Source organism: Panicum virgatum, chromosome 5K, assembly GCF_016808335.1.
Source record: "Panicum virgatum strain AP13 chromosome 5K, P.virgatum_v5, whole genome shotgun sequence".
In the NCBI taxonomy this organism is placed as follows: domain Eukaryota; kingdom Viridiplantae; phylum Streptophyta; class Magnoliopsida; order Poales; family Poaceae; genus Panicum; species Panicum virgatum.
This window is the reverse complement of record NC_053140.1, coordinates 37,777,833-37,847,130: the sequence shown is the minus strand read 5'-3', so window position 1 is coordinate 37,847,130 and position 69,298 is coordinate 37,777,833. Positions and strand designations below refer to the sequence as shown.

Here is a 69,298-nt window from a genome sequence, read left to right as displayed (position 1 = left end):
TACCTCTATACTACGCTGTTAGGACCTCCCTATATACAATATTCTATTATTCTTTGTAAATGTATACACTGGGATCTTTTTCTTTTCTTTCTTGTTATTGACCGTCTCCTTACCCTTCTTTTTAGCATTTTTCTTCTCCTTTTTAGCTTCTTCCTCCAGCTCAGTGGCATTAGGTGGAAGTGCTAGAATCTTGATGTTTGTTCTAGCAGTTTCCCTTGACATTGCAACATACAATTGCCCATGCGAGAACACAGGGTCGGGGAGGTAAACACCTATGTTAGGAATAGTCTGACCTTGTGACTTGTTGACCGTCATGGCAAAACTGAACCGGATAGGAAACTGTTTCCTTTTGAATTGAAACGGGAACATCTCGTTGTCAGAGGGACATAAGGGTATCCAAGGGAGGAAAACTCGTTTTCCAGCATGCTAGCCCAACACGATTTCAGCATCGATAGTATTTCTTTGGAAACCACGGACAACCAACCTCGTACCATTACATAATCCATTTGCAGGATCAATGTTCCGAAGCAATATTATTGGACAACCTACCTTTAGCTTTAACACATGTGGAGGCAATCCATTAGGTGTAAGGGTGTTAAGAAACTCTGATGGATAATAGTTGTGTGGATCATCTACAGCAGAATCAAAACTATGATACTCCACCTCCCCACCTTGGAAAGATCCAATCATCTTCATATTAATCCTATCAACCCAATCATTGCGTGTGGACAAAATAGCTCTAGAAGTGATGTAGTCCGTGTCTGCCATGTTCTCATTAAGGTTAGGGAAGATGCATTGGATTAATCTATCAAGATCATTGCCATCTCCAGTATATGGCACGCAAATTTCGTCTGGGAGACGGATTTCACCATCAGCATTGGCCGCCTCTATTCCGTTGCCAATGCGCAAAAGATATTCAGCAAACCATGGGTCATTGTGCGCTCTCATGTTGCGCACAAGCTTTAGGTGACGCATATAATCCCAAAGGTATGACCGGCGTAACGAAGCATCCACTATCTGAGCCCTCGACCCCTTCTTGACAACCGGTAGGACTTGCCTAAAATCTCCCCCAAACACAACAGTCTTCCCACCAAAAGGCAAATCGGGTCTATCCATTATATTACGCATGCTATTGTCCAACGCCTCCACTGCTTGTTTCTTGATCATAGAAACCTCATCCCAAACAATCAAAGAAGCAGTGCGTAGCAGAGTCGTTGTACCACTTTGTTTAGTAAAACTACAATATCCACCACTATCAATGGTAAGTGGAATCTTGAAACGTGAATGTGCTGTTCTCCCACCGGGCATTATGGATGCAGCAACCCCAGACATAGCAGTCGCAACAGCAATCTTGTTCTGACTGCGGACTTTGGCAAGCAAAGCCCTATACAAGAATGTTTTCCCGGTGCCACAAGGGCCATCCACAAAAAACAAACCGCCGTCGTTGGAATCAATAGATGACAAGATCTCATCGTAAGCAGCCCTCTGCTCATTGTTAAGGGACTCTGATAAGGCCACGTCATCCTCGGTGCTCTCTATATTTGATTCCTCGAATATCTCCCGTGGAACACCACAAGCGTCATCGTAAGTGTTATCAATCTCAGGGAGTGGGAATGATTTTATATCCTTCCCCATTGATTGCAGCATGTTTCTAATATCAATTAGGACCATCTGCTTAACAATAGCATCTGATGGATTGTTGCGACGATAATCCTCAGACATTGCATCCAAGTGTTTTTGCCAGAGTGCGAATACATCACTCGGGTCACAAAATACCAATATTGTTGCAAAAACCTTCGTAGTGATGATGGCATCTGATACAAGGCAGCTTCAGAAAGACAATCATCAAGTGAACTGTCCTCCTCAATCAACCCTCTTTTCTCCGCAGCTTCACGGAAAGAAGGTTGTGCCACACCATCAACGGTTCTCAAATCTTCATATGAAGTTGCTCCAGCCACATGATTTAGGAGAATCCGGAGATAGTAGCGTTCACCTTCAGCTGGATGAGCTGAAACGATCCTCCCAACTTGCCCAGTGTTAGCTCGTTCCCTTGGTCGCCAAAATTTACCATCAGACTGCCATGTGAAAAATTTCGGGAAATCACGATATAATATGTTGCGAGCAAACTCGTGCAACCCGTTTGCTTTAAAATATGCAGTCAACATTGATTCATCGGCACCTGGTTTATTAACAACGTGCTCAATCTTTTAACGATTGTGAAATGACACCATGTGCATGTCGGGAAGATGGATCTGGAGTTGTTGTACGGGGGGATGATTTATGCTAAGGTCAAAACCATATATCCTCCACAACGCCTCTGGTGGGGTCACCCATCGAGCGTCTCTGTATGCTTTGATCTCGTCTACGTTCCCTTCTTTATCTGCCTGACCAGACTCCCTAACGGCTATGGAAGCCCGATCATGACCTTTGTATACATACTTGAATAAATACTTTACCGATTTAATGCTGCTACATGCCTCAACATTTATGTGACAATTGAACGCACGCAGTAAGTGCGGGTTATAAGGGACAACCCACCAATTGTCAAGTTCATAACCTCGAACCTTCTCTTTACACCCGTTGTCACGGCGACGATATATAGGGTAAGAATCTTTACCCTGTGAGGTGGACTCCGCGGAGGGACGCGAATAATGATTTTTGCATGAAGAACGACCCTTAGTACACGGGCAATTTGGATTTAGCACACCGCATGGCCCATGCATCATATGCTTAGTCACCATCATGTACAGCTCTGGTTATTTCTTCTTGTTTGGCAGCTCAGCACATATAAGTCGGTCATGCTGCTCCGGACATGTGAGGTTCCATTTTTTTTCATTATGAGCAAGAAGTGAGCATGTGGTAGACCCCTCTTCTGAAACTCCACAACATACACATATGCCCGAACCTTTCCAAGTATATCATTCTTCAACAACTTTATTTTCATAGCCTCCAGCTTTGCCCTGAACACACGGGATACAAGATCTGGTCGATCTTGTGCTGACTAGCCTGGATACAGTTCATTCCTGATCTCATCCCAGTTAGGATTGTAGGTCATTGTTAGGAATATATCCGGTTTGCAGTACTTGCGTACCAGGGCCATTGCATCCATATACCGGCGCCTCATATCCCGAGGACCTCCGATGAATGTTGTAGAAAGAACAGTACGTCTTCCAACAGCATCGGCTCGGCCCTCACCAGTGTTCAAACTATCGACAAGACCATGGTACAGGTCGGCCCTGAGACTATCCTAATTATTTCTAATGTAATCTAATCGAGAGCTTTCAATCTTAACATATGTATCAACGGCAAATTGTTGAAAAAGCCGCTTGCCAAAAAATATTGGGTTGAAAATACCAGGACGCATTTGAAATTTGTAGCAGTAGTAGTCACGCACTGAGACACATAAATTTCCAGCACTCCCTGCACGAATGGAGAATGTAGTTGTTATTTTAATTATTAAATCACAGAAAAAAGTTATTAAAATAAACAATAATGTATGTGTTTGACAATGTACCTAGATCCTCGCCGCCTGCACGTGCCTTCCGGACTTCACGAGCAGCATTTACTTGCTCCGCTGTGACTCCCACCTTTGGGATGCAATTGTGCCACCCAAGCTCACCCCTAGGGAAGAATAGTGGGCATAACAGAGCATCATAACAACCATGGTATGATCGAATACTGTGAATAGATCTATCCTTCCCTTGGAGTACAACACTATGCTCGAACTGCCCATGACGCTCGCTACCCTCTATCCAAACTGCAGCAACCTCTGATGTGATAGGTACATTGTAGGTTCGCTGGTCCAACCTTTGGTCAAGATTCAATTCCACATGATAATCCTCTAGATTATCAACTGCACCCATAGTCCTAAAATGCTCAGAGTATGGGTTGCCCCGCATGATCGCAACCAACCTATCGATGACTTCCTTATCTTTCCTTAGGCATTCCTCTCAACATCTTCGATAACGAAGCTCGAGCGAAGGGTCATCATCATGGAAATACAACTCAAGATGTCTTGGTTCAGCACCATCCGCTTTACCAAATGAACGTACATTGTGGTAAATTTGACCGTGGGCACGGAACGTATACACACCTCCATTACGCATGTTCGTGGTCATGCGATCAAGGTGACAATATAGCGAAGTAAATGAGAAATGACCGTTGAAGAATCTGATGTTAGAACGGAAGTGCCTTGCATCAGCATCTGAAGCCGTCCACAACCTCATAAGTTCAGGCGGTGTATCGGGTGTGGATAAATGTATCTGCCCACTACGACAACAGAAACCTGGAGTTTCATACTCAAACTTCTTAGCATTGCAGTGCTCGCAATTCTCCACCGCCTCTAACTTATGTGTTTCAGATGGAACATTAGCATAGACCACGTCATAAGGATCCAACGCATCTGGCACACCGTTATCTTCAGCATCAAGGTTGATTTCCACGTAGACATCGTCTTCTTCTTCTATATTCAATACAATAGATAGTAACATATTATTAAATGATCAAAGGTTATTTTTAATAAATATTTTTTAATAAAAATACCTTGTCCTGCAAATAGATAACCCTTGTCCTCTTCCTCGTCCTCCTCAAATACAACATCATCATCACCATCTGCGTATTGGAGTGATTTATGTGACATGTTGGTAATTAGACAGAGGTTTAGCTGAATACTTTATCGAGTTTGAAAAAAAAAGATATAGATTTAAATAAATTACCATCCTCAATGATTGATGCACCAAAAACGAATTCTTGTGTCTGTGGATTTGCATGTTGCGCTTGTGTTGGGTACGTTGCTCCTATGTGTTCAATATTGATTTAGCATTCAAATAGAAATAGAGTTAAAAATGAATTAGGGTAAAAAAATAAGAGGCATTCACCAGTGTTAATGATGGTAGATTGTGATGGAGCATCTGCCACATCGGGGATCTCGTCCGCCACATCGGGGATCTCATCGGGGGGACCCAAGTACTTTCTTCCAATTGTGGCTTCAAATAAGAGATTGCGTCGGGCTAAATGGTTTTGTCTCTCCCCTGGAGGAACATGATGTCGTCGGGGTTGGTGTGCAGATGGTAATTCAATGGTTTTTTCAATCTCTTTGTTATCTAAACCTTGATCTCATGGAAACGGAACGAAGACCGGCGGTCTGTTTAACTCAATTTCAAAATCTTCAGCGGATAATTTGGATTGACCCTGTGTGGGCAATACGAATTGAGGAGTAAATTGAGGATTTTCCATGGCGATGGATTCCAGATGTAGGTTGTTTTCCCAGAAATCTTTTAATCTTCTCTTGTAAGCTTGATTACGTTCTGCACCAGTCTTCGGTTGCTTCATGCTCTTCCTTCGATCTACGTCACACGGCTTCGTTGACTGTTTTTTCTCATGATACAATTCACGACGACATTTATTTATACGAGCCCGCTGTTCATCGGTTAAAACTTTTTTCTTATTACGGGATTTAATGCGCGCATTTGAAGTATCCGCACATGCGGTCAATTGTTGATAGCCAGGTTCTGGAAATAAAAAAGATTCCATCACCATATATTTCCATATAATTTTTCCTACTTATATATACATTGGTTCGACATCACAAAAAGAATAGTACAGTAGTGATTCACTATATAGATGAAATAACGTACTTACAAACAGTCCTCAGTATAATCTCTACTACTAATAAAACGAATTTCTTAACAGGGTGGACACTCATACCTGTCATTTGCTCGGTGATTGGCAGACTTGTGGGATGCTCGATGATTGTAGGAGAATAGGTGATGGATGCACCATCTTCTTCATCTACATCAATAATCATCAAAGGTCATAGATAAAAGCAGTTTCAAATGGAACCTGCATATCATGCATCCAAAACATGTTGTAGAAAACTAAGGAATCATGTACCTGGTGGGATATCTGTCCAGGCATCGAAGAGTTTAGCCCTCACCATCTCATCGGGCACTGAGTCTGATTAAGAATGATCTTCTGTTAAGTGACATTAAAATGAAGCACACGTTTTAATGAGGTAGACATACCAGCGGAATGCTCAGAGAAAAGCTGAGTCATTGGATGCTCGCTGACTGTAGGAGCGTCATGTTCTTCAGCTACAACAACCACAAAAGATAGAAGTAGTTTCAAACAGTGCAACAACACACACCTACATTAGTATTATTAGGATGACTCGTATTGAAGTCCACTGCAAATTAAAAGGGGATTAGATGGACACTAACACTTTGATCGTTAGCTCGATCATGATCAAACCTGGATCATTTTCCTTGTTGTGTGACTGACACTTCTTCCTCTTATATGCCTCACGCCGCTTCCTGTTCTTTTCCTCCCTCTGCTCATCAGTAATCGTTATCTCACGCCGCTTTCTGTTCTTTTCCTCCCTCTGCTCGTCTGTCATCGATGCAGCAAGGAACCTTTCCCGCTCTCTTCTAAGTCGCCGGCCATCTTGAGTGTTGTTCAGTGGATCCATCTGCTTTCGCACGAACCCAAAAACAGAAAGTGGAACATGAATAAAACGAAATTTTAATGTAGCAACTTGGATGTCATGTACTAAAATGGCAAGATGAATGCACCGGCTGCACAAATATACCAGTTGTCCCTATGTAACCATTTGTCACGTAGCTTGAGCCAAAATGCTAAAAACATGAAAACAACTCACCCTGATTGGTTCTACCTGATTTGTAAACCCTGCTAGAGTCAGAAATTGAAGCTGCGCATGAACAGATCATTGTCCAGGCTAACTTTTATCGAACCTAGAAGCTGAATTAGCAGATGTGACAGATCCGAAAACTCAATCAAAGGTAGCATGCTTGAAGTGGGTTGGTTACAGATGTAGACACCTAATGTACACTGAAGATTACTGGGCCCCAAAAGGGTGAGATAATGCCATCATATTTTCTAAAAACATCTAATTGGCCTAAGTAATACCTAATCTGATCCCTAAACCTAACTTGGGCACATGAATTAGGCATAATTTGGGCCTGCCCAGCCGCCCGGAAGAGTATGCAGATCCATTCATAATTTGGGCACATGAATTAGGCATAATTTGGGCATGCAAAGGAGAAACCAAGGAAGAGTATGCAGCTTCATTCATCAGACTTCATTCACAAAGTGCTCGTACCTGCAGTGATATGAGGAAGTGTCTGCCTCCAAATTATCCGGCGAAATGTTAACTGCCTGAAAAGTAGAGAGCATTCCGCTATTAGTACAACTGCTATCGCCAAAAAAGCATGCATCCTGGCCAATGCGCTGTTCCATTATGTATGTATTTATTCAGAGCAGTGATGACAAATGGCACTCCAAGCAAGCATGACAATGCAGAAATAGGAGTATAATGGAACTGGTTGCTTCGGGATCACAAGGGGCACAAATAACTCATGGGCGTAGCTCTGGCTCTTGAATGTGCAGAGGGATCCATCCAATTGGCAAAATGTCACAAATTCAGGACTCAGAACACACTTGTCTCCAATAGAAATGACCAGATTGTAATGGTCTACGAAAGAATGGCCGCATAATAGACATGCCACTATTGTCTTTGAATGGGATGGAACTCAGTTGAAAGTTGTCTTTGAATGGGATGGAACTCAGTTGAAAGTTGAAAGGTGCCGATGATACCCATGATTTTAGGTATCAATTAATGTCATTCACATACATTTTAGATCATACTGTGTTAGCATGTGATACTTCTATACCAACTCAGAGGCCCAGTACTTTGTTCTTTAATGATAATTGCAGAGTTAACTAACAATTTACAGTTTCGCTAAAATGCCATGTCACCTGAACATGCAGTTGTCAAGTTCAGGGATGCAATTGCATAAGGGAACTTTCAAATTCAGGGACATACAGTGCATTTTATCCCAACAGAAGTAACCAAATGTTGCTGTCCCATGAAGTATGAATGGGCATAATAGAAATGTCACTATTGTCTTGAAAGGTGCCAATTATCTCAACAGTTCCACTATTAGTACCAAATGACGCTGTCCTATTGCGAGCATGAAACTCAGTTGAATCTTGAAAGGTGCCAATTATCTCGGTGACTTTTATAAATCTATTCTCCAATATAAATCAGACTTACTCACTGAAGTACAAAACTACAGATCCTCCATCATGCTAAATAAATATAACTAAGGATGCAGTTTTACCATCCGAACTTCATGGGGATCTAGGTAGAGCGCCCTCTCATCCTGTACCCCAGCAATGTAACTTATGCAAACAAATAGATACAGCTAAGCTAATAATTCCACTGCCCCTCCGCGTGAATGACAAGGAAATGTAAGAACAAATCAGGTGTCTATAAGCTTTCAAAATCACTGTGAAGAGGAGTCGGCACCTCGTAGCACCTTCAAGCGAGCGGGTCTGCGGAGGCCAGGGAGTCCGCAGCGGCGAAACGGCGACGTGAGGCTGGGGACTACTTGATGGCGCGACGGCGGCGTGATGGGGCGGCGTGACACCGCGTAGGCCGGGGAGTCCGCGGCGGCGGCGGAGCGGCGACGTCAGGCTCGTGAGTACTTGACGGCGAGACGGCAGCGTGATGGGGCGGCTTGGCCGGTGGTGACGACGTGATGGCGCGGCGTGCCGGAGACAGAGCGGCGGCGGGGCGCGGGCGATTGATTGGGGCGAGGGACGCGCGACGCTGGGACGGCGATGGGTGGGCGGTAGATTGCGGAGGCGGAAGAGGGACGCGGAAGAATGGGACGGCGATGGACGCGGGATCCTGATTAGCGTCTGGGACGGGCGGGATCCGTGGGCGGACGACCCAGATTAGTCCGAGGCCGGACGACCAAGCGGCAAAAGATGAGGTGGGGGGCGGTGATAGACTAAACTAAACGTCACCCTTACTCCTTTTTTTACTAGTAGAGATAGAGATAGAAAAATTTCTTATTTGGTGGCAGATGGGAGTATATATATATACCTCGTAGCACCAGCACGCCGCTGCTGCTGAAACTCTGCATAAATCGATGTCGTCGCCGTGGTGCACGTCGATGTCCACGTACAGCACGCGCCGGAAGTGTCCGAGGAGCTCGTCGATGGCGAGCACGATGTCGTTCACGTAGCAGAAGCCGCTGCCGTTGGAGGGCGTGCGCCTTGTCGACGCGGCGATGAGGCGGTCGTAGTAGTAGCACCCGCGCCGCTTGGCGCCGTCGGGGCACGACTGCGACGGCAGCGAGTTGCCGCCGGTGTCCGTCGTCGTCGGCAGCGACGGATTCGAGCGCGCTCAGCGACGGATTCGAGCGCGACTAGCGCGAGGGATGCAGAGTCGCGCGAGTACAAGGTACATAGGCGTGTCGTGCGTGTGCTATGGGTCCGCGTCGTATTACAACCACCAACGAAAAGTAGCATCCGAATCGGCGACCCCAGTTGTGAATCCGGATCGCATTACCAATACCATTCTAGGAGTGTTCTTTTGATAGGTGTTCCATTTGGTGCCAAAAAATTAGGGGGAAATGACTCTTTTTAAATAGTAGAAGGAACAGGCAATGTGACGTAACCCATCATTAAGGCAATCAAAGAGTGAAAAAAAGAAGGGAAAAAAGAAGGGGAGTGATACGGCAGGATCGACTCTGTCGAAGAGAGATAAGCAAAGGGTGCTGAAAGTTGTGATGGTCTCTCTTCTCTGTTGACAGTCAACTATCAGGTTTTTCCATGATCCTTCTATCCTGGTTAAAATAACTAGATGACATATTCTAGCAAACCTTTACCCCTTCGACAGCTTCACCGCCTACACAACCAACCAGTATGTTTTAAAGCCAAGCGCCCTGCCATATTCGCTTAAGCACCGCCAAAAGTCGTACACAGTAAAAAGGCCATATTTATGCCTGCAGCGTGCCAAGTGCCAACCTGCAATGCTCCCTAAGGTAATTAGATTATTGTTTTGATTTTGATAAATTACAATAGCTCATGGTGCTAAAATATTGCTACGAGCTACAGGATGCAGATATACTGCTATTCATGGCCAGTACTTTCATCTCAAAGAGATTGAGCAATTCATTTTAAAAAAATAAAGGAAAAAAGGAGTCAACAACAGGGCGTGTTTGGGTAATCACCTTGAAATGTTGACTTGTATGACCTCAGCTCCATTTTTTCCGAACACGCAGGAGAGCTGTGTATCTCTGTAATAAGAGGAAGACCTCAGCTCCATATTCATCTTGCCCGGGTGACCATTATTGTTGTGGATCATGCTCCCTGATTTGGAATTGAGGTCAGAGGTTCACACCTGGTGAGGTTCAGAATGAATAAACTTAAAGATAAATGATATAATGTCTAACATAATAGATTTGTATATAAAATTATATAGAAATCATTATGGCAATGCCTTGCATTGCTAGTTGGTGACTTACTGACATAGTATCCCTTTCAGAATTATATGAGGTATCAACAGTTATACTATAAGGTCGCAAATGATTTCTACATGATTACATTATTTCGTACCTGTTTAGATAGCATACTGACATACATCATAATTAAAATCAAAGAAAAATATGCGCTTTCAGTATTTCGACAGGCATACCTATAAAACATTCTGAGAACTTCAAGCCATTTCATGAAACAACTAGATGACAATTAATGAAATTTATCCAGGGCTGGTCTGATTCATACCATAAGCTTGTCCTTTTCCTCATTATGCCACTGCAAATGCACCAACATTCATAAGCATGAAGATCAAAGCCAAACCCACATTGAAAGGACTGTGCACAAAGAAGACACGAAGATTTTAAGCCATAAGGACAATTTATGCAACAGTGTTAGTTGCTCAAAGGAAACTATTCCAACAGAATTAGAAAAGATACTGTTTGATATAATCAAACGTATTGCCAGGGTTTAAATGAATCTGTGGAATATAAGGGCTAAATTATAAAAAATGTGCCTATGAACTGCTTCTAGCTAAATTGAAGACATGAACTGTGTACTCAGTTAAAGAAACTGCAGTGCAGAACGAAATAGCGAGCACTCCTGATACCTGACTGATCATCTCAGTTCATCATCATAGGCAATTGCATCACTGATCACACCAAATAGCAACTTTGCCATGTTTGTGGAATGAAAGGGGGAAAAAGGAGTTCATGTGCACTCGTCAGGTCTGCAAAACATTTAGGACACGCGAGCAGCAGATCAATGGAGTCATCTGCACATTCAGGGTTGCCATTTGAATTTTAACTGACAAGCAAATGATCAAGATTGATAGGAGTAAACAAAATACAAGGAACCAAAAACTTTTATGTGTCAATATTATTACTCTATAAGACAATGCATTTTGGTTTGATTAAACGCTATAGATTTTTACTATGTTGATAATGCAGAGTAAACATGCCCTCTATATGAAATGAACGCCCCAGTGATCTTTAGCAAAATTGAACCCTAAGTTTCTACAATCAAATATGGACCCCAGGGGCACATCCATGCAGGATTCAGAATTAAGCAAGAACTGAAGAAACTCAACATCCCCTATGCCGAGCCTTGCTCTCGGGCATGCCGGCATCACAGCACTGCCTAAGTTCAAGAGCTCAATTCCTTGCCTGCGAGGCTGCGCCCCATCTCACCAGTTACCACTACTTCATTTGATCCCTTCTCTCTCGTTCCACTGGCCACGAATGTATGTTGTTACCTGAAATAATTAAAGCCATATAAGTTTTTTTGATAAGTATGTTATTATCTGTTACATGTGTTATCCCTTTGCAGAGGAAAAAATTATGCAAATTTCACCTAATTAGGATGTTTAATGTTTGAAACTCCACTGCACAATCACATGATTCCTGAGCAAGAGTTTTTTTTTTGTGGAAGAACTAGCTTAAACTTCACCTGACCCAGAGCCACATGTCAAGCACAATATGGCAATCTGGACGCAATAAGAATCTATTAGAGTTGATGTAATACAAAGAAATGTTTTGGTTGTAACTGGGTTATTACTGGGAAACCCAGCTCCACTCCAAGTTACACCAGTGGGAACCCCAATGCTGGATGTAGGCATGGAATTGCATGTAATAAAATAACCAGGAAGCTGATCAAATCAGGGTGCATCAAGAGACATAAACATCACCAGGGAAACTTCAAGAGCAGTAAACAATCAAAACTGAAGGTCGGGGAAGATGTACAGTTCATGCTTGCCAGCTAACCCGTTTGTATCTCCAGTAATTTCAGTTAGCATAGATAGATAAGGAAAAACAGAAAGAAAAGCCTCTATGCACCAGCCATTTGAAACAGCAAGAAATAAGAACGAAATGGTGAGCAATTGTATACATGATCCCCCGAAATAATCAAAGCCACATGTGGTACATTTAAGTTAGAAAAGTTATGTTCTCTGGAACATCAAACATTGCAAAAGCCAAGCAATTGTACAATAGATGCCATAAAATGCTTGACACCACTGGAGCAGTGGCCAGACAGCATACACAAGCTTACTAAGCATACTCAAGAATTCACTAAATATACTTTTAGCCTTCACAAAGCAGTATAACTGCAAGAGAAGAGCATTTCTCCTGTCCAGACAATTATCCATACAGATGCTTTAGAATCCAAGCAGAAATACCTACAAAGGTAGAAGACATGGCAATCCACAACAGAAACCATAACTACTCCAGAAAATTCACATCTCAAAGCACTACAGTAATCTAAAAGTATGCAATGATGCAACTTGCACATCACTACTGAGCCAGAATTGTCATTTACCTCCCCACATAAAGCAAACAACAAGCACAGCAAAACCAGAGACAGAACAGTGAACAGATGAACAAAAGTTAATAGAACAGAACAGGCACCATTGATGTTCCAGATTAGGTACACAATTCATACAACTACACACTAACCATCCATTTCCATTCGACACTGCTGATGATAGTACTACTTCTACCAGATAAATTAAACCGAGGGAGCCAGGTCTAGCAGCAGCACCCAACCGAACTAGTACTGGCACCACAAGAGGCGGCAAACCTAACTAAGACGAGGTGAACTTGGTGACGGCCTTGGTGCCCTCGGAGACGGCGTGCTTGGCGAGCTCCCCGGGGAGGACGAGGCGGACGGAGGTCTGGATCTCGCGGGAGGTGATGGTGGGCTTCTTGTTGTAGCGGGCGAGCTTGGCGGCCTCGGCGGCGAGCTTCTCGAAGATGTCGTTGATGAAGGAGTTCATGATGGACATGGCCTTGGAGGAGATGCCGATGTCCGGGTGCACCTGCTTGAGCACCTTGAAGATGTAGATCTTGTAGGTCTCGACGCTCTTCTTGGCCTTCTTCTTGCCCTTCTTGCCCTCGCCGTCCTTGCCGGCGCTGGACTTGCCGGCGGGGAGGCGCTTCTCCGCCTTGGGCTTCTTCCCCGCCGGGGCCTTCTCCGCCTTCTCCGCCGCGGGCTCCTCCTCCGCGGGCTTCTTCGCCGCCGGCTTCTTCTCCGCCTTGGGCGCCATCGGTGGTGCTGCGGCTGCGGAGGTGCTTGGGGTTTGGGGAATTGGGGATGCTTGGATTCGATTGCTGTGTGAGGCGAGGGGAAGCGGCGAGGGGGGGCGCTTCGGTTTATAGGCGAGGAGAGGCGGGCGCTGATTGGTGCAAGGGTAGGAGCCGCGGATCGGTGACGTGGAGGGGTGTGGGGCGTTGGCGCCGCTGCTAGCGCTCGGCTGCGATGTGTTTCGACGCGGATTGCTGACGTGTCCAGAGCGTGGCCGGGAGGGCGCGCGCGGTGGGTTTCGGACGCGGGCCCCATCTGTCGGTGACGAAGTTTATCGTCGGTGGTTCTCGACAAGAACCGGATTTGAGGCTCTCCGCAGTGGGGCTCTCTAGCCTTTGCAGTTGGTTTTAGCGCAAAAATGTGCTGCAGCGGAGCGCGCTAACCCGCGCGCTATCGTTGCGGACGGGGCTCCGGCACGCCAAAGCCAGCGCGGTAGCGGCTGTCCGCAACGCGGCGACGTGGCGTGGGCCCCGCCACCGGCCGTTGCCCTCCCGTCCTCCTCCCGCGCCCGCAGCCGCAGCGCTCCCCCGCGCGCCGCCGGATCCACGCGCCGGGCGGAGCCCACCTGGCCGGAGCCCGCTCGAGCGGAGGGAGCCGAGGCCGCGGCCGCCGTGGCCCGCCCCTGCTCGCCGCTCCACTGCGGCCGGCGCGAGCGGAGGGAGCCGGGGGCGCAGCCGCTGCCCCTGCTCGCCGGGCCGGAGCGGAACGAAGGGTGCGGGGAGGCCAGAGAGAGGGTGGGGACGAGGCAGGAGAGGCAGCGCGGATCCGCCCGCTCGCCGCCGTCCGCACCGGGGAGGGCCGAGCTCGAGGCCGCGGCGGCGAGGCCGCCCAGGCGCGAGCGGAGGGAGCGAGGCCGCGTGCAGGGGCCGCGCGCAGGGGCTGCTCGGCCACCAGCCTCCGATTCACTGACGCGGGCTTCGCTGCGCGCTCCTCGCCGCCCAGGCCCGCCGCGGGCGCTCCGCTCCGCCCAGCCTCACCGCCGCGCGACTGACCCCGCCGCCGGGCCGCCATGCGTGCGCAAGGAAGGGCGAGAGAAAAAGAGGAGGGGAGCTTCGGCCCGCGAGGAGGTAGGGGGCCGTGGCCGGCAAGGAGGCAGGGGGTCGCGGCTGGCCCGTGGCTGCGCCGCGCTTCGCCGCTGCTGCCTCGCATGCGCGTCGGCGGGGAGGACGAGGACCGGCACGGTGCGGGACGCTGGGGAGGAAGGTCAGAGGAGGGCCGCCGTGGTTCGGGGGTGGCTGTGCGATTCGATTTGCAGAGGCGACGGGGGAGCGAAGCGCCGTGCCTTGCCTCCGCCGCGGCCGCAGGGAGCGGAGCTCGAGCCGTCGATCCGGGGAGAGCAGGGGGCGAAGGACGGCCGGTGGGGGCGGCAGGGAGGGGGCGCGTCCGCCGCGCGCTCGTGCGTGCCCGGCCCTGCTCACCACGGGGGGCTTGGCCATCGGGGAGAGGGCCTGGCCTCTCGCCGCCGCGCCACAAGCCTCACCCCTCGTCACCGCGCCATGGCAGCGAGTTGTGCCCCACCTGGCCTCCGCGCGCTCGGGCGCGGGCCGCGGCGGTGGCCGGGGGAGGAGGGGCGCGGTGGCGGAGGGAGAGAGGAAGGGAGGGAGGGAGAGAGAGAGGGGCCGCGGTGGGAGAGAGAGAGTGGGGAGGGAGGGCGGAGATAAAAAAAAAGAAAAAAGAATTATGACATGTGGGCCCCACTTGTGGTAGTTGGTATAGAGTAGAAATTTAGAGAGTGAATGAACACGGAGAAACTGAATATAGAGAAGAAAATCTCGATGACCAGGCAGTTATATTTCTTTTAGATAGTGAATTTAGAGAGTGACGAGTGCGGAGAGCCTGAAGGGAACTCCAGAATGCAGCTGCGATCTCTCTCCACCGGTGGTTGAAAAAATCACATTGTTTGCTAGGGATGTAGTGGGAACACGCATTGTGTTTAGAAATTCTGTGGTGGGTTTTTCGAAAGTCTAGACATATTATAATGTTAGGAAAATAGGGGTTTTACGAAATAAAAACTCAAGCAACTCCAAAACCTTTCCGGTAATGTAGTTTTTTAGTCAATTCCGCGTACACCATTATAAAAGTTCTTAATTCCATAAATGCCACTAAAAATATTTGGACGCCTTCCATACCATCAGTTGATTTTTTATTGGATCTTAGTGTCGTATCTGTCGCTTCCATCACCTCACCTCGCTGTTAGAGCTTAGAAGTCGTCAAAGTGCCCTTTTTACAAAGGGCAAAAGATACATTTTGTCTCCCTAGTTGTTCCTGTTGGAGCAAATATAGTGAAGCCAACGAGACGGGCAAAATGGAGATACATGTCAGCTTGTATATAATGTGTGTGAGAGAGAAACTAGGAGAGAGAATGAAACAGGCGTTTTGCTCAATGCTGGCTGGAAGCGGGCGAGTGCGTTATTCTGCAGCTTCCCCTGTCTCCGAGCTCCATGTTGTTGCTTTGCCTCTCTCAAGGCTCCACGTTGCTGCTAAACTCTGCAAAGCATTGATTGATATATGGGATCCGCCACTACCGTTTCCAGCCTTATGCGTGATCTGGCGTTCTTCAAGCTAGCAACCGGCGTAACCATTAACCTTGCTCTTATACCTAAAATAGGCAGAAGTGATATTTAGGTCTAGTAAAAGTTGAACCAATGATATGGAAGATGCTAGAACTTTTATAGTGATATTTATATAACTTTCTTAGTGGCTTGTGCAGAATTAACTTTTTTTAAGAAAACATGGTAGTTCTCCAAAACTCTAAAAGAATCATGCATCCAACATGCCGAAGTTTTCCTCTCATTTGTAAAAAATGCAGTTTGGTTCCATACAAGTTGATAGCATTTAAATGACAATTTCAAACTGTACACTCAGAAAACCAAGGTTCTCTGGAAACTACATTAACAAATGAGATCCTTAATAAAAAATATATCTTTACTATTTGTAAAGCAAGCAATAATTGCACGGCCCGTCAACCAGAATCCTAATCGGAACCGGAATAAATCAATCAGAATCCTAATCAGAACCCGAAAAAATTAATCTGCATCTCAATCTGAATCCGAATAAATTAATCTAAATTCCAATCGGAACCCGAACAATCAATACCTCGCGCGGTCACGGCACGGCTTGCGCAAAGAGTGAAAGAGCACAAAATTAGTTTTCTCATATAATTTGTCCATCTGGGTAAAGTTTATATTACCCGTAGCAATGCATAAACACTATGTTAGTTATATAAAAACTAGACTAACTAGAGGAACGCAAATTTTACAAAGGTTCCTCGTAAATGTAACAAAAGCACATATATTAGAACCTCAGATATTAAAAGTATCGGAAAGGTTTTGGGGTTGTTGTCCCCTGCCTCTTCGTAGCCCTTGTCGTGGAATATATATGCTGCAGTTTTTTGTTGATCTCTGAATAAAAGAGGAAGGGAAAATTCCTGCTTACAAGCCGCTGTTTCGTAGCTGTGGCCAGTCATTTTCATAGCTGTGAGGAAGCAGGTGGAGTTGCATGTTTTATTGCAACTGCATATGGTTCAGAATACAGGTAGACCTAAGGCCCGCCAGTCTCTTATTTTCTCAGCTTGTTGTGAAGGTGGATAGCCGCCATCAGCTTGGAAGTGGAGTTTTCAGCAGCCTGTTGAAAGGTCCAGCAGTGGCCACTGTGAGAGCCTAGTAGAGTTGAAAGAGGGTACATGGGGCTTTTTTTTTTTGAAACGAAACATGGGGCTATTATCATCTAGTAACGCAAACTAACCAAGGTGTCCACGGTAAGGCCTCTTGATCTCAGGCAATAGAGATCATAATGGCATTGCTCATAAATAGAGATTATATTTGATCTCAGGCACCGAATCATAAAGCTGAAATGTGGTAGCAAGAGGGATGCCAATGAACGCCACTGCTGCAAGATAAGAACATAGCACCAGCTATGGCTTCTTTAGAGGAATATGGGCTGAGAATGGGATGTTCGAAACATGATACGTGCGCATTCAGATATGGATTTGTATCATGTGGCTAGCACGGTTAGCCACCCACGCCACTCCCATATGGAGAGTGGCGGCTTCAGCGTGATTGACGGTGATTCAGGGCTCTGACCATAGGGTACTACGGATGGGATGGGGCCACAACCACCAGCGCGTACTATATTATATAATCTAATCTACCAACTCAAAAAAAGAGCTCTACTAATGGTCAAAAATTCCATTCCATCGAAGAAATTAAAACTAGTATGGTTGCACAGTCTGATAAAAAAGCACAACTATCCACTACAAAAAAAGATTTGGAAAATAAGTATGGTCGCATACCTAATTTGGAAAAAAAATCAGCATAGTCAGGAAGCATGTGTAAAATCAACCTTTTGTTTTTATTTCTTGACATACCATTTATAGCTTCTAAAGTAGCTTTTGGATTAAAAAAATTTATGTAGTATCTGGTTCAGAATGCAATCAAAGCTAAATATTTTTCACAATATAGTGTTGATGCGGCCGGTATCCATTCCGTCATTTTGTAGGAAGTTAATATGAATTACATTTTCCATGTCAACTTAAAATATGAGACAAACAAACAAAAAATTATTGTAACATTATAACACCTAGGTAACCAACACAAAAAATTAGAACTCACAATGGTGGTGGCAATGTAAATAACCTTTTTGTCACTGTATGTAATAAAACGATGGCAAGATGCTTCACCTTGTCTATTAGACAGGGCAATTAAATGATATAAGATATGGAGTACACCAAAAAACCAAACCAAAAGAAAAAAACATTACAAAAGCACAACAATACACCTAGTAAACACAAAAGTGTCACCCCTAGATTTCCTTGCTTCCTTTGCCATCTCACTACTCTTTGGCTTCTTATACTTTGTAGCTGGGTGATACCATCTTCTCCCAAAATTACAGGCTAATAATCCAAACTAAAAGTATAGTTTCACCAAAAGAACTAAAAGCCTGACGATATATGCTACGCCATGTACATATTTATAACAAAGACCCTAGCACTTAGCTAGGTTAACTAATCGCCCAAAAAAATATTATGAAAAGATAATGAAGCCAATTATGAATAACCTTTTTATTTCCTTTTCTTTTAATGGTTGAGCCCAAAATATGCCGAGAAAATCCATATTGTCTATTTCAGGAAAATGCTCCTATTATTTTCAAATACAACATATAAATCCAAACAAAATAAAACCATATGAAGATATTTCTCTCCAAAACTACAAGACAAACAATCTAAACAAAAAAAAATCCCCCACCCCCCAAATAAAAAAACATAGCACACCTTCATCCCTTGATTTTGCTTGCCTTGTCATCTCACCTCTAGTTTGTGCTGTTGTGCAGCTGTTTGGTACCATCTCCAACAATTACACACCAAACCTAACTGAAAAAAGGGGTAGGAGTATATGTTTTCCAGCTAAAAAAAACTGAAATTTGAAGGAAGCCATCTATAAATATCCGGAAGATAATTTTTCCCCACCCTGACCTAAAACCCTCCCCTCACCTTATCTTCTCGACGCCTCCCCACCCGGCGACCCCCTCGATCCGAATCCTACCGCTGCTGTTTTCTTGCTCCCTTGCGTGCTGGCGGAGCAAGAGGCGGCCATGGCCCCCACCACCGACGCCGCCGCAGTCGCGCCCGTGGAAGAAGAGAGCCCCGCCCCGGCGGCGGCGGAGGCGGCGGCCGCCGCCGAGGGGGAGCCGACCAAGAAAGTCGAGGCGGCGGCGGCGGCCGAGGAGGAGAAATCGGAGGGGAAAGGTGAGGGGTTTGGGGGTCCGGAGGCCGAGAACGGCGAGGGGGAGGGTGCCGGAGGAGGGGGTGACGGCGGGGAAGTGGAGGAGGATGGTAAAGGTGGGAGCTCGGGCGCGGCGGAGGCCGACAAGGATGATTTCGGCGGGGGAGCTGTGGCGGCGCCCGCGCCAGCCGTGGGGTCCAAGTCGGACACCGGCGAATCGGTGGAGGTGGCTTCCCCTGATGCGTCGGAGGGTGATGAGAAGGATGGATTACGGGAGCAGCAGGAGGAAGGAGATGCTGCGGTAGAGGCCAAGGCTGTGGATAAGGTAGCGGATTCCGCGGAGTCCGCAGTGGCCGAGGAGAAGCTGGAACCGGAAGAGGACAAGGCCGAGGAGGTAGGTTCTGGGACTGGAGATGGTGGCGAATTGGGCGATGAGGTGGTTGATTTCTCTGTTGAGAGCATGGAGATGACCAAACAAGAGGATAAGGTAGCCCCTGTTGCTGAAGCTAATGGCGAATTAGATGACAAGAAGGTAGCCAGTGATGATGTGGTGTCTGGTGAAGAAGCCCCGGAAGAATCAACTAACAAGGGTGCTGACGTTGAAGAGGAGGCTGCCAAGCCCGAGCCAGCCAGTGAGGCGAGTCCTGTGGTAAGTGAGCGTCCTGAGTCTGATTTTACTGCTTATATTGTTGATGCTACCATGCTAGTGGTGATGTAAACAAATTTATATGATGCATCGACACAGATTCTGACTGATGGAAGCGAAGAAGAGCCTGCTTCTGCATCTGCAGGCAGTGTGGTTGAGGACAGCCCTGAGAAAGGGCAGAATGCAGAAGACCAGGCTGCTGCGAGTGAAGCCCCGAAAGAATCAACTAACAAGGGTGCTGATGTTGACGACAATGACGAGTCCGCCAAGCCTGAGCCGGCCAGTGAGGCAAGTCCAGGGGTAAATGAGCGTCCTCAGTCCGATTTGGTTGCTTATAACATTGATGCTAGTGGTGATGTAAACAAATTTAAATGATGCAGTCTGATTTCATTGATGCTAGTGGTGATGTAAACAAATTTAAATGATGCATCGATACAGGTTGTGAATTCTGTAAGCGAAGAGGAGCCTGCTCCTGCAAGTGTAAACAGTGTGGTTGAGGATAGCCCTGAGAAATGGCAAAATGCTGAAGACCAGGCTGCTGCCAGTGAAGTCCTGGAAGAATCAACTAACATGGATTCTGAATATGAAGACGCCGAGCCTCAGCTAGACAGTGAGGCGAGTCCAGTGGTAAGTGAGCATCCTCAATCTGATTTTGTTTTTTATAGCATTGATGCTAGTTGTGATCTAAACAAATTTAAATGGTGCACCTATCCAGGATGTGAATGATGGAAGCGCAGAGGAGCCTGCTCCTGCATCTGCAAACAGTGTGGTTGAGGATAGCCCAGAGAAAAAGCAGAATGCTGAAGACCAGGTTGCTGCCAGTGAAGCTGTGGAAGATGTTGGTGCCAAGAAACTCACAGAGGTTGAAATTGGTGCTGCTGCTCCAGAGTTGGTGCCAGAATCAAGCAATGAAAATAATGGTGCTGATGAGACTGTTGGTGCTACTGAGGTTGCTGATCACAAAGAGGAGGCTGGTGACAATGACATAATTGAGGCGGAGGCTGTGGCAGATGTTGAGGATGGGGTTGGCAACGAGGCTGATGAGGATGAGGATGGGGCAAACTCTGACACGAGTCCCGCACGTGTTGCTATCTTAGAGAGCTCTGAAGCTGCAAAGCAGATCATGAAGGAGCTTGCAGAAGGATCCTCTAGTGGTAGTGTGTCTGGCTCAAGAGACTTCAATGATAGCATGGATGGGCAGATTATGCTTGATGATTCAGAGGATGATGAGGATGATGACGGGGAAGAGAAGGGATTTGATTCTGCTGCCCTGGCTGCCCTTCTGAAAGCGGCGACAGGTGGATCATCAGATGGGAAGATCTCAGTCGGTTCCCAAGATGGTTCTAGAATATTCACCATGGATCGACCTGCTGGTCTGGGTTCATCGGCAACATCTCTAAGGCCTATTGCTCCTCGACAACCTGCCAGGTCAAACCCATTCAGCCCCTCGGAGCTTGCAGTTACCACTGATCCTACTGAAGAGATGACTGAGGAAGAGAAGAAGTTGCATGAAAAAGTTGAGTTGATAAGAGTGAAGTTTCTGCGTCTCGTTTACAGGTTGGGAGCTACTCCTGAAGAAACAGTAGCAGCACAAGTGTTGTATCGTTTGAGCCTTGCTGAGGGTATTCGGCATGGAAGGCAGACCAACCGAGCTTTCAGCCTTGATAATGCACGGAGGAAGGCCTTAATTCTTGAAGCAGAGGGAAAAGAGGATCTGGACTTCTCATGCAACATACTTGTTCTTGGAAAGATTGGAGTTGGCAAAAGTGCAACCATCAATTCTATTTTTGGTGAAGAGAAGACCAGAACTGATGCCTTTAGCTCAGCTACCAGCAATGTACGAGAAATTGTTGGTGATGTGGATGGCGTCAAGATTAGAATCATTGATACACCAGGCCTTCGACTCAATGTGATGGACCAAGGATCCAACAGAAAGGTTCTTTCTGCTGTCAAGAAATTTACCAAGAAATGTCCCCCAGATATTGTTCTATATGTTGATCGTCTGGATAGTCTGAGCCGTGATCTCAATGATTTGCCTCTTCTGAAAACCATTACCGCTGTTCTTGGTTCATCCATATGGTTCAACGCCATTGTCGCGCTCACACATGCTGCCTCTGCTCCTCCTGAAGGCCTCAATGGTGCTCCCATGACATATGAGGTCTTGATGGCTCAGAGATCCCACATCATCCAGCAATCCATCAGGCAGGCTGCAGGAGATATGCGTTTGATGAACCCAGTAGCCCTTGTTGAGAACCATCCTTCTTGCAGGAGGAACCGCGAGGGCCAGAAAGTGCTTCCCAATGGCCAAAGCTGGAGGCATCAGATGCTGCTTTTGTGCTACTCCTCAAAGATATTATCAGAAGCCAACTCACTTTTGAAGCTTCAGGACCCTAATCCTGGGAAGCTTTTTGGGTTCCGTTTCCGCTCCCCGCCTCTTCCCTTCCTGCTGTCCTCACTCTTGCAGTCAAGAGCCCACCCCAAACTTTCTGCTGAGCAGGGTGGCAATGAAGATGATTCTGATATTGAATTGGATGATTATTCAGATGTGGAACAAGATGATGATGAAGAAGAATATGATCAGCTTCCACCCTTCAAGCCCCTGACCAAAGCTCAGCTTGTGAGGCTCACAAAGGAGCAGAAAAATGCTTATTTTGATGAGTATGATTACAGGGTCAAGCTTCTCCAGAAGAAACAATGGAAGGATGAGATCCGCAGGTTAAAGGAGATGAAGAAGAGGGGAAAAACTGATCTGGATGATGATTATGGGTATGCTAATATCACTGGTGAGAATGATCAGGACCCTCCTCCAGAGAATGTATCAGTTCCCTTACCTGACATGGTGCTGCCTCCTTCATTTGATTGCGACAATCCCACGTACCGGTACCGCTTTCTGGAGCCAACTTCAACTGTCCTAGCAAGGCCTGTTTTAGATGCGCATGGGTGGGATCATGATTGTGGTTATGATGGAGTAAGCGTTGAAGAGACACTAGCTATCCTTAATAGGTTCCCAGCAAATGTAGCAGTTCAGGTTACCAAGGACAAGAAGGAATTCAGCATCCATTTAGACTCTTCCATTGCAGCAAAGCATGGGGATAATGCCTCATCACTTGCTGGTTTTGATATCCAGACTGTTGGGCGGCAGCTTGCATATATTCTCCGTGGTGAGACCAAAATCAAGAATATCAAGAAGAACAAGACCACCGGAGGATTCTCAGTAACTTTCCTGGGTGACATAGTGGCAACTGGACTGAAGGTCGAGGATCAGCTCTCCCTTGGGAAGAGGCTGTCACTAGTTGCCAGTACTGGTATGATGAAAGCCCAAGGGGACACTGCATATGGAGCTAACTTGGAGGCACGCCTGAAAGACAAAGACTACCCAATTGGCCAGTCGCTGTCAACCTTGGGTCTTTCTCTGATGAAGTGGCGCCGGGACCTCGCTCTGGGTGCTAACTTGCAGTCACAATTCCCCATCGGAAGGGGCTCGAAGATGGCAGTCCGACTTGGTCTGAACAACAAGCTGAGTGGGCAGATCACCATCAGGACAAGCACCTCAGAGCAGGTTCAGATTGCACTTCTGGGTCTTGTGCCGGTTGCAGCTTCCATCTACCGGAGCTTCTGGCCCAGTGAACCGTCGTTTGCTTATTAACCTGTCAGGGACTACTTATTTGATCACAATATCATTTCTCATCCTTTCCTAATGAACCGTATTTCCTGTCATTTCAGTTTACTTTTTTGTAATTGGCAGATAGTTTCTGCCGTAATTTTGTCTGAAGAAAGTTGTGAGATTTGTATGGAACTATAGCTGAACAATGTCGTGGGATCTATTATCCTTGTGTTTGTCAATCTATTGCAGTGTTGCTATTCCTAAGACTGTATAATCTGTCAATAATTCTGCTTTGCTACTAGTGCTGATGTTATGATTAGTGTTACTAGCTGGTGATAGCATGCCTTGCATCTGGCTGCTAATGTCTATGATCTTTGTGGTTATCATTCTAATATTCTTCTGAATTCAGAAACTGCTGTTCCCAAAAAAAAAAAACTGCTGGATCAACACGTTTCTGCATATGCGTCGGATTAAAGATCTGAACTCTTTATGTTTCTGGACATGTAACAGTAGTCGAGGTGCACGTTTTACATCTGACTTGTATGTCGTTCAAGATGCATCATGGATTCATGGGCTTGTAAAGAACAACGCTTATCAGCTTTTAGCTGATGCAAAATGATTCAGTTGACCAACCCCTTTCTTTTACATTAGATGGTTGCAGTTGCCAACAATCTATGCGATTGCTCCTTCGGCTCATCCTGTACCTCTGCAATTTTACTCAGATATGATGTGATTGGTGTGATAGTGCTCGCGGAGGCAGGCCAGCAGAGGAAGCCCTTGCTGTTAGATGCTCTATTTTCCCAGTTTTACTCAGATTTAGGTCTGCATTCATGATTTTCTTTACTTCCTGCTCATGCTTGGCGATGGCAGTTTATGTGCCTGGAGATGCTGCTTCCTCTGGACAATGACAGGTATTAAACAGCTGAGCTTTTCCATCACCATCACTTCATCTGGAGTTCAGTATTGCAATGTGAGCTATTCCTTGACCTAGGCAATTGTTAATCCATCTGTTTACTGGGATCTGTTTATTGGATTATATTGGTTTTGGGTGTTTGGATCCTCTGCCCAATCTGCCTCGCCTCACTGGATAGATTGGTAGAACCTTCCCATTATTTGCACCTTGAGCGAAGGCGATCCATGATGGCTCTCTCGTACAAGCAAGCTTTGCGAACAGTGCAAAGTGAAGCTCTGCACACTAGTACCTAAATGGGGAACCGACTCGGTCACTGACACGTGGGCCAGGCCCACGTGTCAGTGACTGAAATAACCTCTGCAGCTATTGCAGAGGATCTCAATCCCATGCCCACGGCTACCTGCAGCATGGGATTTGTGCTTGATTTGGATGGAGATCAGTCTGTCAATTTTTCATTTGGTCAGTGGATTCGTAAGGTACAACGCCAATTTGGAAATCCTTTTGAAAAATTCCAATACAACACAAGTTCACATTTTTTGTTGGAAGTTGAGTAATGACGGTCTGGCGCTGCAAGCTACTAGTGGGAAGGTCACCTTGCATCTTCAAATGCGCCTTTTTACTTGGTTTGCCGACGAAAATAACCTTTCTTAAAGTGTGCTCTTCTTCACACCGAGCGCATTGGCAAGATCCTTGATGGTTTTGCGCTCTCCCAAAGGCACATCTTTGATTGCTTCCATGTCTATTTCTACTTTCTTACGACCACAATTTTTAACGTACTTGTTTCTCACACTTCTCACACCTTCTATCCCACCATAATCCTGTCCATTGCGCCACACACTCTGCACAAGTCTAAGTGGCACACCAAATTTCAGTGCAACAGCCTTGGAAACTCCACGGTGCAGCACGGGAGGATGTGTCTTCGCCAACAGCTCTTGATATATGGCGATCTTCAAGTCATCCGAGTAGTATCTCCTTTTCTTCACATTTGATCCTGAACAAAGAAAATCAAATTCAGTTCATAAAAAAAATCAAATCAAATTCAAAATCTAAAAAGGACCAATCCAGATGGCAAGACACAGGGTCACTATCAACTGTAGCACATCCGTCAAACATAAAACAGAATGTAACATAATGTATGCTCTCTCTGTCTACTATGCCACCGCCGACAATAGGATCAAAGATGCTGTATCAAGTAATGAAGCGATCGGCAGCAAGTAAATTTCAGGTAACTTTCTCAACTTTTTGAAATTTTTAGGTTAAGTTACATGCAAAAATTTATGAACTTTATGAATTTTTGCATCAATTAACATGAAGATGACTTTTGAATTTTCATGTCAAGGAAACATCCAAATTAAAGAGTGGTGAACTTTCAGCAGGGTCAAGACATGACCTGCCTGCAACTAGGAGACGTGCTACAACTACTGAAACTGATCCAATCACTAATCTTGCAAAAGACTGAAACTGAACCTAATCCAGAAAATGAACCCATCTCTGAAATTAAACTGAAACATGAGCTACAACTTCTGTACCGAGTACAACTGCTGGAAAATGAGCTAAACTGAACTTAACAATGGAACCATCAATTGACTAATCCGAAAGCCGACAACATCTAAAAAACAAAGAGACGTTGATTTGAAATTACAGTATCGAAACTGACAATAGGAGTACTTTCCCTGTCCTGCAGCAGCGTTACCTCCTACTCCTCCATGTCCCACAGGTCCAACAGCCACATCTTGCTCATTTAAAGAAGCAAAGGGTGATGCTCAATCATTTCGATCTTTCTGAAAACGAAGAGAAGCGCATGCAGACAGGCCAAGAAATCCTCTTACCCTGCTGGCCGGCAGCACTCTCATCTCCTCCTCCTGAAGCCACTCCATCTCCTTGCTCTTGTACTCCGTGACGATTACCTCCATCTCCATCCTCCCGCGCCATGATGCCGAGCTCTACTAGTTCGTGCTCTGGGCCATCCCAATCTGAGATGCCATCCCAGTGTATGGCGGGGTTGTTCAGGTCCAAAACGGGAGGCTCAAGGTTGAGGTCAAAGGGATGTGCCGCCATTGCTCTGAAGTCAGAACTCTACACCGAACCTTCTGCTGGGAGAAGGAGGCCGTGAAGAGATGATGATTTGATCGGGAGGGAGGCCGTGCTGTTGGTTCCAATGCAACCCTGTATAGCCAATGATGCTGTTGGTTCCAAGGCGTGAGAAAACGCTTCGTTGCCTGGGTATTGACTGCATGCACGCCTCAACTCTGACGAGGATCGGAGAAGAAACGCTTCGTATGCTGGTATGCATGCGTATTGATTTGCTGTATAAACCGTTAGCAAGGATACGCTCTTTAGTATAAAAATAGTTTGTTAGTTACTTGGATATAATTTCAGGCTGCATACAGGGCCTGCAATTAACGTCGGCAAATGAGTGGATCGCCTTCAGTTTGTGAACAGATATACTTGATTACCAAAAAAACTACTATAAACGACACAGTAAACTCAATTTGAGAGGACACATAAGCCTTGCTTTTTAATCTAAGCAGAATTTACAAGATTAACACAATCTGAAAGCATTATTCCAACTAAAGAGATCACATCAACTCAGCCTGTTATTCCCACGTCCACGTTACATAAAGCTCAACTTTCTCCACTGATCTGGCTCCTCCCTCCAGCTTCTCCAATATTTGCTGAAGCCAAATAGATGTCGCAGTAACCGGGTGGCTCGTGGATGAAGCACGAGATCACATCGCGCAGGGTCACAACACCGACAACCTCAAGGTCACCATCCACTACATATATACGGTGGGTTATTCTTGATGCAATGCTGTCGATAACGCTACCAAGGGAAGTGTCAGGGGCGCAGGTGGGTGGCGGCTTCACCAGGCAGTCGTTCCCTGAGTCAGGAAGAGTGGAGCCTAGAGTCTTCATGAATTCAATGACAGTAAGTTGCCTGTATTCAAGAAATCATTAAGGAAATTAAATGAGGAATACAAAGTACTAACAAAGATCACTAGTACATAAGATGGCCTTATACCTGAAATTCGAAAATAAGTCAGGTCTAAGCAACAGAAAGCGAATGTCCCTTATGCTCACACTGCCAACAAGTTTCCTTTGGGGCCCTTCCACTACTGGTACACCACCAATTTTGTTATCCTTCATGCACTTGAAAGCTTCTAATATTAGATCATCACTCTTCACAGTTATAACCTGAATAAAGCACAAAATTGCAATATCAGCATTTGCCAAAATCTGTTGCAGACCAAATACACAAGGATTTTAATATTGTAGTACTTTGCAGCTTGCAGATGTAAACTAATCTGAATACAATAGACCTTGGGGACGGACAGGCTCTTGCATTAAAAGAGGGGAATTTAACTGAAGCAGCAATTTAAGGAGACAAAATAACCTCATCAATTGACATAAAAGGAAGTCCCAAGTCTGAAAGAGGAAGTGCAGAAATGTAGTCAAACCAATCCCTTCCTTTACACTGTTGCAGTCCTTTGACAACACCAGTCTGAGTAATAAAGTTCTTGATAACAGGTTTGTCAGGCTCAATCACTGGGACGTTTCTCAATCTGTACTTGGAGAGCAATAGTAGTACAGTAAGCATGGAACTGTCTAATGTAATGGGGACAAAAGGAGACCAGCGGTATGACTCCACAATTGAATGAACCTGCAATAAATTGAGAATGATTGAATGAGTACAAGCTAGCAGGGCTTACACTTAAAGCAAATTATAATCATGCAAAGTTCATCTTAAGTAAAGGGCCCCAACAGATGGTTGAAGTAAACCTTAGCAACAAACCGCAGAGTTAAGTTACATGTATTAAGACATAGAACCAAGTGATGGGGTATATAGCTGTAATTCTATGGTAACAAAAATTCAATAAAGCGAATCAGTGAAACATTCACTTAAACTTCATGTGGATGGATTCTTAAATTGATTAATTTTGACAAAACTGATTTACTATTGCCCATGTAGTGCAAAAGTGCGCACAATTCATGATAGAGTGGACGTCTTACTGTTGTTGATTTGAAAGGTTCTTGCTCAAGCAAAATTTTGTAGAAATCTTCTCCTAAGTGATCTGCGGCAGCTAAACCATCCTTTGCCACACCCTTTTCAGCAGTTAAACCACCAGCAACAGCAGCCCCTACTGCAGCTGCAGTCAAGCCAGCCACTGCCGCTGGGCCAATTGCACCCAATGCTGCGACCCCCACCGCACCAACAGCACCCATTCCAACCCCTGCAGCAGTTGCCGATCCAGCGGACAGAGCAATAGAAGCAAGCTCAGCATTTTCTAGTACCCAAAGGATGATTGCCGAGTAATCAATAACACCAAGATACCGCCCTTGCCAATCAGCTAGGGCCCCAGGTTCCGGGTTCAGCACGGGAGCTGCCCTTATGTTGTGTTCCGAGAGAATCCTCACAGCCTCAAGAACAGAGGTGTCACCAGGAATTTCAATTACTGCACAGAAGAACATTGCAGATTACGGACAGTATAATAAACAAGATGGTACATGAGATATAAAACAATTGAGTAGATCATTTGGCAGAAGTGGGTACCTCGGCCAGTAGGAACCTCAGGGAAGGATGAGACTGGAATCTGAGCAAAGGCAGCGGTCAGTGATTCTTGCAAAGATAGTGGCAGCTTCTTTTTGGATTGGATAGCTTCAAAGTAGGCATCACAGCTCGGGAATTCTGCATTTTCCTTGGACTGATCCATGTCTACAAGAAACTTAGTCAAACAGACACAATTTATCAAGACATTGTCACCAACTTATTACATATGCAGAACGAGAATCATCAAGATAATAAGGTTTGCCAGCATACTCAAGTAGCGAATGCAATTAACTCTGTTTGCAAGAACTATGTCTAGATTAGGCATCCCCTCAGAAGAACCGGGTGGCATTCCATCATGGTGGCATTACAACAAACACCCTACTGGCATGGCTTGAACTTGAAATCATCTATCGAAATCATTCAAACCCCCACAAGGCAAGGAATCAAGGAAAACTTTCCATCCACTTTCGTACCCAAGGAATCACATAAACCGACAGCAACTCAGACAACGAGATGGATTGTTAACCACAGTACACCAGAGCGTGAAGTCTGTATCACCTTGGGCTTTTGGGTGCAGGAACCTCCACGAAGAAGTAGCGCCCTCAAGAACCGCCGCCGCCGCCTCCCGGGCCAGGGAAAAGAAACTGGGACTGAGGGCGGACCGGGGGGGGGGGGGTCTGGTTTTGGCGGATCTGCGACCCCCTGTACCCGTGGCTCCGGGTTCTTGGACGGTGACGGGAATTCGGAAACGGTGGGCGGCAGCAGCTTTGTTTCTTGGTAGCAATCCAGGGGCAGGGGGGGCGGGCGCCCGGATGGGAGGGCAAGACTCAAGAGAGGAGAGGCGGCAGGAGTCGCGGCGGACGCGAGATGGCGAGAGGTGACCGCACCACGTGCGCAGGATTGGAATGTGCCGACGACAACTGCTACCGAGTACAGTTCCTTTCCTATTGGGCCGGGCTTGTGATGTCAAGAGGCCTACGATCCCACGAGTGGGCTGCTGGCCCAACAAATACGAAGTTATGAAATGCAACTCATTTGCTTGCTTTTTTTTTTAATAATGACCCATGCTTGTTTGACTCACAGGTTGTTTAGAGGAGGCTGCTGAAGGTTTACCTTTTTTATTGTTTGACTCATCTTCATTTTTTTTTGTAGAACCTTGTTTGCAAGCTATACTTTGTGATTATTGGGCATGGGAAATGGGTGATCGGTCGTATTTTATAAAAAAAGAAATTGTTGAGGGACACATGCTTGGGCCCGACATCTAAGACAACAGCAACTCACTGCTGCAAGAGCATCTCCAGCAGTCCCCCCACAATAATCATTTTTCAATAATTAGTATTAAGAGATGTTCCAATAAAAAATTTAGAATTATTTGAGGACTTGTTCTTGCAATCTTCCAGTAACCTTCTCCCAATCCAACTACTTCATTGGTAGAGTCACAACTCCCCCTTTATTGAGGCTTTTATCTGTATATTCTTATATTAAGTGCTCTTGATCTCCATACCCCTATTTTTTTCAGTCGCACCTGTATGTCCTACCGCCAACTTATCTTTACCCTATACCCTTTTGAACGGAACGAGCACTTACAGTACCTAATGGAGATAGGAAAAGACAATTTTGCCCTTATGTGGTCAGGGGGCGGCACCGGAGGAGCATGGCCGCGGCAGCGGCGCCGGCGATGCGTGACCCGGAGGCCACCGGCCCGTGGGCGCGCCGGGACGGGGTGCTCTCATCGTAGAAGAGTCGGAGGCTGGGACAAGCCGGGCTGCGGGTGGAGGAGGACGCGCGGCCGGCCAGGTGGAAGCGGGAGGCATGGTCTAGCATGGGTCCTCTTCGTGGCGCACCTCGCGCACAACTCCGTCAGCCTCGCCGCTACCGCCCGCGAGGTGGCCGAGCGCCGCGACCCCGAGTGCTCAGCTTCGCCCCTCACCCAGCCTAGTGGTCGCGCCCACGGCAGCTCGCCATCCACGCCAACGGAGCTCCGACGGCCGACCGTCGCGCGCTGCCCCTCCCGTTGCGCCACCGCGAGCCGTGCGCCGCCCCCGCCCGCGCCGCTCGACGCCGCCAGGCATTGGGCCGCCACGCGCAGCGCGCGTAGAGCTAGCGACGCCACCCCCCTTCGGGCCGCCGCGAGCGGAGGGCCAGCAAGCCGCAAGGTCCCTCGCCGTCGTTCGGCCGGGGCAGGGGCAGCGCCAGGACATGCGGCGGCCGCCACCGGTGGCCGTGGACGGGGCCGTTGTCGCGGGCATGATGACCACCGCGCTCCTGGCCCTCTTGCTCTTCCTCGTCTACGTGTGGTGTGCCTGGGCCCTTCGACGTCACCGAGCTGCTCCGAGGACGACAAGGCTGCGGCGGCGCGCACGCGGGTGAGGGGCTGCGGCTGCGCGCACGCGGGTGCGATCGAGGACAACGCGGCGACTAGGGCGGCGGCGGAGCGGGGCACGCACCAGGAGGCGACGGCGATACTCGGGTACCTGCTATCGGCCAAAAAATCAGGAGAGTCGGCCCAACAGGGCGCACACTCGGAGGAAGTCTTGCTACACCCCAAAAGTTAGCCCAAGAGGTGAGTGACTCCCCCCACATTTAAGTTGGTTCAACTCTTCCCCCACAACCAATATGGGACTAATCCCAACAATCTCCCCCCGTCACACATTAGTGCCCCCCTCAGCACTGACCGGGGTCCCACACCGTCCACCAATGACCAGCCCGACACAAGGGCCTCACACCCGCAGGTCCACCACTGACCGGCTCGACACACGAGCACACACAGACCTCACACCCACGGGTCCACTAGGCTTCGGGCCTATACCACCCGAGTGTGCACGGGCACAGGAGATTGCGGATCCAGCTCTGATACCAATTGTCGGCCCCAAAAATAGGAGAGTCGGCCCAACGGGGCGCACACCCGGAGAAAGTCTTGCTACACCCCAAAAGCTAGCCCAAGAGGTGAGTGACTCCCCCCATATTTAAGTTGGTTCAACTCTCCCCCCACAACCAATGTGGGACTAATCTCAACACCTGCGGTGAGCCATGGCGCAGTCGTCAGCGGCACGAGGCGGTGGCGACCCCACGAGCGCAGCGCTGGGGACCGAGCTGCGGCGCATGTGCAAGCGCGTGGTGACCCGGGAGAGCTAAAGGGGGTCGGGGCGTGCGTACGAGCTAAGGGGGGCGGGGCCAGCCGGAGGCCACGGCCGGCGGCGGCAGGGGGAGGGGGAGGCTTATTTTTTTCTTTTTACTTGGGAATATGAGTAAAGAGGTACCCAGGGGCAATATTGTCATTTTCATTGTTGAGTCCCACCTGTCAGGATTTTGCTTCCGTTATCTTCTAACGGCACATGGACGGAAAGGTATAGGGTAAAAATAAGATAGCGGCAGGACATACAGGTGCGATTGAAAAAAATAGGAGTGTGGAGATCAAGAGTACTTAACATAAGGGTATACAGGTAAAAGTCTCCCCTTTATTTAGGGAGAGTTGGGATGAATTATTGGGCTGTCCCAATAATTATTGGAAAAATGGATAAGTTTTGAGAGACTGCTGGAGCATTATTTTTTTTATCTACTCTCCTAATATGATAGTTGCATTGAGGATTGGAGCACTGCTGGAAATGCTCTTATACAATATATACAAGGCTATTCGTGTCGTATAATTAAAATAGAGGGGGTAACGAGAAAAAATATAGGAATATGTACTATGCTCATATCCGCCCCCAATTGAATCCCTAGGCTATAAGTGACCTAAAATTAAAAGCACTTGCATAACATTACAAATTTCCCGTTTGACATCAGATTCTTGCGTTACGTCGAGTGGTGGAGAGATTTGTACTACTATGACTTTTCCTACCTAGATATTTCCCTAGTAAATATTGCGCTGCCCAAGAGCCGGAAACGAAATTCAGCAAGAAGCAGGATGTTCGTATTAATGCCACGTAATGCCCATGGGAAATAAAATAATTAAACCAGACATCTTTGTTGCATCATGTGGAACAAATAAACCAATTAAAATGGTGTTACAATCAGAATGAACTGATATGTTAAATTATTGTGTATGAATGAACAAATGAAATGGAATGGGGTTTTCACAAAAAAAGAAGAAGAAAAGAAATGGAATTGGATAATAAACCTACAATGTCACAACTTTTTACATCCTCATTTATTTATTTGTCAATCGCATCAGTTAGCAGGGAGGTGCCAGGGTCAACAAGTCGTCGATGGTTCTCCCACCGCACTGCTCGCCGACGTAGCTCGCGACGGCGGCCATCACCGCCGCGCGGAACTTGGGGTCGGCGACCGCCTTCTGCATGATGCTGGCCACCGGGGCGACGTTCTGGCTCGACGCCGCCGCAGCCGGCGCGCCGCCGCTCGATGGATAGCGTCGCGGCGGCAGCACGGCCACGGGCCGTACGAGCATCGGCGTGCCGCGCGCCGCCCGAGCGGCCGTGGCAGTGCCCGTCGCGTCCGCTGCCGCTGCCGCAGACGACGACGGCGACGACGAGGCGGCGGCGGACGCGAGCATGGCGGACGCCATCGCGGCGGCGTAGGGCGTGAGCGGGTGGTTGTGGGCGCCGTCGTAGGTGGTGACCAGCACGGACATGTCCCGCGCGCACCTCTGCACCTTCTTCCTCACGGGGCAGTCGGGCGCGCCGGTGCAGCGGTAGTAGGCGCGCGGGCACGGGTTGCCCTTGGCCACCTTCTGCCCGTACTTCCGCCACTGGCACCCGTCGTTCACCGTCGCCGCACTGCACCGCGCCCGGAAGGAGACGCGGCCCGCCGCCGGCCTCTCCTGCCGCGGCGGCGCCGGCAGCACCAGCGCCTTCCGCTTGCTGCCCCCGGCGGTGGTGCCGTGCCGGTCGTCGTCGCTCGCCGCCCTCTGCCGCTTGGTGCCGGCGGAGACGACGGCGCGGACTACTGGTGGCTCGCCGCTGTCGCAGCGCAGCCCAAGGGCCAAACCGGCGGTGGCGGCGGCCTCGTCGTCCCCGGCGTGTGCTCGCAGCTTTGCATCGACGATGTCCCCTCCCGTGGCGTGGCAACTTGCGGCGATCGCCCTCGTCGGCCTCAGGCTAAGCGTGAGAAATTGCCCGGCCGGTTCGTCGGCCAAGTTCATCTGGGCACATATGTATGAGATATATTTTCAGTAAATTGAGCAAATTAGTGAGGATCTCTTTGGGGCCAAATTGAATGAAACAAGATGATTCTCCTCTTACTAATGACAAAGAAAATAGCTAGAACTTCAGAAAACCCGGGAAAAAAGAAGCAAATTAACGCTAAGTTGCAGGGATGAGAAAAATGATGGCAGCTCTATACCTTATCTGCACCTCTCACCATCAGCTCCTTGAAAACAAGAGTCTTGAGCTCCATCAGCGAGCACTTTTTCTATCTTCTCTTGTACGGTCTAGCACCTTTGCTCCTTTTCTGCATTTGCAGCCTGCAGGCTCCCTTGTCTGTCTACATATAGGCCAGCCGTGCCGTGTGGGTCTATCTATCTATTACCTGATGAAAATGTCAAAAGCTGACCAGTGCAAACTACTACGATCCTGTGCTAGCTGCTTCGTTAAAAGAAGAAGAAGAAGAAGATAAATAAACAAGATAGCAGTGTAAAAACACGGCAAGGCAGCGACATTAATTAAGCGATTGATTAGTTCGTTAATCTCGGCGCGGGGTGGATCGGAGCTAGACGTGACTGCTTTGGTCATCGGACTCTGACGCCTTCTCGCTCTTGCTGTCCGCCGCCAACCCTATGGCCTCTTGCCTTTGTCCACGCGCACGCGCGCGTTCGTGTGCATAGTCTTGGTCAACTCGGTCCTGATCCGGCAGCAAGTTGGTAAGAACTTCAAAGGATTAGCATTTGGAGTTGGAGTGCCAAGAAGAATTTTCCTGTGTCGTCCCCTTGATGAAGAAAAAAGAAAGAATTTTCCTGTGTCAAGACTCAAGAGTAATTAATAATAGACTAATAGTAGTTGTTGCCAAGGCATGCATGTACCTGAGACCAAATCTGGGGGTAGAATAATTGTCCCTCTGGCCGATTGCCGGTTTCAAATAAAGTTTAATTTCTCGAAAAGGTGCTAGACTAATTTATTTGAGGGTTGTTTAATTTGCTACTCCCTCCGTCTCAAATTATAGGTCGTTTGACTTTTTTTATTCTAAATTTGACCACTCATCTTATTTAAAAATTTGTGCAAAATATCACTTCTTTTGTTGTGGGTTGCTTTATCAATACAAGATTTTCAAGAATGATTTAAATTTGACAATATTTGGTGTCCAAATTTTTTGAATAAGACGAGTGGTCAAACATAAAGTCAAAATAGTCAAACGAACTACAATTTGAATCTGAGGTAGTACCAGCCTACCACGTAATTTTAGGACAACTCGCCGATCTGCAGCCGGCGGCAGCACACCGTGGACGTGCATGCATGTATGTCAGTGTATTATGCGTTCTAGCGTGCACTGCTGGTCTTTGTTGGCGACCAACTGCAACAAGGCAGCCTCTCGTTTCCCATTGAACTTGACAAGGCGCGCGCGTGCATTCTGGTAAAAGAATCACGTGAAAAATGCTTTTTATTATTAACACGACTAGCTCGTAACATGTACCACGCACCCTCTTTGTCGCAAAATAAATGGTTGGGCATGGTTTGCAAAACTAGTCTTTGATTCTCAATTCCTGCAATACTTCCACTACTAGAAAAACTGCCTTTGTCACCGGTCGGAGAATGCCTTTGATACCGGTTTTTTGAACCGGTACCCCCAAAGTGGTACCAAAGCCTAAGCCTTTAGTACCGGGTAAAACAACCGGTGCCTAAGCCTTCAAAATTCACAACCGGTGCCTAAGCCTTCAAAATTCACGCAAAATATTCTCTTTGGGACTTGAACTCGCGACCTCTAGCCTCGCACGTTGCTCCTTTACCATCTCAGCTACACAGTTGTTTTGATCGAATAGGAGATATTTTCCTTTTAAAGTAACCAATGGATGAGCCTAAGGTACCGGTTGGTAACACCAACCGGTACCTAAGGCTCATCTATAGGTACCGGTTGGTGGTACCACCCGGTACTAATATAAAAGTTACCACCCGGTACCTATGGAGAGCCTTAGGTACCGGTTGATAATACCAACCGGTACCTAAGGGTCATTCATAAATTCCATCCACCCCAAAAGTACCGGTATGGAGATAAACCGATATCTAGCATAGGTACCGGTTCATCTCCATACCGGTACTTTTGGGGTGGACCTAAGGCTTGTTTTCTAGTAGTGTTCTATAATGTTTATTTTTGCACCCGGAGATAGCTCTAAAACTATTTCTCTAAATGGTTCCCAGTCCGCCTTAAATTGTGATAGTGCAAGGGAGTAGCACGTCAAACTTTCTATGTTCTCAGCTTTCTACGTATATGCTCAGTCTCCCTTCATCGGTCAGTATAAAAGAACAAAACCCGCAAAAAAAAGTATAAAAGAACAAACAGAAACAGTCTCCCTTCAAGGTATTAAGTAATGAATGAAACAGCTTAATTGGAATTAATCCATGACCTTACAAGAAATCGAAGAATTTCCGCCTCTGAATTTGACTTAATTGTCTGGAGACGATGAAAATTTCAGCATGCGTGGTCATCAGGCGCAAGTAGTAGTAAGTGCTGACGAACATGAAGAGGATAACGTAGCAGCATATAATGCTGCTGCCTTCGATTTGAACTGGCACTAGTATTTCCGTCAAACTCGAATATGGTTTCAGAATTTACTAGCCGTCAGGTTGAGTTTCCGCTAGGCCATGGCCGGTTCTTGGCAGGAAATTCTGACTTGTCTCTTTGCCGTCATGATTAATCAGTATATATATTTCCCATTCTACGGGTACAGGACATTTTACTGTAGAAGTTTATCCATTCTGGAACTGTTCTTCCAGCGTTACTTGCCAATTGTTACAGATCGTTTAGGGTGTTATGTGTTGAATGCTGGAATAATGATTTGAGTCTTCTGATTTCTAATTCCAGAGGTACGGTTCTCAAGAATTCAAATCTTTACCTTTTAAATGCATGAGACTAGAGGACTACATGCGGAACAGTTGCTGAGTTGCACTGATCAAACAATCTCTTGTTCCAATCTTACCTTGAGTTCACTGTTACAAAGCCCTTGCACTTTCGAAATGAATATATGGATTGCTAGTTTGGAGTACAAATGTGAAAGTTATGATGGTAGGGAAATGTTTACATGCTTCAGTTTTATAGTGGAACGTTCGGTTTAAAACCAGGTCACGTGGTTCTGATATGCGTTATTTTTGGAGTCAGGAGTCGTAGATATGCTATCAGTTTTTTCTTTGAAAAAATTGGTTCTATAGCATCGAAAACGACGATTTTCGGAAAATACCATGGAAAGACATTCGTCAAGGAAAATACCTTCGAAAGAAAGGACGTTACTTGCGCGTCAACGTCGTGAACTGACCTGCATCTCCCTCCTCCCTTCTTCCGTCCTCACCATGGTATTTTCCTTGACGGAATTTTTTTGATGGTATTTTCCAGAAACCTTCTTTTGTGTAGACTAGACTCCTAATAGGTAAGATCTTCCCACTGTATAAATTTCAAGATGACTGATCGTGGGTTAATCCAATCGAATATATCAAGTACTTTTACCTTTTTTTAACCTTTCCCTCTTCATCCTAGTTTTCAAATACTTTTGTGGTTTCCCTCATTTCTATATGGCATGAAAAGATGTCCTAACTGATCCGAGCATTGGGTACACCCGCGTATAGCGTTCCACGTGTATACTAGTGATTGATGCGGAACCACTACTATAAAAACAATTTGTTGGAACATCCTTGGGTCAAAAGGTAACCAGCTCCTACAGAGAGCAGAGCTATTGTAGCAGTTGATCCGTCTTTAAAAATATATTTCTAGGCATGGCTGATGACGTCGCCCCTCCGTGAAAATAACCACCATTTGTAGGGGCGGGTGACGCCATCATCCGCCCCTAGAAATAATTTTTTAGAGGTTGGTGATCGCGTCACCCGCCCTTAAAAATGTATTTTCAGAGGGTGGTGATGGCATCACCCGCCTCTAAAAATAATTTTCAGAAGCGAGTGATGGCATCCCCCTCAACCTAGGAAACTGACTTAAGTTCCCTAGCCTGGGCAAGAAAACCCGCAAGGAAAGATCGCGAGAAACTAGGCAGACAAGTAAAGCCGACTCGAAAAGATAAAGAAGATAATTTATATTTAATAAGTCAAAAGAAAGATACAAGAGCTTATACCAAACTTTCAACGACTATGGAATCCCGAGATAAGCTTGACTCAACAACTCCCAATTACTAAACCTACTCTAGAAAGTGAAGAGAGAAGAGCACTTTTGGTGTGTTTACAAGTGAGGAGTGACCCCCTCCCCCTATTTATACTAGTTGGACGTCGGTACTTGGACGGTTGCAACGGTTGTAAGCAGGTATGGCGGTTGACGTGCATTCCATGCCAGTGGAATGCAAGTGTGGAGGCTGAGTGGCTACAAAGAGAGGCCAGCCAACCCCCCTAAGCTAGCCGGCCTGGGGATGGCAACGCGTGGCACCGCCCTGCTGGTGAACGTCTTAGATCAAGCTCTTGGGGTTAGTATTCAGTTGTGTCGGTCCGAAGCAGAACTGTTGCAAGGCTAGCCGGCCTGGCTCTGGCGCTTCTCGGTCCTCTGTTTCGCCAACATTGTTGATCAAGGGTTGTACTTCATCCAGGGTAGTGGAGCATTGATGTTTGCTTGAGTTCTTGCATGAAAGTGGGCACTTTGATCCAAGGTTGATGCCTTTCAATTCATTCAATCAAACCGACTTCCAATCCATGGCTCAGAGGCAATGTGAATGTGTTTCTTTGCCGCTTGATCACGTTGTGAAGAGGTACTAGGCCGGGCGGCATGGAAATTTTGCCCGATTTTTGGTACATAGTCTCCCGCACGCACAACTCATTCAAAACTTGTTGAATTTGTTAGAAATAAGTAAAATATGAATGGAACATAGTGTAAAATTCAATTTATTTCATAGAAGTTGATGGTCAAAAGGTGAAATAATGGCCGTCAACAATGCCCCTCCTCCATGCCTCTGTTCAATTACTTCTTGAGCTTATCCGCTTTTACTAATCATAATAATTTCATTAAGTAGCAAACCATTCCTAAAATAACTAAGAGTGCATAGGAGCAAACTCACCATATGTTTTTCATGAATGATCATATCTATACTTATCATACCCACATCAAGTCACAAAAAAGGTGAAAGGTCACTATTAATCATCATGATGAAAGAGGGACTGATCTACAATACATTATTCGCTCCTATATCCGACTTGTGAAGCCGTAGTTAAACATTTTGTAAAGTCTATTGATAAAGAGTATATAGTAGATCTAGTTCCTTTAATCCTTGTAAAAACTAGTAACCATGCCCGCGCGACACGCGGGTGCTATACATTGATATGATACTAACCAAAATTTTGATGTAATAGAACAATCTTTATTTACACTCATAACTAATATATGCAAAAATTAATAATCTTAGGTTCAAAGAAATAGTTGCCACACATAGATTCGATCTTATCTTTAAGCTATGGTAGCCAAATAAATTTCATGTGTAGAAGAAAAAGAGGAACTTTAATCATCAATCCGTGGGACATACAAAAAAAATCTTATAATTTAGGAAACATAGCATAACTTAGAAAGCAATAGTTCTCATCAGTAGTTTTGCTACATTTAATAAAAAGTTTACCAATTAGTCTAGTATCCTTGTTGTCCTTCGTTTTCAACATCAGTTCCTTCAACCAGCTACTCCACCCTCTTCCCCGCACTAATATATGATGTAAATCTACCAAAATCCACATGACTTATCCATCTATCATGCATCTAATTACCAGAAGTTAGATAGAAAATAGCTAAGGCCAAGAAATTCTTACAGTACCATCTTTATGCTAAAATTCTTATATTACATCACACAGATGGATTCACATCATGCAGTCATATATGTCCATTGAACTTGATGAGCAACAACCATGAGACCTTGAGCCAATCCCGACCATCTTAGGCGAGAGAGGGGGCCTCTGGCTCTTTAAAAGTAAAATGATCTGTACTATCGGCATGCGTATAACAAAAGGATATCGTTATTTTGTATGAAGGTTAAATTAAAAGCTATACAAAAGGTTAGGCATAATTTCAAATAGCACAATTTGAAGCATCATCGTCCAGGACGGACCCTCCCTATATGAACTATATAATTAATGTTTCAGCCAATCTCAAAGAACTACTGAATATTTTTTCCATGGATGAGGGACAGACATGATTAGGTTTGTAATTGTATCATTCTGATAGTTGGATGGGAAAAAATAGAGATGAAATAAATCTGCTACCTATAGTTGGAATGGTGTCATGGAATTATAATTCACTCAGAAATCGTTATATCAACCAATTTGGGTTGCAAAACTGGGATGGCTCATATGTCATGTAGAGAACCACATATGAAAATATTAATCATACCAAAGAATAGAACAAAAATAAGGAAGAACTACAAGATGTTGAATGGTTAGGTTATGCAGCAACTCAAACTTGAATGATTAGGTTAAGCAACTGTTGTCTAATTCTAAGAAGAATAAACATACATCTCTTAAGAGGCATTTCAACAAACAGTTGAAGGTAATGTCAACCAACAATGTTTATGAAGAACGCAACACGATAGGATCACCAATTGTCAAATTTGTTAAAATTAGCCTGACACATAAATAATTAAGGTAGAGTTATCTGATTTGCTCATGCAAACCATGAGTAGACTTACATGATTCCATAAAGAATGAATCCGCAAGACATCGAGTGAATCCTAGACATCAGATGTCTGTCCTCTCATCAATATCAGCATGGCATGGACAGTTCGATGTTTAGTATAGATGTTTAATACTGATGCCTACTCTCGCCCTACTATATTCAGAAAGGAAAGAAGGTTAGTATCCATGATACTAAACCTATGTAAATTTCTCCAACAAATTTAGAGCAGTGCAGGTATTCAGATACGATATTTTGGACATAAACAACATATTCGGCAAAAAAAGTTTATGATTAACTGGATGCATCACTGGTTAGCAGTACCATAATAGATCCTTGAAACCAACAGAATCTCCAGGAACTCATTCTGTAGTGTCAAAATGTTTACAAAGTATCATGGAGAAATTGAGCTAAAAATAACATTACACTTTCCCACAATCAATCCATGCTAAATCAATTCCCAAAGCTCTGAAACATACATCAATTCAACTAATCAACAATGAAAGTAGTAACAGATAGCCTACCCACATACCTGTTTATACAGTGATGTCAGCTCAGAATGAACTTGCTTAGCATGGTAACAAAAGCAATATAATCAGGTAGTATACCTAACCAGGACAAAAAACTCATTAAAAGGATATTGTACCGAAAATAAATCAGTAAATTGAAGAGATTGCAATTAAATATGTCTCTTGTTGGCATAGTGATCCTTCCACAAAATGTTAAATTAGGTAAACATGTAGGTTTGGCGTAAGTGAACAAATAACTCATCTATGCAAATGCAGGCTAACATGACCTCCAAACATCAATGATTCCTGTAGATGTCAGTTCTGTAGGCTACGAAGGCAATTCATTGAACGTAGCATGTTGTCAATTACCTTCTCATGTCTCTTGGAAGCCTTGGCGTACTTGCCCATCTTAAACGTAGCATTGCCTTCATCTTTCTTCTTGGCAGCTGCTTCAATCTTCTCAGCATTGCTCTTTAAATCCCATGATTCTTTGTTCTGCACAAAAGGTACAAATGTAAACACGTTCTGATCAAGAATAGCAACCAAGCTAAACACGCAAGATCAAGAGATTTTAAGCAAACGTTCTCGAAGGAAACACGTTCCACTTCATAGATCTTGTTTTATTTCAGCAGACCCAAATGCATGTTCAGCAGATATTCTGACCAATGCAACCTGACAGATATGCTCAGAACTAACAATTCAGAGCTGAACCCCACATTGTGCAGGGTCCAAGTTTTAAGAAACAAACCATCTTTGATAGCAAATTCAACACCATGTCCGAGCTTACCCTTGCTGCAGTTGCTTCAGCACACCTTGTCCGAGCTTTTACCACCTCATGGACAAATGATTTAGTACACCATACTTAAATTTAAGATATCAGTTTTTCATTGTTCATTGCCAAATCAGAAGGAAAAGAAAAATGAAGAGACACACCTAGGAAGACAGGCCGAAGTGGCTGCAGAGCGATCATGGTCGAGCTCGTAGGGAGCGGTGGCGGCAGCGGCTGCTGCAGCTTCGCCCTCCTGTAGGCGCTCGCCGATCTCGTGGACTCGGCCGCGCGCCACCTCGACATGGCGGTGGTGCTTGCTGTAGGTATGCTCGAGTCGGCGCTGCAGCTCAGCAGCACGCGCCCGTGCCTGTGGCCGCTTTAGCTCTGCTAGCACCTCAACGAGCCGCCGCCACCTCTCTCCGCAGCAGCTCCCCCGCCGCAGGCCACGCCGGCCACCTCCCCTCGGGGACATTGATGGCATGGTGCGCTTGGGAGCGGTGGCAACTCGGCGTTAGCCTGCATTATCCCCCACGAACTGGGCCGAAGCCAGCAGCGCTGGCCTGCTGCTGGCCGCCGCCGCGTGCGCAGCTCGTGCTCTGGTTACTGCAGCGCTCGCTGCTGCTGACCGCCGCCGCACTGAGCGTCGCGCGCCGAGGGGCTGTCGCATGCGCCCCCATGTGCTCCTGCGCTTGCTCACAATACCTGTCGATCCCTGCAGCCATAAGAACAAAAGAAAAGAGGGGGAAAGCAAGAGCCAAAACCAAAACTTCAAACTCAAATTAATCACTCGAATCTCAATAAATCCAAGCGAAATTTCGGTCATAGATGCACAAAAAAAGACCTGATATATGCAATAAGAGGATTGCAAAAAGATTGAATATTCGCTGCGAATTTAGAGAAAAATCGGACGTCCCTCTCAAGATCACGAGTTTCGGAAAACTAAAAATCCGAGCCGATTCGCGAGAGATTTGAGAGAGGATTGAATCTAATTTGCTCTCAAGAATTCTAGCTACGGAACCCCTCAAACAATTTCACGAATCCGAGCCAAAATAGAGGAGGAAAACACCTTGTTGTAGATAGCCGTGGTCGCATCAAACGCCTTGGAAGTCGTAGATCGCCATGGTCGCAACGCTCCCGGGGTTGCCGCCGTCGTCCCGGCCCTCGCTGTAGAAGCTCGATGGGGTCGCTTCGGTCCCGGCCGTCGCTCCAGTCACGCGCCGCCTAATATGAGAAAGTATGTCGGAGGTGCGGTGGCATCGGAGGCCCGGGCGGGGTGGCGGCGCCGCAACGGAGAGGCGGCGTCGTGGGGTGCGACGGCGTCGGAGGCCAGGGGGGGGCGGCGCCGCAACGGAGAGGCGGCGTCATGCGGTTCGGTGGCGTCGGAGGCCCGGACGGGGTGGCGGTGCGGCGACGGAGAGGCGGCGTCGGAGGCACCGGCGGCGTGGCGGGGGCAGTGCCGTGACGAGGAGTCGGTGTCGCGACTCGCGAGATGCGACCTGAATCACCGATACTCTAAACCAGCCGTACCCGTATCCAATACTTGGGTATCCGATACTTCGATACTACGATACTCCGATATTCTCTCTATACTAACACTATGTCGTTTTTTAAACTCACATATCGCCGTACCCGTATCGCGTATCGGTGATACATAGATGCGACCGCGCCGGGGGAGTCGGCGTCGCAGAGTGCATGCGGCGAGGAGGAAAAAAATTACCAAGTTCAGCATCTCCAAAAACTCGTGTATAATTTTATCTAAAATTAAAATTTTATAAACTTTGTAAAAAATAGAAGACCTTCTGTAGCATAGGTAAACCAACAATATCTTTAAATCTATACTCTCCATATATTATTTTGCCAGTGGACCCCACATGTCATACTCATCTTCTTATCTTCTTCCCCCACATCCTCTCCTCTCGCTCCGTCGCGACGAGCTCCAATCACTGGCGGCGCCACGGCCTTCCTCGACCTCACCCTCGCCTGGGCATGGCTTTGCCTCGCCGCGCTGCTCGCCGTGGCCGCCCACATCCTCGCCCTCCCCCGACCTCCTCAGCTCCAGCGCCGGCGCCCTTGATGGCCCGCACGGCGCCGAAGCTTGGCGCGCATCCCGTCGTCGGCGAGGAGCACGCTGCTGCTGCTCACGTCCATGTGCACGCACGGTCGTGGTGGTGGCAAAGGCCGACCAGACGGATCAGGTTGAGGTGGTTGACCTTGCGCATGACTAGAAACCGAGAAAGGCCTCTCATGAAGAAGTAGCTGACCAGGAACTGCGCCCTGGCGGCGGCCTTCACGACGCACGGTCGGGCACACGCACTGGAGCAGCACGGGGAGCGGCTGGCCGGCGTCGAGTGTCTCCGGTGCGGCGCTGTCACGGGCATGGGGCGGGAGGCGGGGTGGGGCCATGTGGGCGGGATACAAGAGCCGATGAGTTGGGCATTTTTGCCTAGCAGCACCCCTTGGATACAAGACGAGGATAGAAGACCAGGTAGATAGCTTATATGTTGGGTGAGATTTTTTATCTTCTATTCTTTTTTTAGCCAATTTGTCTAAGATACAAGAGCATCTCTAAGAGCTCTTGTATAATTTTATCTAAATTTAAAATTTTACAAGCTTTGTAAAAAGATAGAAGACCTTCTATAGCATGGGTAAACCAACAGTCTCTTTAAATCTATACTCTCCATATGTTATTTTTGCCAGTGGACCCCACATATCATACTCATCTTCTTATCTTCTTCCCCCACCTCCTCTCCTCTCGCTCCGTCGCGACGAGCTCCAATCACTGGCGGCGCCACGACCTTCCTCGACCTCGCCCTCGCCTGGGCATGCCTTTGCCTCGCCGCGCTGTTCGCCGCGGCCGCCCGCATCCTCGCCCTCCCCGACCTCTTCAGCTCCGGCGCCGGCGCCCTTGATGGCCCGCGCGGCGCCGAAGCTTGGCGCGCATCCCGTCGTCGGCGAGAAGCACACTGCTGTTGCTCACGTCCATGTACACGCACGGCTGCGGTGGTGGCAAAGGCTGACCAGACGGATCAGGTTGAGGTGGTTGACCTTGCGCATGACCAGGAACCTAGAAAGGCCTCTCGTGGAGAGGTAGCTGACCAGGAACTGCGCCCTGGCGGCGGCCTTCACGATGCGCGGTCGGGCACACACACTGGAGCAGCACGGGGAGCGGCTGGCCGGCGTCGAGTGTCTCCGGCGCGGCGTTGTCACGGGCGTGGGGCGGGAGGGGGGGTGGGGCCATGTGGGCGGGATACAAGAGCCGATGGGTTGGGCATTTTTGCCTAGCATCACCCCTTGGATACAAGACGAGGATAGAAGACCAGATATGTAGATAGCTTATCCCTTGGATGGGATTTTTTTATCTTCTATTATTTTTTTTGCCAATTTGTCTAAGATACAAGAGCTCTAAAGCATCTCCAAGAGCTCTTGTATAATTTTATCTAAATTTAAAATTTTACAAGCTTTGTAAAAAGATAGAAGACCTTCTATAGCATGGGTAAACCAACAGTCTCTTTAAATCTATACTCTCCATATGTTATTTTGCCAGTGGACCCCACATATCATACTCATCTTCTTATCTTCTTCCCCCACCTCCTCTCCTCTCGCTCCGTCGCGACGAGCTCCAATCACTGGCGGCGCCACGGCCTTCCTCGACCTCGCCCTCGCCTGGGCATGCCGTTGCCTCGCCGCGCTGCTCGCCGCGGCCGCCCGCATCCTCGCCTTCCCCGACCTCCTCAGATCCGGCGCCGGCGCCCTTGATGGCCCACGCGGCGCCGAAGCTTGGCACGCATCCCGTCGTCAGCGAGGAGCACGCTGCTGCTGCTCACGCCCATGTGCACGCACGGCCGTGGTGGTGGCAAAGGCCGACCAGACAGATCAGGTTGAGGTGGTTGACCTTGCGCATGACCAGGAACCGAGAAAGGCCTCTCGTGGAGAGGTAGCTGACCAGGAACTGCGCCCTGGCGGCGGCCTTCACGACGCGCGGTCGGGCACACGCACTGGAGCAGCACGGGGAGCGGCTGGCCGGCGTCGAGTGTCTTCGGCGCGACGCTGTCACGAGCATGGGGCGGGAGGCGGGGTGGGGCCATGTGGGTGGAATACAAGAGCCGATGGGTTGGGCATTTTTGCCTAGCAGCACCCCTTGGATACAAGACGAGGATAGAAGACCAGGTAGGTAGATAGCTTATCCCTTGGATGAGATTTTTTTATCTTCTATTCTTTTTTTAGCCAATCTGACTAAGATACAAGAGCTCTAAAGCATCTCCAAGAGCTCTTGTATAATTTTATCTAAATTTAAAATTTTACAAGCTTTGTAAAAAGATAGAAGACTTTCTATAGCATGGGTGTAAGGATCGATGGACCAAGAGGAGGGGTGAATTGGGCCTTTTTCAATTTCTAAAACAAAATAAAGCAACCTTAACCTATGCAATACTAGTAGGGCACCAATTCACCAACCGGATGACTAAGTTACCTACACAAGCTAAGAGAGATAAAAACAAAGTAAAGCCTAGCAAGGTAGAGCTAAGTTATGATCTCTAAGTCAAGCACATGAGTAAATTGCATGAAAGAAAATGCTTGAATAAAGAGAGTGGACAAGAGACGACCGGATTTTTTCCCGTGGTGTCGATGTGTTGGCACACACCCCTAGTCCACGTTGTGACACTCACTAAGAGTCTTGTCACCTCCCATGTCACCGAGACTTGGGCGCTCACTAAGAGTCTCCGTTCACCATCCCGGCGTGGTGGAGCTCAAGCCACGTACAATCTTCTTCTCCGGGCTCCCACAATCCTTGGCAAGCTCCGCGAGAAACACCCCGATCACCAAGATCGCCTAGGTGATGCCAATCACCAAGAGTAACAAGCTAAGGCCTTCACTTGAGCAAGAACCGATCACCAAGAACGGATGCACACTAGCTTCTCTCTACTCAAGTCCTTAATCTTGCTTCTTGATTGATTGAAAACACAAGTATGTGAATGATGAAGCTCAATGTGGCTCTTGACTATAGTATGAGTGTATGGATGTTGCCTGGTGTCAAGAGTGGGCGAAATGACCTATTGGAAGGGTATATATAGGCAGCTCACACAAATAGAGCCGTTGGAGAAAAACTGCCAGAAAACTGCGTAGCGCCGGTTAATCCGACGTCCCTCCAATAGTCATCGTCGGTTTAACCGGTGAATGTAAACTGCCTCTTCTGAAAACTAGCCGTTACAACTTGGGCAGATTAACCGACGTATCATCGGTTTAACCGGTGAGTGTAGTTGTCCACTAATCAACTGAAAAACCAAGTCTCTGGACAACTGCACCGACGTTAACTCAAACCTATCGTCGGTTTAACCGGTGAGTACAACTTCTGAATTCCTTTGAGAAAACCATCTCACTGGTCAATTGCACCGACGTCCTGATTCAAACATCATCGGTTTAATCGGTGTATAGAACTTGAAATACCCTAGAAAAACCAACTCTGGACTAATGCACCGACGTTAAATTTAAACACGTCGGTTTAACCGGTGTATTGAATTTGTCCAGACTCTTGTGACTTCGTTTAACCGACGTATAGAAAAATGAGAGCGTCGGTTAAATCGGTGTATAGACTTTTTTCTGATTTTGTCTTTTCTGATTTGAGTCTTGAATGAAATCCAAATATTCTTGAGATATAGTTTGAGAACCACTTATTTGAACTTCTAGAAAGCTGAGTGACCATAGTGTGCATCCATTTTCAAATGACCATGTCCATGCTCAAGTTACTTAGCCTTAACCCCTCTTAATAGTGCGATCACTACAAAACTATAATACCTATACTAACCTAAGTGTCCTTCTCAACCTTGTGACACTTAGGACTAGAAAGATCCTTAGCCTTGACATATAATTGAATTGAGTACCGAGATCGCCTTTTTGAATAATGAAATGAGGGGCCTCTTTTGACATATGACCAAATGAGCGATAATGATCTATTAAGCTGCACAAACTCATTAGTCACAATAATGGTTGTCATTAATCACCGAAACATACCTTGAGGGCCTAGATGCTTACAATCTCCCCCTTTTTGGTGATTGATGACAACACAACCATAAATAACGAGAGAGCGAGAAAGATAAAGCAAGATAAACACAAGCGAACTCGAAAAGAAGGACCAAAGAGCTCAACTGCTCAAACGAAATCCATAGATATGTCTCAAAGAACGGCATACTCAAGCGACAAATGTACATATCCATGAATTAACACCAAATGTGATACAAAGAATCAAAGTCCTGATAACTACGAGCTCTCTCTAGCTCTACCCTCCCCCTAACTCTGACTCCCCCTGACTCTCTCCCCCTTTGGCGTCAAAGCACCAAAAAGGCGAGCTACTGGTCCGGCTGTCGTGGTACTGCAAGGAAGCGGTCCGGGTCATCATCGTCGTCGTCGTCAGACGGTGTACCCTCGGTGACAGACGGGAGCTGCTGGTCAGAACTGCCTGCTGGATCTGAAGTGACTGGGGGTGTAGCTGTGGTAGAGGCTCGCGTGCTGGCACTGCCTGGAAGAGGGTCCGTAGAAGTAGTAACCGGCTCAGCAGAAGATGTGTCAACATCTGAAGTAGTGAGTGCTGAAGCTGCCGGCTGTGACGGCTGCTGAAGCAAGGAACCCTCTCCTCCTCCCCCTGAAGGTAGTGTCTGTGGTACGACGGGGAGGGCGACTGATTGGACTGCTGAAGGAGACTCCTGGAAGAGTGAAGTCGCTGGCAGTGGAGAGAACAGTGGACGACCGGCAGACCCAAGTAATACGGACATCGAGAACGTGGTCTCCGGTGTCGCTGAGGTAGCTGGAGCTGCAGTAGGGGCTGGAGCTGGTGTAATGGCAAGCTGAGGTGCTCCAACACCCTGAAGGCCTGGCTGTCCTGGCTGCTGCGGGGCGAGTCCGGTGTGAGAGTAAAGCTGTGAGATCATTCCGAACATCGCCATCATCCCCTGCTGCATCTGCTGAAACTGAGTGTCTGTCCTCTGTGAAACTCTGTCGATAAGCCCGACAAAACGCTCCTCGGTCGCAGCCCGCTCTCGGGCGGCCTCTCTCTGTATAGCAGCAAGCTGAGCCTCATGGGCTCTCCTGGCCTCCTCCTGTGCAAGCCTGTCCTCTCTCTGCTGAGTCACGAGCTGCTGTAGAAGTGCGGTGAGCTCGGATGGCTGAGACACCTGGGACTCAGAGACTGTAGCAGGTGCTGGTGACTCTGGAGCTGGCTCTCTAGACCCCCCTGCCTCGTGGTCGTGACTAGCTGGGGCTGCTGCAGGGAAGTACTCTACGTCCTCGGAGGAGTCTGACTCATGCTCAGACCAGTGTATCTCATCCTCTCCTCCGGGAAGCTGTGCCTCGGCGGCAAGCAGTGCCTCGTCCTCCTGTGCCACACGGGCCTGTGCCTCTGGTGACAACTGTGCCATGGCAGCTCTCTCTGCCTGTCTGCCCCTCCTCCGGTCCTGTGGAGCTGTCGGTCGGTAAACTGGGAACCGGGGAGCCTCGTCGTGACGGTAGGGAGCGCTGATGGGTGACTCTGCTGGCACAATCATAGAACATATATAGCTGATCCAGTGTGCAAAGGGAAACTGTCGCACCACACCCATCCCGTCTGTGATCACATCCTCTATCTCAGCCAGAATAAAGTCAACTATGTCAAACGGCTCGTGAGTGAGGATGTGTAGAAGCAGGAGCTGCTGCAGCCCTGTAAACCCCTCTGGGTAGCCACTCCTCGGTAGCAAAGTCCTCCGGAGTGCCATGTGTACTGCGTATGCCTCTGGGGTCAGCAGGCTGGGAACTCTGGCGTAGGAGGCAGGGAACGGCTGGCGGAAACACTGAGAGATCGCCTCATGAGAAGGTGCAATCCCGCCAATCATCGCTCTGCGCGGTGGATCTGCATCTCCGTAAACCATCTCGTGCAGGGAGACGTCAACTAAGTCAACTCCAAGTATCCCTGCTATCGTCGCTCTCGACAAACCAAAGACCTGGCCTCCATAAACAAAGTGTACTGCTCGACGCTCGGGAGCAATCCAGGCCGTGGCATAGAAGACTCTGATCCAGTCCTCAATATATCTGTTCTGCTCAATCTGGAGTAACCTGGGCAGGCCCCTGAAGTGAGCGAAGTGCTCTCTGACATCTGCTCCCCCTGCGGCTGTCCTCAGAGACACCCAGTCAAGCACTCTGTGCGGGAAGATCCTGTGACCCCGCCTCTGGTAGGTCTCGTAGAAACTGGCCTGAAGAAGTGTCCAGAACCTACGGTCGACTCGGCTGTCACGGGTCACGGGGAACCAGTCCTCCTCCTGAACACTCCACCTGAGCCTCTTGACCTTCGCCGCATTGGCCTTGGTCAAGTTCTGGAGCAGCACACCTGGCTCCAGACGCACAACAGTGTCCATACGGAACACTGCGCGCTCGGCCTCTAGGGCCTTGGCTCTACGAGCTGCTGCTGCTGCTGCTGCGGACCTGCGAGGCTCCTGTGGCTGGTGACCTCCTCGCGTCCTCGGTCCAGTGCGACGCTCGGTCGCTGGTGAAGTCTCTGCTGCTGGGGATGTCTGCCGAGTGCGGCCAGACCGTCGTAGAGTCGGTGACTCCTGTGTGCTCTGCCCCTGAGACTGCTCAGACTGCTCTGCCTCTGAATCTGAATCTGCAGCTGTATCTGACTGATCTGACTCTGCTGCTGCTGCCGTCGCGGTTCTGGTGGCCCTGGCACCTCTCACTCTGCCCATACCCCTGCCTCTGCCTCTGCCTCTGCCTCTGGGGTCCTCCCTGATCTGGAACGGACGAGCACGGCCTGATGCCTGCTCCTCGGCGGCCTTGGCCACCATCTCGGCCCTCTCGGCCTCCTTCTCTGCACGAGTCCGCTTGCGAGCGGGCTTCTCGACCACAACTTCTTTTCCCTATCTCTTCTCGCGACCCATCACGAATCAAGCAATTTGTCGAGCACCTGGTGAGCGCTGATCGGGTGCTACTGCGGCGTGAAAGGCGTGGAGGCGCGGTTGCGTGGGTGGTACTACGTGGGAGAGGAGGCTCAGAACGAGGTGGTGGCGTGAAGCGGCGATGACGCACGGCGGCGGTGTGGTGCGGCGGCGGCGGCGGCTATGCGCGCAGGCGGCGGCGTAGAGCGGTTGCGCGGGCGGCGCAGAGGAGGGGGCTGCTGCGCGGTCGCGAGATGTGGTGGTTGAGGCGGTGCGCAGGCGGCGGCGAGGTGGAACGGCGGCGGCGGCGCGATGGGAAGGCGGCAGCGCGAAGAGGATCAGGCGGCGGCGCTGCGGAGTCGGGGAAAACAAAAAGGAGAGAGCCAGACGTCCGCGGGCAAGACACATATATGACAGGTGGGACCCGCGATTTTCTTTAACACCGGTCGATCCGACGCGTAGGGTTTGAACGCCGGTTGATTGCGTCGGTGTAGTTCACCCGAGACTCTACCAGATCTGTTTTTGAACGCCGGTTGAACCGATGATGCCAAATGTGAACCCGTCGGTTGATTGATCAAAACGCCGGTTGATTGCTTGGTCTGATCTGCACTTATGATCACCGGTTGATCCGATGCTCTGACTTTTGTATACGTCGGTTAAACGCCTGAAACTTGACTGAGCTGAGCCACAACTTAGTAACGCCGGTTAAACCGATGGGTATAGATCCTTTGAACGTCGGTTTAACCGGTGAAGCCAAAAACCCCACACTCAGCTCACTCTTCTATGCTAAGTCCAATAATCTTATAAAACTCAAATAAACTCAAGTTAATGGACTTGCATAGGCGACTTTACCCCTCAAAATAAATAGGATAGCACACTTGCTTAAATAATTTTCTTTTCAAACACAAGGAAAAGCCGCAAGAGAGACAAAGCGCCAAATAAAATGTATGAGCCATGTCATAGGAATATTGAAGATAGAAAGCTTCAAACTCATCATGACATTGCTCACTAGGTAATAACGCACCTAACACTTTGCTCTTTTCACTTTTCATGAATTAAGATCTTGTATATCAAAACAAGTCTCATTTTCATCAAGTGATCTCCTTTGTGACCCTTACGCATGCAATGATAATGCAAGCTACAACCACATGCGAAAGTAAAGTAAATATGAAGTGCACATCTATATGACAAGAAATGCATAACAAGAAATTAAGATCTACTTGTCAAGTTTGAACCCACGGGAAGCTTCTTCATGATGAGCCTTTCTACAAGCCTAGAGGAAAACAAGTGGACCACCACCTCTAGCTAAACCCTTGCTCATCACTATCTTACCATGGTTAGACAAGTATCCTATATGTATGCATTTTTCTATATGACATGGCAACTTACATGACGTTTGCCGCATCTAACACATTAAGCTCATTCCTTAGCCTAACAAAGGTACTCTCGTCTAATGGTTTTGTGAAGATATCCGCCAATTGCTCCTCGGATCTCACACCTTGAAGAGATATGTCTCCTTTGGCTTCGTGATCGCGCAAGAAGTGATGACGAATATCAATGTGCTTTGTGCGAGAGTGTTGAACCGGATTCTTGGCAATTTTTACGGCACTTTCATTGTCACAAAGGAGTGGGATCCTATCTAGTTTCACACCAAAGTCCAAAAGGGTTTGCTTCATATATAGGATTTGGGCACAACATGCACCGGCCGCTATATATTCCGCTTCCGCGGTGGACAAAGCCACGAAATTTTGCTTCTTACTCGACCAAGAAACTAGAGAACGCCCAAGCAAGTGGCAACCCCCGGAGGTACTCTTACGATCCACACGGCTTCCGGCAAAATCCGAATCCGAGTATCCCAAGAGATCTAAGCTAGCGCCTTTGGGGTACCACAAGCCTATGCTTGGGGTGTGCTTGAGATACCGAAGGATCCTATTCACAGCCGAGAGGTGTGACTCCTTTGGGTTAGCTTGAAAGCGGGCACACAAGCACACACTAAATATTATATCGGGCCTAGATGCGGTAAGGTAAAGCAAAGACCCTATCATAGAACGATAGAGGGATTGATCAACCGGTTTACCGTCCACATCCAAGTCGAGATGCCCATTGGTTGCCATGGGTGTCTTGATTGGCTTGCACTCATCCATCTTGAACTTCTTCAAGATATCTTTGGTGTACTTTTCTTGATGGATGAATGTCCCTTCCTTCATTTGTTTGACTTGAAAACCAAGGAAGAAGGTCAATTAGCCAATCATGGACATCTCGAATTCCCTAGACATCATGGTAGCAAACTCATGGCTTAGTAAATCATTAGTTGAGCCAAAGATAATATCGTCAACATAAATTTGACAAATAAAAAGATCCCCGTTGACGTCTTTAGTGAACAAAGTGGTGTCCACCCTCCCGATCTTGAAGTCTTGCATGATTAGAAAGTCACGAAGCCTCTCATACCAAGCCCTTGGAGCTTGTTTGAGCCCATAGAGTGCCTTGTGCAACCTATAAACATGGTTAGGATTCCTCGGATCTTCAAACCCGGGAGGTTGCTCAACATAAACAAGTTCGTTAATAACGCCATTTAAGAATGCACTTTTCACATCCATTTGATACAACTTAATGTTATGATGTGAAGAGTAAGCAAGAAGGATACGGATAGCTTCAAGTCTTGCGACCGGAGCAAAAGTTTCACCAAAATCCAAACCTTCGACTTGAGAGAACCCTTTTGCCACAAGTCTTGCTTTGTTGCGTATCACCACCCCATGTTCATCTTGCTTGTTTCGAAAGACCCACTTGGTGCCGATGATGTTCTTGTCTTTCGGAGGAGCTTCGAGGACCCAAACTTCATTGCGGGTGAAGTTGTTCAACTCATCTTGCATGGCCATCACCCAATCCGAGTCCTTAAGCGCTTCCTCTACGCTAGTGGGTTCAATACAAGAAACAAACGAGTGATATTCGCAAAATGAAGCATGTTTAGAGCGAGTTCTTACTCCCTTTGATGGACTACCAATGATTTGACCAATTGGATGATCCTTGGAGATGTGACCATGCTTCACTAGCGGTACTTGCGTGGATGCTTGTTGGGGTGGATCATGGGTGACTTGTGCTTGTGGTGGAACACTTTGCTCTTCTTGTTCTTGAACTTGGGGTGTTGGCGTTGGCACATCTTCTTGAGGTTGTGTATCATCTTTTTCTTGATCTTCATCCACTTGGGGCACCGTGGAGGTGCTTGGTGTGGATGAGGAAGGTCCTCCCCCTTGATCATTGTCTTCATGCACCTCTTCCGGCTTGATATCCCCAATGGACATATTCTTCAAAGCTTCATCAATCTCCTCATCACCTATATTTTCATAGCCAACAACCTCCTCTTGGGAGCCATTAGATTCATCAAACTCCACATCACATGTTTCTTCAACTAACCCGGAGGTTTGATTGAATACTCTATATGCTTTGGAGTTTGATGCATAACCAAGAAAGAAACCTTCATCACATCTACTTTCAAACTTACCGAGCCTTTTCTTCTTGTAGATGAAGCATTTGCAACCAAAGACTCGAAAGTATGATATATTTGGTTTCTTCCCGGTGATGAGCTCATATGGAGTTTTCTTGAGGAGTCGGTGAGGATATACTCGGTTGGATGCATGACATGCCATGTTGATTGCTTCCGCCCAAAACTTCTCGGACGTGCCATAATCATCCAACATTGCTCTAGCTAGAGTAATGAGTGTCTTGTTCTTTCTTTCCACCACTCCATTTTGTTGAGGCGTGTAGGTGGCGGAAAACTCATGCTTGATGCCCTCTTCATCGCACCATTCTTCAATCTTCATATTTTTGAACTCGGTGCCGTTGTCACTCCGGATCTTCACAATTGGGGAGTTGTACTCCCTTTGAGCTCTTCTTGCAAAAGTCTTGAAGATTTCCGGAGTTTCACCCTTATCGCCTAGAAACATAACCCAAGTGTAACGTGAAAAATCATCAACAATTACTAGGCAATAGAGGTTACCACCAATGCTCTTGTATGTAGTTGGACCAAAGAGATCCATATGAAGTAGCTCGAGCGGCTTGGAGGTAGACAACATCGTCTTGATGGGATGATGTGTTGCAACTTGCTTCCCGACTTGACATGCTTTACATAGCTTGTTCTTGTCAAAAGTGACATCCTTCAAGCTGGTGATCATCCCTCTCTTGTGGGCTTTCTTGAGGTTGCTCATGCCAATATGAGCAATTCTTCTATGCCAAAGCCACCCAAGAGAAGACTTGGTGAAGAGGCATGTCATGGTACTTGTTTGCTTTGAAGAGAAGTCCACTAAATAGATGTTGCCATGCCTAAACCCCGTGAATACCATTGACTTATCTTCTTCAAGAGTTACTACAACACCATTCTTGTCAAAGGTACACGTTAGTCCAAGATCACACAATTGAGCAATAGAAATAAGATTAAAACTAAGTGCTTCTACAAACAAGACATTAGAGATAACTAAATCTTTAGAGATAGCTATTCTACCCAAACCTAAAACTTTTCCCCTTGAGTTATCACCATAGGTGACATGTTCATGATCGCCGGGGTCTTCAAGGGAGGTGAACATGCTATCATTGCCGGTCATGTGTTGAGAGCAACCGCTATCAAGTACCCAATGTTTTCCACCGGCTTTGTAGTTCACCTACACACATGAGAATTCACTTTTGAGTTTTAGGAACCCAAACAAGCTTTGGGCCTTGCACATGTGTGACAAGAGCTTTTGGGACCCAAAGTTGCTTGGGGAGCTTCTTCTTTGACTCCTTAGCAATTTTGCCAATAAATTTGGCCTTCACTTTGCCCTTCACTTTACTCAAGAGAAAATGGTTATTTTGAAACATTGATGAGTAATTCTTAGGTAAAGTGGGAAGAGGACGTGATGGTAAGGTGCACTCCGTAGTGTGGTGCCCGGTGACTTGGCAATGTTGGCAATATGAACCAACTTCCTTGATGAAGCTTATCTTGATCTCCGGAGAAGGAGTAGTGCCTTGATTTGGCTCCGGAAATGAACTAAGACCTCTCTTGCCATAGTCACGTGCATTGTTGAAGAGAATTTCCTTGTGGATGTATTCTCCTCTTGAGAGCTTCTCCACACTACTCTTGAGGCTAGCTACTTGATCCATCAACTCCTTTTCCCTAGAAGGAGCAAGCTTGGACACAATATTAGTGGCATTTGCATTAATGAGTAGGTCATCACATGAGGTAGAAGCATTGACCTTTTCAATAGTTTCATGAGCAAAGTTCTCAAGACTTGGGTCAATTGCTTCATAGGCAAATTCAAGTTCTTGATATTTGTGAGCCAACTCCCTATGCTCTTGTTTAAGCTTTTTGTGGCTCTCTTCAACTTGCTTAGCAAGTACAAGTGACTCATTGTGCTTTTTGAGCAAGTCATTGTACTTGCCAAGCAAGTCGGAGTGGGCAAGCTCTAACTTGGCATGAGTGCTCTCAAGAATTTTGACTTTGCCCTTTTCCCTCTTGATGATGGATGTATACTCATTAATGAGGTTAGTGAATTCATAAGGATCAATCTCTTCATCACTATCATCTTCACTATCCACCTCACATACCTTGGTGTTACCTTTTGCCATTAGGCACATAGGAGGCGGAGGTAGTGGTGGTTCTTCATTGGTGAGGGCGATGGTGACGATGTCTTCTTCATCACTTGAATCTTCGCTTGATGAGACATCGATCACCCATTCTTGTTTTTCCACCAAGAAGCTTCTCTTGGTGTGCCCTTTCTTCTTTGGGAAGAGCTTGGTCTTCTTGTCATGACTCTTCTTCTTTCCAAGCTTCTTGTTCTTGTTCTTCTTCTCATCTTCTTCATCATCGCTTGAATCATGGCGATGTTTGCCTTTGTTGTCCTTCTTTCTTTTGCCCGGCTTGGGGCAATCGGGAGAGATGTGTCCTTTTTCTCCACAATTATAACAAGTTTTGTACTTGACATCTTCCTTATACCGGAACATCCTTCTTTTGGGGTCAAAGTTGTAACCCTTCTTGTTTATCTTATCGCTCAATCATGTGAACTTTCTCATCATGAGAGCAAGTTCCCCATCTTCTTCATTATCGGATGAGCTTTCATGATGATCTTCTTCTTCATTGCTTGAGCTAGATTCTTGCTTGACCATCTTGAGCTTGCGGTGCTTGTTGGCCTTGGTTTTGAGAGCAATTGATTTGCTTGTTGTTGGCTCTTCGGTCATACCAAGGATACTCATTTCATGAGCGCGAATTTCGCCCACAAGCTCTCTCACTTCCATTGTATCAAGATTCTCCTTTTGAAGCATAGCATTGATAATGTTGTACTTGGGCTTCGGAAGGAGCATGAGAATCTTGTGGTTGATGGAGCCACTGTCAATTTTGGAAACTTCAAGAGCATTAATGTCCTTGACAATGACATTCAAGCGAGAGTACATATCATTGCAATTTTCATGAGCTAGCATTTTAAAGGAATCATACTTAGCTCTAAACAAGTGATATTTTTGCTCACGAACTTTAGTGGAGCCTTCATGAATTTCAATGAGTTCCTTCCAAATATCACTTGCTAAGTCCATGCCATTAACTCTAGCAAAGACTTCCTCACTAATGGCCTCGAAAATTGCATTTCTAGCCTTGGCATTCAATTTTAATTGTTCGGTGGTGGGAGTTCCGGTGAACCCGGTCTTAGTGGCCAACCACACTTCGGGGGCAATCGCATCAAGGTATGCGGCCATGCGAACTTCCAATAAGCAAAGTTCTTGCCCTCGAAGTGAGGCGGCGAACCACCCATCTTGGCCATAGCTCTAGGCGGTGCAGCCTAATGATCCAAATGAGCAACGAGGCTCTGATACCAATTGTAAGGATCGATGGACCAAGAGGGGGGGGTGAATTGGGCCTTTTTCAATTTCTAAAACAAGGTAAAGCAACCTTAACCTATGCAATACTAGTAGGACACCAATTCACCAACCGGATGACTAAGCTACCTACACAAGCTAAGAGAGATAAAAACAAAGTAAAGCCTAGCAAGGTAGAGCTAAGTTATGATCTCTAAGTCAAGCACATGAGTAAATTGCATGAAAAAAAATGCTTGAATAAAGAGAGTGGACAAGAGACGACCGGATTTTTTTCTGTGGTGTCGATGTGTTGGCACACACCCCTAGTCCACGTTGTGACACTCACTAAGAGTCTTGTCACCTCCCATATCACCGAGACTTGGGCGCTCACTAAGAGTCTCCGTTCACCATCCCGGCGTGGTGGAGCTCAAGCCACGTACAATCTTCTTCTCCGGGCTCCCACAATCCTTGGCAAGCTCCGCGAGAAACACCCCGATCACCAAGATCGCCTAGGTGATGCCAATCACCAAGAGTAACAAGCTAAGGCCTTCACTTGAGCAAGAACCGATCACCAAGAACGGATGCACACTAGCTTCTCTCTACTCAAGTCCTTAATCTTGCTTCTTGATTGATTGAAAACACAAGTATGTGAATGATGAAGCTCAATGTGGCTCTTGACTATAGTATGAGTGTATGGATGTTGCCTGGTGTCAAGAGTGGGCGAAATGACCTATTGGAGGGGTATATATAGGCAGCTCACACAAATAGAGCCGTTGGAGAAAAGCTGCCAGAAAACTGCGTAGCGCCGGTTAATCCGACGTCCCTCCAATAGTCATCGTCGGTTTAACCGGTGAATGTAAACTGCCTCTTCTGAAAACTAGCCGTTACAACTTGGGCAGATTAACCGACGTATCATCGGTTTAACCGGTGAGTGTAGTTGTCCACTGATCAACTGAAAAACCAAGTCTCTGGACAACTGCACCGACGTTAACTCAAACCTATCGTCGGTTTAACCGGTGAGTACAACTTCTGAATTCCTTTGAGAAAACCATCTCACTGGTCAATTGCACCGACGTCCTGATTCAAACATCGTCGGTTTAACCGGTGTATAGAACTTGAAATACCCTAAAAAACCAACTCTGGACTAATGCACCGACATTAAATTTAAACACGTCGGTTTAACCGGTGTATTGAATTTGTCCAGACTCTTGTGACTTCGTTTAACCGACGTATAGAAAAATGAGAGCGTCGGTTAAACCGGTGTATAGACTTTTTTCTGATTTTGTCTTTTCTGATTTGAGTCTTGAATGAAATCCAAATATTCTTGAGATATAGTTTGAGAACCACTTATTTGAACTTCTAGAAACCTGAGTGACCATAGTGTGCATCCATTTTCAAATGACCATGTCCATGCTCAAGTTACTTAGCCTTAACCCCTCTTAATAGTGCGATCACTACAAAACTATAAAACCTATACTAACCTAAGTGTCCTTCTCAACCTTGTGACACTTAGGACTAGAAAGATCCTTAGCCTTGACATATAATTGAATTGAGTACCGAGATCGCCTTTTTGAATAATGAAATGAGGGGCCTCTTTTGACATATGACCAAATGAGCGATAATGATCTATTAAGCTGCACAAACTCATTAGTCACAATAATGGTTGTCATTAATCACCGAAACATACCTTGAGGGCCTAGATGCTTACAATGGGTAAACCAACAGTCTCTTTAAATCTATACTCTCCATATGTTATTTTGCCAGTGGATCCCACATGTCATACTCATCTTCTTATCTTCTTCCCCCACCTCCTCTCCTCTCGCTCCGTCGCGACGAGCTCCAATCACTGGCGGCGCCACGGCCTTCCTCGACCTCGCCCTCGCCTGGGCATGCCTTTGCCTCGCCGCGCTGTTCGCCGCGGCCGCCCGCATCCTCGCCCTCCCCGACTTCCTCAGCTCCGACGCCGGCGCCCTTGATGGCCCGCGCGGCGCCGAAGCTTGGCACGCGTCCCGTCATCGGCGAGGAGCACGCTGCTGCTGCTCACGTCCATGTGCACACACGGCCGTGGTGGTGGCAAAGGCCGACCAGACGGATCAGGTTGAGGTGGTTGACCTTGTGCATGACCAGGAACCGAGAAAGGCCTCTCGTGGAGAGGTAGCTGACCAGGAACTGCGCCCTGGCGGCGGCCTTCATGACGCGCAGTCGGGCACACGCACTGGAGCAACACGGGGAGCGGCTGGCCGGCGTCGAGTGTCTCCGGCGCGGCGCTGTCACGGGCGTGGGGCGGGAGGCGGGGTGGGGCCATGTGGGCAGGATACAAGAGCCGATGGGTTGGGCATTTTTTCCTAGCAGCACCCCTTGGATACAAGACAAGGATAGAAAACCAGGTAGATAGCTTATCTGTTGGATGGGATTTTTTTATCTTCTATTCTTTTTTTAGCCAATTTGTCTAAGATACAAGAGCTCTTGGAGATGCTCTAATTGGTGCCTCCTCGCCTCGTGATTGGTCCACCGTCCTGATTTGCTTCGCCTTACCAAAATTAGCAGCGGGTACAGACGGGCGGGTATGAAAATGAGCGGTGAGAAAAAAAGGTCTGGGGAGGCAGAAACATCGCGGGATCGGAGGTTTCGCCATGCAGGGGTTTTCGTCGAGCCTGGTTCAACCAAAAAGTTTCTGTTTGGTGGGCTCTTCGTGAGAGGGTGGGGGTAACACTTTTGGTGGGAGGGTATTTTAATTGTTTTCGTTCCTTATAGTATAGATAGATATAGATAGATAGGCCAACTGGTGGTCCCTTGTTGACCAAAATCTAATTCGTCTATAGGAAGCTGAATATGTTGAAAGCATAGAAGTCACATCCAACACTTCCACACTTGGGAGGGAGGAGAAAAACATCAAGTCATGCTCAAGATCGATTGAATTCATATTGATTCAAAAAAAAAACTTCTAATGTCAAATTGAAATAGTTTCATTTGTGCAACTAGCAAGCAGAGGAAGAGGCTGAATTCCTCACTGGCATTCTTCTGCAACTCGGCTAGGTGACGCAATCCTACTACAAACAAGGGCTAGTCGCAATGGACCAACAAATACGTTGAAGCCCCAAGGTTCACAAGGGGTAGTAGGTGTGGAGTTCGATACTACACGATGGGGTTTCGCAATGCTACATGACGCGGTGCCTTAACGCTTGGGATTGAGCGCAATTTTCTCAAGCTAAATCCTTTCATTGATGGAGCCTGATGACAAAAGAATGTAGTGGAAAACCACCAGTGGTGTGGTCACGCTATGGAGCTTGGTGGTGACTTGGCAGCTTAGATGCATAGTGTTATATAATAGTTCATGGTTAGGCAAGCGGAGGTGGCTATGGGCTCATGGGGGTGTGGACATGTGGTGAAGGTGATATGCAGGATCACGTTCGGGTTCTGGCATATACCAACTCAAGAATCTTGCAAAAAAATAAAACCAACTCCAGTATCCTATAGCATATACATACCACACACTAGTTAGTGTGATCTTGCAAAATTTCACATATAAACATTACCACACTCCAACTGAAATGTTCTAAATATGCATATGGAATTACGAAGCAAAATAAAGTTATTTACAGTAATAAAGGTAATATAAGATTGATTGGAGTTATGTGAAATCACCAAATGGCGGTTACAACCTAATTAGGAAAAAACTAAGTAAACAAAATAAGAAGTTTGCTATAGGCCCTAATCTCTCTTGGCCTCCATATCAGCTTGGACCAACCATGAATCTATGAGCCTCGCTTGCTAAGAACTCACATCCGAATATTTATGTGCATAGGGAAGCCATTCATTTCAAAGGTCCGGGGCACTTTATTAAGCCAAGCATATTGCCCATCCCCACCTACACGCACAACTTCGCTATCTGCTGGTAAAGCAAAAGACCATTAACTTAAACTATTTTAGTTATGGAAAAAGGATAAGAAGAAATCACTAGCATATGTAGATCTAGAAGCAACACGTGACACACCGTAGTAGGAGCAATCCCTTCCTTCTTCTGGGCGGTAGGGAGGACCCATGACATCAAGTACCACACAAGGCGACACTGCACTGAAACAGTGGAGGTTCCCTCCATCCTCTGGGTACAACACCACAGTCTTCGATGTGGCATCAAATATGGCATCGGTGTTCAACTTGGCCAGACGAGCACCTATGTTTTTAGTTCAGAGGGAGCATTTTAGTATTTAATTAGCTATAATTAGTAAGGTTCATTTTGTTTAGATAATTATATTAGATACTTACCATTCGGCATTCTTGTGACCTCGTTGCTATCAAAAGTTGTGACCCAGTCATATGACTTTATGTGCATGGAACCGAGAAGGATCTTACTGAATACAGTCATCCCAGGGTGGTCATGGAGTGGGATCACAGCAGATTGCGGAAAGCAGAAGGCACAAAACTGTGGAATAGTCGTTTATTATGTGAACTCATTCAAATTTAACTGGTGTGAAAATTTTCAAAATTTGTAAGATCTCGTCATGAAAGAATGCAAAAAAAAAACTTAATTCACCGAGAGTGTTGGAGATTCCGCAAAGTGTATATATGTCACTTTGGGATTGTCTTGGGGATTTGCTGTAAAGCATGACATGCTTGCATCAAGGCCAATATCCTGTAGCATCAGGCTATCTGCATGCACAAGGTTAAACTTATAAATGGCGTTTGTAGTGTCACATGCTATCTGCATACACAAGGACAAAGTTATAAAGGTGTAAATCAATGGATTACGTGGTACCAAATCACATCTTGTGCAACTTCCCATTGTGATGGTAGTAAACTCTATAACCATGCATTCCGAATGAGTGATATATCACAAAAAAAATCAAGAAAATGGTATTTGTTACTATTCTTAAGTTCATGGGAACAATGGACGTGGATGTGGTCCATGCACAAGTGCAGTTCACATATAAAACTATATGATTGATGAATGCATTGAAGGATATACCATGCGAAAATAGAAACATTAGGTGCAAAAACCATTGGTCCCCCATTGAGGAAACAAAACCAACATAACTAAATGAATGTTCCGTACACTTTCTATTCATCCCATTGTGTGTGCCCCATTTTCCTTCCCTTTCCTACCTTCTAGACTCGGACCGCATACAAGAAATGCAAAGCTGGGACTAATTAATGACATCATTTATAGAATGGTAAAAAAATCAATGTGCAACGTACCGAGGGACCTAGTGAGATGTTCCACATCACTTGGTAGTGGCACAAATCCTGGAGTGGCCGCCGCAAAGACATCCCTGGAGATGTCGTAGATCTTCTGGATTGTGCTCGTTGTTGTATTTGTTGGTGTTGATATCATGCGAGACATTGATCGGTCGACTCCACGGCGGCGTCTCCTGTTTGAGGATGAAGATGCTAATAAGGATGCAGACTTGCTAGCAATCTTACTCCCTTGCAGAGGCATCTTTGTAGCAGCTTGAATTCAACCTGAAATGAATGTATAATTTGTACTAATAATAAAGGAATGCTAATAATGTCATGCAAGATTATATAAGAACTCACAAAACTATTTAGGTAGAATGGTGGTATGTTTCGTTCTCTCAGGTACAAGGCTCACCTTGTTTTGCTGAATGATGTTAGCCTTGGTAGTGAGAGTATTTAGCTCACTTGGCGTGACAAAGGAAAGCTCAAATGCTTACAAACTGAAGTAGCCAACAAGTAAACAACGAACCTTGATTTTTTCTGGTCAGGTGAGCCCAGGGCTAGAAAAACAACAAGCAAACAATGCACCTCTTGTCCTGAGATCACGTAGTTGAGTGGAAGAAGGAAATGTGATTGGAATGGATGCAAATAAGAGAGGCCAAGGTAGGGGTATATATACAGAACTCTAGGTCCTTTTGGGCGGCAATAGATATTGTAAACTATGGGATATTTTTTAAGCAAATAAACTAGAGCGGATCCTCTGTGGTCAACTGCAGAGTGATAGGGCCACTGCACGTGGGCCCTATTGTCTATTGGACCCACATGGCAGTGTCTATAGTCGATTGCAGAGGATCTCAACCCAAATAAACTATGGGATATTGTTAGCGATATTGGTGGTATGATGACTTTAATGCCCTGACTCTTTGGGGCGGCAATAGATAGCGAAAACTATGGGTTATTGTTAGCGGAGTGTATGAGTGGTGTGATTCTTTTAATATTATATTCATATGGGCTGAAACATGAATAAAATAATAAGTCGATCTTATGGTTTATATTGACGCATCGTATATTGTCGATAATTATTTTAAATCTAGTTCTATCGACTTATATCTTAAAGATATATTACATCTTGATATGCTGGAAAATACAACCAACTCACCTGATTTCCTTTTCTTTATTTCCATGACATCCATTAGCTAGCGTAAATCCTAACGCTTGTCATTATACTCATAGCAGGAGCTAGATGGCCAAACAGGTGGGTTAGGTCATGGCCCAGTCCCGGTCTAGCACAGACTGATTAGATAGGCCCTAGCATAACAACAGGAGGAGGTCGGGCCATGCAAGACCAACATGTGGGATCAAATGATGGCCCATTGACTGCACACTAGAGGTCACTACTACAAAATTCTATTTTGCGAGTCACTTAAAAATCAGCTCGGAGGCGGGCAGAAAAAAAACCGTCTCGGTTAATGGTCAGCATTAACCGAGGTGGTTATTTTTTATTAACCAAGGCGGTTATAAAAAACCGCCTCGCGAAATCAATTAACCGAGGCGGGCAACCTTAACATGACGTCTCGGTTAATGCTCCTATTTTCGGAGGCGGACCAGTTATAAAGGTCCGCCTCGGTTAATAGACAAGCCCAAACCGAGCCCAATAAAAAACCATATGAGCCCAGTTTTGAAAATAGTATATAACTGAGCTCTCTCTCCGCTCACCCCACCCCTACCCTCATCTCTCTCTCCCCCCCCTCTCCCCTCCCCTCCCCTCCCGAGCAGAAGGGCCGGGGCAGACCTCCGTGGTGGTGGTCGGTGCCCTCCCGAGCAGAAGAGCAGAAGGGCCGAGGCGGCGCTGGCGCCCTCTCACACGCGCCTCTCTATCTCCGTCTCTCCTCTCCGGCGAGCCTCGCACGCACGCGGCGGATCCGATCGCCATATCCGGCATGCACGGCGGGGCCGGGGAGCGGGGCACGGCGGGCCAGTGAGCAGCGGGGCCGGTAAGCCGGCGTGCGGGGCGGCGGCTAGCGCGGCGCCCTTGCGGCGTTGGGGGCGGCGAGCGGGGGCCGCGGCGGAGGCGGGCCGCGACAGGCCGGATCTGAGGCGGTGGGGGCACCGGATCTGGAGGCTCCGAGGCTGGATCCAGCGAGGATGCGGCGGTTCGCGGCCGGATCCAACGGCACGGGCCCTCCACGGCGATGGCGAGGCTCCACGGCAGCACAGACGCTGCACGGTGGCGTGCGGACGACGGTTGCAGGGCTTGCGACGGCGGCGCAGAGGCGTAGGGAGGCCGCCGGCACCCCATGGGCTTGGCGGGCCTCATCGATGGGCTCAGCGGGCCCTATTGGCGGGGTTGCTGGATTTTTTTATTTTTTTAATTCATTAACCGAGGCGGGCGCTCGGTCCGCCTCGGGAAATCGTTCGAGTTACCGTGGCTTTAGGCCCGAGGCGGACGGGCTTGCCCGCCTCGGAAAATATTTTTTGTCCGCTTGGGAAAACGTTTTGTGTAGTAGTGGGTTTGACCCTATCGTGCTGACCTAGTCATCATGTCCAGCTCTGCAAACTTGGCCACCACCTCATCTCTAAACAGGAAGACTGTAGCTCTTCCTTTGTCAAGCCACTCATGTAGAGGAAGAACGCGGTCACATGGTGGAGCCCACAAAGGTCAATTGCCTTGAAGATAGGGCAAAAGGTAAAGCGGATGATGTAGAAGGACTCTAATACGACAATACAGTCAAGACGCTTCCTTGAGAATACTAGCTCCCCTAAAATAAGGATTTAGGCTTGATAGGAAAGACATGGGAGCAAGGTGAGCACTCCATGGTTCGGATATATTAGATTTAGTCCCACATCGGAAATTGATGATGGGGGAGCCCAACATACAAGGTGGGGTAGCCCTCACCTATAAGGCTAGTCTTTTGGGTTGAGTTAGGCCCGAGGCCTTGGTTGGTTGGGCTCCGGTGGACCTAGGCCTGGTAGGGCGCCAGCTCGTGGGTATAGTGGGCCGAGCCGCATTCCGCTGGGCACTCTAACAAGTGGTATCAAAGCCGAAGGTTGGAAAATTTGGAATAATCTCCGGGGTCACATGGTGATGGGGGAGCCCGTGAACGTCTCCGGAAGGTCGTACGTGTTGTGTGTGACTGGAGAGTTGGACTCGGGGCCTGGTAGAATGTCTTCCGGGAGATCACATGGGTTGTATGTGGTGGAAGAGTTGGGACCGATGTGTGACGGGGGAGATTGTTAGATTTAGTTCCACATCAGAAATTGATGATGGGGGAGCCCAACATATATAAGGTGGGGCAGTCCTCACCCATTAGGCTAGTCTTTTTGGTTGAGTTAGGTCCGAGGCCTTGGTTGGTTGGGCTCCGGTGGATCTAGGCCTGGTAGGACGCCGGCTCGTGGGTATAGCGGGTCGGGCCACATTCTGCTGCGCACTCTACACTCTAATATGATAGATTTTGTTTCTCAATTTTTATGAGGTTCTCTATGGTTTTGATGTAGCTTTTGCCAAGAAGTATTTTAAGGTATTGAGTCCACAAGAAATGAGAAGTATACAAGCGAAGAATCAAGTTTGTCAAAGGAAAGTGGCAGGCGTAAGGGTGACTTGATCTACACTGCATGATGTGTCATATGTGTGCCCCTTGATCCACGAGTATGCCTAAAGGTCATATGAGGCACCGCCTTTATGGATAGCCTCCATGTCTGTTTCTTGGCTTGTATGAGCTAGGAGATAGTGACGTTGCACTTGTGCTAGGCCCATTGTTGGGTCACATTTTGGTCCTTGAAGTCAAATACTCAACAAAGCTTGTGAAGCTAGTTGATTTAAATAAAATCTAATTTGAAAGTACTTGTTGGGCTTGATTCATAGAATTTCCCAAGAATGCCAGTGGTCAAATTTATACAAAAACGATCACCAACACACATAGTTCACTTATTACATAATTTTCACTTGCACACTAACCACATATGGCTCCTATAGTATTTAGAGATGTGTGTGTGTGTGAGATAGTTACAACCAAATGAAGACCAAAGTAATAAACCAAATAATTAAAAATATCATAAAAGTTTGTTGCCGGCTGTAGCGAAAATGGCCTCTCATGTCATATTTCAATATAATGTTTTGGTGATTGATATAGACAACACAACACTTGGACTAATATGATTGTTAAGATGACCATTCTCAGGCTTTTAGGTTCAAGTGATGACAAAGAGAAGATAGGCGTAGCTAGCCCCGAAGGGCCGCCCCTACTTGGAGCACGTCTGGGAATTTTGGTAACACCGGTTGAATCGACGCCAGGAAAGTTGAATACGTCGGTGCAATAAACTCAGCAGCTGAGGCAAAATCTATACACCGGATGAACCGATGCTAGATATTGGTGAACGTCGGTGCAGTTGTCCAGAGAGTTAGTTTTTCAGCAACTACACTCACCGGTTAAACCGACGCTGCATCGGTTGATTACGTCGGTCGATTGAGGTAGCCGTTGAAGTATAATGGCTAGTTGGAAAATGCACTCACCGGTTAAACCGGTGATGACAAAAACGGGAGCATCGGTTTAACCGGTGATAGCGCTTTTTGTCAGCCTTTTTCCAACGGCTAGTTTGAGGTGTGTAGGCTATATATATGCCACCCCACGGCTCATTTGAGGTTGCTGGAGACTAAGGAAGCATACTACACTTGAAGAACACCTCCAACCACCATAGAGCTTCATTGTACATTATATAGGCTTAAGCACACTTGTGAGAGTGCTTAGTGCTTGTAATAGGGATTAGTTCTTGCGAGAGCTCTCTTGAGAGAAGTCTTGCTGCGGCAAGCAATCCTTGTGATCCGTCGTGTGACCCTCCGACTTGGTGTGGAGTGGCAACGACACTTTGTGCGGGGGAAGAGGAGACCCCCTCCTTGGTGGAGAAGCTCCGTAGTGGATTTCGGCTGGGTGACCGAGAGAGACGGTGGTGGTGCACGAGACTCGGTGTCTTGTGGGCACTTGCCTTTACTTGCCGGCATCGCCTTGGTGGCGTAGTGCAAGACGGTGATCGGAAGAGCCTCGGTGTCCCGTGGACGTAGGCGTTTGTGCCGAACCACGTTACATGACCGTGTCTACTCGGGAGTTTGCATCCCTCTTGCACTTACCTCTTTACTTACCATATTACGTTTCCGCATTTACTTTATCTTGCGTGCCTTTACTTTCCTAGTTAGTTTGTTTAGGATTGGCTATAGGTTGCAAGTATTTTGGGGTAAGTAGAGAATAGCAAAGATAAACCTTAGCCATAACTAGCATGTATAGGACGTGTTAGGTTTATCTTATGCAAGTAGTTTGAGCCCTAGGTTAAAAAGCGATTAGCGACTCTATTCAACACCTCTCCCTCTAGAGTCGGACACCCCGGTGATCCTTACACCAGTCCTATGCTCACCAGCCTCACTTCTATAAGCCTCTATCTGCCTCTGTCTATGGACACGAACGCAAACCTAGAGATGGGCACTTTTCTTCCATCTAGAAGATTTAGGAACCTGCCTTCTTGAGATACACATTCCTTAATGTTCATGCACTTATGGAAGCAAGGCATTCATTTCAATTGTGCAGGGCATTTTGTTTTAGCCACGCGTCCATCCCCACATGCACTTATAACTCTTCAACCACCAAAACAGTGCACCATTAAATCAAACTGTCGGTGGATGTAATGCAAATGGATCAAAAGAAATCGTTTTGCACATGTGCCTTTTGAAGCAAGACGTGACGCACCAAAGTAGGAACAATCCCTCCCTTCCATGTAGTAAGGGTGACTCATGACATCGAGTAGCATCAAGCTATCTACATACACAAGGATAACCTTGTAAATGGTGGAAATTGATTATGTGTTGTAGGATGCCACATCTCGCATGACTTCCTAACTCGACAATGAGATTTGATGGTAGTAAACTCCATAAGCATTACAACATTGGTGATAGATCATCAAGAAAAATCAAGAAAATTCAGTGTGTAACTACTAACTAGTCATGGTAGTATGGACACAATGGATGTGAATGTAGTCCATCCACAAATGTAGTTCACAAATAATTGTAGAAATGATGAATGGATCTAAGCGGATACACATGCTAAAAAGAAAAAACCATATGTGTAGAAAGCATTACTCCCTATTAAGGAGAACAAAACCAACAGAAATAAATGGCCCATACACTTTATAGTTTCTATTCATGCCATTATGTGTACCCCACTTCCCTTCCATATCATGCCTCCTAAACCCCAACAACTCGCAATAAATGAATGATTGGGGGGCAATGACACTTTGTGTATCAAGGGGGGGAAATCAGTGTGCCATATACCGAGAAACGCCCAGCTAGAAGTGTATTAGAACTCATCAAGCTGCTTAGGAACAATGGGGGCATGATTGGTAACGGTTCTCTTCTCGCCTAATCTTGCCAAACAAATTTATCCTTCTTAGGGGTGGATAGAGGATTCATTCGTGTAACACCTCAGGTGTTTAAAAATAATTAGAAGGGTCATTAACCATGTCATCGTGCAAAATCATCAAGAGAAAAAAATGCATTT

At 46.9% G+C, this 69,298-nt stretch overlaps 6 protein-coding genes and 1 pseudogene across 45 annotated transcripts in view; 1 reads left to right on the top strand and 6 right to left on the bottom strand.

Annotated features, from left to right (window-relative positions):
• The window catches only part of LOC120707280, a 14,043-nt gene extending 1,480 nt beyond the window's left edge, over positions 1 to 12,563 (bottom strand). For 6 of the 31 annotated variants that reach the window (XR_005688927.1, XM_039992150.1, XM_039992151.1 and 3 more), the window contains exons 1-11: positions 10,955 to 12,563; positions 10,505 to 10,623; positions 10,041 to 10,210; positions 7,118 to 7,173; positions 6,250 to 6,466; positions 6,024 to 6,092; positions 5,893 to 5,955; positions 5,707 to 5,790; positions 4,878 to 5,030; positions 4,716 to 4,796; positions 4,543 to 4,611 (exon numbers count right to left, since the gene is read on the bottom strand). Coding sequence is in view for 6 of the 31 variants with exons in the window: in XM_039992150.1 (XP_039848084.1) it covers positions 4,543 to 4,611; positions 4,716 to 4,796; positions 4,878 to 5,030; positions 5,707 to 5,790; positions 5,893 to 5,955; positions 6,024 to 6,092; positions 6,250 to 6,466 (736 nt within the window). In the remaining 25 variants the exon portion in view is untranslated. Of the gene's footprint in view, positions 1 to 3; positions 3,421 to 3,514; positions 4,463 to 4,542; positions 4,612 to 4,715; positions 4,797 to 4,877; positions 5,511 to 5,706; positions 5,791 to 5,892; positions 5,956 to 6,023; positions 6,093 to 6,218; positions 6,470 to 7,117; positions 7,174 to 8,326; positions 8,766 to 8,908; positions 9,004 to 10,040; positions 10,211 to 10,504; positions 10,683 to 10,954 lie in introns of those variants that run through there. The other 25 variants (XR_005688920.1, XR_005688916.1, XR_005688912.1 and 22 more) reach the window with 25 other exon arrangements.
• Positions 12,564 to 12,710: 147 nt separating this feature from the next.
• LOC120707282 (histone H2B.1-like) lies at positions 12,711 to 13,469 on the bottom strand. The gene has a single exon (XM_039992157.1). The coding sequence runs from the start codon at positions 13,385 to 13,387 to the stop codon at positions 12,926 to 12,928; it is 462 nt and encodes a 153-aa protein (XP_039848091.1). The 5' UTR covers positions 13,388 to 13,469; the 3' UTR covers positions 12,711 to 12,925.
• Positions 13,470 to 18,895: 5,426 nt separating this feature from the next.
• Positions 18,896 to 23,696, top strand: LOC120707278 (translocase of chloroplast 101, chloroplastic-like). 2 transcript variants are annotated; one of them, XM_039992148.1, is made up of 4 exons: positions 18,896 to 19,794; positions 19,891 to 20,079; positions 20,230 to 20,418; positions 20,507 to 23,696. In XM_039992148.1, the coding sequence occupies exons 1-4, from the start codon at positions 19,015 to 19,017 to the stop codon at positions 23,435 to 23,437; spliced, it is 4,089 nt and encodes a 1,362-aa protein (XP_039848082.1). In that variant the 5' UTR covers positions 18,896 to 19,014; the 3' UTR covers positions 23,438 to 23,696. The 2 variants fall into 2 exon arrangements, with proteins under 2 accessions (XP_039848082.1, XP_039848081.1); XM_039992147.1 differs by having other exon boundaries at positions 19,891 to 20,091.
• Positions 23,697 to 26,773: 3,077 nt separating this feature from the next.
• LOC120707277 lies at positions 26,774 to 29,638 on the bottom strand (annotated as a pseudogene). Its single transcript, XR_005688908.1, has 6 exons — positions 29,416 to 29,638; positions 28,861 to 29,032; positions 28,320 to 28,762; positions 27,703 to 27,969; positions 27,331 to 27,503; positions 26,774 to 27,246 (listed from the first exon to the last, which is right to left on the bottom strand). The product of XR_005688908.1 is annotated as an SNF1-related protein kinase regulatory subunit gamma-1-like (transcript).
• Positions 29,639 to 32,828: 3,190 nt separating this feature from the next.
• On the bottom strand, positions 32,829 to 34,593 carry LOC120710660 (WRKY transcription factor 72B-like). Its single transcript, XM_039996275.1, has 2 exons — positions 34,159 to 34,593; positions 32,829 to 33,958 (listed from the first exon to the last, which is right to left on the bottom strand). Exons 1-2 carry the CDS (start codon positions 34,210 to 34,212, stop codon positions 33,032 to 33,034), a joined length of 981 nt encoding a protein of 326 aa, XP_039852209.1. The 5' UTR covers positions 34,213 to 34,593; the 3' UTR covers positions 32,829 to 33,031.
• A 3,433-nt stretch (positions 34,594 to 38,026) lies between these two features.
• Positions 38,027 to 43,577, bottom strand: LOC120707276. Of its 8 annotated transcripts, none has more exons than XM_039992145.1 (5): positions 43,540 to 43,577; positions 42,042 to 43,373; positions 41,896 to 41,969; positions 41,478 to 41,603; positions 38,027 to 40,755 (listed from the first exon to the last, which is right to left on the bottom strand). In XM_039992145.1, exons 2-5 carry the CDS (start codon positions 42,178 to 42,180, stop codon positions 40,753 to 40,755), a joined length of 342 nt encoding a protein of 113 aa, XP_039848079.1. In that variant the 5' UTR covers positions 42,181 to 43,373; positions 43,540 to 43,577; the 3' UTR covers positions 38,027 to 40,752. The 8 variants fall into 8 exon arrangements, 2 of the variants coding, with proteins under 2 accessions (XP_039848079.1, XP_039848078.1); XM_039992144.1 differs by having other exon boundaries at positions 38,029 to 41,207; XR_005688905.1 differs by having other exon boundaries at positions 38,767 to 41,603; positions 41,896 to 41,930.
• A 17,933-nt stretch (positions 43,578 to 61,510) lies between these two features.
• On the bottom strand, positions 61,511 to 62,925 carry LOC120709910 (plant cysteine oxidase 2-like). Its single transcript, XM_039995537.1, has 4 exons — positions 62,781 to 62,925; positions 62,119 to 62,234; positions 61,851 to 62,007; positions 61,511 to 61,758 (listed from the first exon to the last, which is right to left on the bottom strand). The coding sequence occupies exons 1-4, from the start codon at positions 62,923 to 62,925 to the stop codon at positions 61,511 to 61,513; spliced, it is 666 nt and encodes a 221-aa protein (XP_039851471.1).
• Between the last annotated feature and the right edge of the window lie 6,373 nt (positions 62,926 to 69,298).

Bases quoted from the DNA above. Each gene is read 5' to 3' on its own strand.
- LOC120707278 (XM_039992147.1), top strand. From the start codon at position 19,015: ATGGCCCCCACCACCGACGCCGCCGCAGTCGCGCCCGTGGAAGAAGAG. The intron at 19,795-19,890 runs GTAAGTGAGCGT...GCATCGACACAG, and splicing joins CCAGTGAGGCGAGTCCTGTG to ATTCTGACTGATGGAAGCGA. The intron at 20,092-20,229 runs GTAAATGAGCGT...GCATCGATACAG, and splicing joins CCAGTGAGGCAAGTCCAGGG to GTTGTGAATTCTGTAAGCGA.
- LOC120707276 (XM_039992144.1), bottom strand. From the start codon at position 42,180: ATGTCGAGGTGGCGCGCGGCCGAGTCCACGAGATCGGCGAGCGCCTAC. The intron at 41,970-42,041 runs GTGTGTCTCTTC...CTTAAATTTAAG, and splicing joins ACTTCGGCCTGTCTTCCTAG to TATGGTGTACTAAATCATTT. The intron at 41,604-41,895 runs GTAAGCTCGGAC...CCTTTTGTGCAG, and splicing joins CTGAAGCAACTGCAGCAAGG to AACAAAGAATCATGGGATTT.
- LOC120709910 (XM_039995537.1), bottom strand. From the start codon at position 62,925: ATGTCTCGCATGATATCAACACCAACAAATACAACAACGAGCACAATC. The intron at 62,008-62,118 runs GTGAATTAAGTT...ACTATTCCACAG, and splicing joins CGGAATCTCCAACACTCTCG to TTTTGTGCCTTCTGCTTTCC. The intron at 61,759-61,850 runs GTAAGTATCTAA...CTAAAAACATAG, and splicing joins GGTCACAAGAATGCCGAATG to GTGCTCGTCTGGCCAAGTTG.
- LOC120707282 (XM_039992157.1), bottom strand. From the start codon at position 13,387: ATGGCGCCCAAGGCGGAGAAGAAGCCGGCGGCGAAGAAGCCCGCGGAG.
- LOC120710660 (XM_039996275.1), bottom strand. From the start codon at position 34,212: ATGGAGCTCAAGACTCTTGTTTTCAAGGAGCTGATGGTGAGAGGTGCA. The intron at 33,959-34,158 runs GTATAGAGCTGC...ATATGTGCCCAG, and splicing joins TGGTGAGAGGTGCAGATAAG to ATGAACTTGGCCGACGAACC.